This window comes from Schistocerca serialis, chromosome 3, assembly GCF_023864345.2.
Source record: "Schistocerca serialis cubense isolate TAMUIC-IGC-003099 chromosome 3, iqSchSeri2.2, whole genome shotgun sequence".
NCBI classification, from domain to species: Eukaryota; Metazoa; Arthropoda; class Insecta; order Orthoptera; family Acrididae; genus Schistocerca; species Schistocerca serialis.
The window spans coordinates 150,749,863-150,821,951 of record NC_064640.1 but is presented as its reverse complement, the minus strand read 5'-3'; positions in this window follow the sequence as shown (position 1 = coordinate 150,821,951).

The following is a 72,089-nucleotide window of genomic DNA, read 5'->3' as shown; positions in this document are numbered from 1 at the left end:
CATTTCGGTGTTTGTGAAGAGTAATTTTTTTGTGCATTTCATGTTAGTTAAACCAGTATTTTATTTCAGCTGCATAAAAATACATTTAGGAATTCTGATGAAGTTCTTACTATATCTGAAGGCGTAACTTATAATTTAGCATTGAAGTACGATTTCAGTTGTCGGAAAACGTTCGCATATTCTCTGTTATGAAGAATTGGCCCTGGTGAACGGTGCCCGTAATTAGAGCGAAAATATGTGCGCGGCACGAAGAAATTTAAGACATATTTGATAAAAGTTATTTATTTCTCCAAAAGAAACAGGTTGTGAAGCACCCGATACAAGAAGTTCTATTTGCAACTACTCACTAAATACCATAGGCAAAACAACAGTTCATCGCGACTCATATGCTAACAGTTTCTAAACCGTGTCTGAGATTGATCTAATTGTAAGGACAAGCTAATAATATCAATTATAATTTCCAAAATTCATATTCAAAGTTCAGCTGCAACAAACGACAGTTACTGGACTCATACATAGAAATGCTTTATACATGGATTTTATTATTATTTAATGATCAATTCCGTGGTTGAATACGTTGTACTGGTTTCGGTAAATTATTTTAGGAGCTTTCTAGGATGGCTGCTGAAATAAACCTAGTCCGTCTCCTTTCATTCTCCTCCAGCTGAGCTACTGTACCATCTCTAATCATCTCGATTTCAATTGGATGTTGAAAAATAATTTTACCATTGTTCTTACATTGAATTAATTTTCCCGGGTGATTTTTAATTTCTTCTACTGCCTGGCTTGCTTCTCACGGGCTTAGTACTTATAAAATGGGAAAGCTTGTCTGGTTTGCCTGATAGGGATTTGTAGCACTACGCCATTTCATTCGCTTGTTTCTTTCAGTGTGCGTCTTTAAACATTCTTTTACAACACATTACTTTCAAAAGTTAGTAATGCATCCGAAACATGTTTATCAGATTCCTACTAGAAGGTTGGTGGAGCTTTGTCACTGCTTCTTATCTCAGACTTAAGTACATATCAATTTCTTTTGTATTGACACCTTAGTACAGATAAAAGCTCATTCAAAAACTTTTGATGTTTAGAGGAAATGAAATATTTTACCTTTTTTTATTAACTACTTTGTTTTACCTACGTGTAGTGAGTGTCTTTGAAACTGATCTTAGGTTGTAAAAGAATAGCAGAGACACAATGAGCCGAATTTCGAGGAAGTAACAAAGGACTTATTCAGTATTCCATGCATTTTTATTATCATTGTATGACCATTATAGTAACGCTATAATATAACGAACTAGAGAAGAGAAAGACGCTACTGATATAAGTGATGGGAGAGCTTTATTCCTTAAGCTCACTTAAACAGCTCTTCTCTTATCAGTACATTACTGATATAAAATCAGTAACGTAAATTTCCTCTAAGTCATTTCGCAACGATATCCAACTTTAAAGAACGAGCTAGAACAAGGTGGTTCCGTTGGATCTCGGATTTTCTATAGGCTAAAGCGACGTCATGCGGCTTTGGTCATTGCTTTAGAATCCTCTATATTTGCCCTGTATGTTTCGAAGTTCTCGCACTGTTACGTGCTCAGTTTCTGAAGGTTTCGCCGAAACCCCTGTTTACCGAGTAATTTCTGACGTTCCGCGTGTTCTCCACAGTCACCGACAAAAGGAGTAGCAGAAGCTGTTGGAGGCCTGGCGATACTTTGAAAGACTCGTCCGCGTGTAGTGCCATTCCGAACAAGAAATGGAACAGAAGCCTCCTCTGCCTGTGAGCGCTGACAAGTTCTTCAGATTACGTGCTGCCCGTCAGCAGGCTTTCATATCCCCATCTCTTCATTCGCCATGCTGGTATTCTAACACTCTATGGCACTATCAAAGGGGGTTGTACGAGAGTTTCGGGAGGTCATCACATAAAACTGCAAATAAACGAACGCTAAATAGTTTTTAGAGCGTCTCGACTGCTCTCATAGTGCGTACCCACTATCGGTGCACGCCAGTACCAGTACTTTTCTAATCTCTGCAAAATACTTATGGCGTCACACAATAAAGTTCCCTCGAAAGAACAGTTGAATGTTCCAAAGTTGTCATCGATCAGTCGAGGCTGCGACTATTTGCCACGACAAGTGTATGCTATCACTGTAGATATCTGTGCTGTCTGTAATAGCCTACAGAGTAAATGTCGGTATGTCGTTCACTATACACGGAGAATAGCTTAGAATGCAAAGAAATTCTCTTGCAACTGGAATTAGGAAATGATGGAGAAGAACTTGTGCTGCCAGTGCAAGCAACTGTCCAAAATACATACAGATAGGATATCAAGACTCCAAGACAACATAGCCCTTCTCAGAACATTTCCTCGTCTAATATTGATGGCGTATAGTGACTGTATGCAACTGGTAGTGTTCAGCCATTGCCTGCCAAGAAGAAACGTTCACCACTCTAATTAATGGCCGGCCGTAGTGGGCGAGCGGCTCTAGGCGCTACAGTCTGGAACCGCGCGACCGCTACGGTCGCAGGTTCGAATCCTGCCTCGGGCATGGATGTGTGTGAAGTCCTTAGGTTAGTTAGGTTTAAGTAGTTCTAAGTTCTAGGGGACTGATGACCTCAGAAGTTAAGTCCCATAGTGCTCAGAGCCATTTGAACCATCTAATTAATGGGATCAAAATATTCATTTCGACATACTGTCTCTTCCTGCTGCATCACTTGACTGGCCTGTATCCAGAACAACGCTTGACAGTATACAAACAACACGGCTTGTATCACGCACGTTGTCGTACTGGATGATCATGATGTTTTACCAATATTTAGTACGTGGAAAACTGCAGTGGTTATACACACTCCTGGAAATTGAAATATGAACACCGTGAATTCATTGTCCCAGGAAGGGGAAACTTTATTGACACATTCCTGGGGTCAGATACATCACATGATCACACTGACAGAACCACAGGCACATAGACACAGGCAACAGAGCATGCACAATGTCGGCACTAGTACAGTGTATATCCACCTTTCGCAGCAATGCAGGCTGCTATTCTCCCATGGAGACGATCGTAGAGATGCTGGATGTAGTCCTGTGGAACGGCTTGCCATGCCATTTCCACCTGGCGCCTCAGTTGGACCAGCGTTCGTGCTGGACGTGCAGACCGCGTGAGACGACGCTTCATCCAGTCCCAAACATGCTCAATGGGGGACAGATCCGGAGATCTTGCTGGCCAGGGTAGTTGACTTACACCTTCTAGAGCACGTTGGGTGGCACGGGATACATGCGGACGTGCATTGTCCTGTTGGAACAGCAAGTTCCCTTGCCGGTCTAGGAATGGTAGAACGATGGGTTCGATGACGGTTTGGATGTACCGTGCACTATTCAGTGTCCCCTCGACGATCACCAGTGGTGTACGGCCAGTGTAGGAGATCGCTCCCCACACCATGATGCCGGGTGTTGGCCCTGTGTGCCTCGGTCGTATGCAGCCCTGATTGTGGCGCTCACCTGCACGGCGCCAAACACGCATACGACCATCATTGGCACCAAGGCAGAAGCGAATCTCATCGCTGAAGACGACACGTCTCCATTCGTCCCTCCATTCACGCCTGTCGCGACACCACTGGAGGCGGGCTGCACGATGTTGGGGCGTGAGCGGAAGACGGCCTAACGGTGTGCGGGACCGTAGCCCAGCTTCATGGAGACGGTTGCGAATGGTCCTTGCCGATACCCCAGGAGCAACAGTGTCCCTAATTTGCTGGGAAGTGGCGGTGCGGTCCCCTATGGCACTGCATAGGATCCTACGGTCTTGGCGTGCATCCGTGCGTCGCTGCGGTCCGGTCCCAGGTCGACGGGCACGTGCACCTTCCGCCGACCACTGGCGACAACATCGATGTACTGTGGAGACCTCACGCCCCACGTGTTGAGCAATTCGGCGGTACGTCCACCCGGCCTCCCGCATGCCCACTATACGCCCTCGCTCAAAGTCCGTCAACTGCACATACGGTTCACGTCCACGCTGTCGCGGCATGCTACCAGTGTTGAAGACTGCTATGGAGCTCCGTATGCCACGGCAAACTGGCAGACACTGACGGCGGCGGTGCACAAATGCTGCGCAGCTAGCGCCATTCGACGGCCAACACCGCGGTTCCTGGTGTGTCCGCTGTGCCGTGCGTGTGATCATTGCTTGTACAGCCCTCTCGCAGTGATCGGAGCAAGTATGGTGGGTCTGACACACCGGTGTCAATGTGTTCTTTTTTCCATTTCCAGGAGTGTAGATTTCGAAAAAATTTGAACGAGCTGAAAAATTTGCTTATTAATCCACGCCGTACGTAATGTCCCCGTTGTGGAACCTCCGGTTCCTGACTCGCATCGCAGCATTAGGAAAGGCAGTGAATCTGCCGTAGGCGTTGTGGTAGAGAAGTTTCCGGAGGTATGACGTTGTTCTTTCGACGTGCCACATAGGAAGTCGCTGACACAAAACACTGCCGACACAGTTGCCGTTCCTGTAATGGTGGGAAGACTTGAGAATTTCCTAAACAGAATATTTTCACAGGATCAGGAAATAACGGGAAGATGGCAGACGAGGCGAAAAGAAGGAATGCAAAATTTGTCTACCGAGATGCGTTGTTCAATACGCGGGGTGTTGAAGTGTTGTCCAATGTGCAGGGTGTTTAAAATAGATTCATCCGATTTCACGAGGCTGCCTTCTATATGAATGAGGTCATAATCGTGAAGTGAACTTCAACTTACTCATATGATTAAAAAGTTTTTATTTTCTAAATAAATATCCGATTTTATAAGAGTATATATTTTACGTACATGTACATACAACCTTGGGGTATGAAACTTCCTGGCAGATTAAAACTGTGTGCCGGACCGAGATTCGAACTCAGGACCTTTACCTTTCGCGGGCAAGTGCTCTACCAACTGAGCTACCCAAGTACGACTCAGGTCCCGACCTCACAGCTTTAATTCCGCCAGTACCTCGTCTCCTACCTTCCAAACGTCACAGAAGCTCTCCTGCGAACGACGAGGTACTGGCGGAATTAAAGCTGTGAGGGCGGGGCCTGAGTCATGCTTGGGTAGTTCAGTTGGTAGAGCACTTGCCCGCGAAAGGCAAAGGTCCCGAGTTCGAGTCTCGGTCCGGCACACAGTTTTAATCTGCCAGGAAGTTTCATATCAGCACACACTCCGCTGTAGAGTGAAAATTTTATTCTAGAAACCTTGGGGTACTTTCTGCTACTACGCATAGGATCAAAATTTTTATTTACCTTTCACAAATGTTCTATTTGCTCTCAACGCGACAAACCTCCTTACGATAGTGAAATTCGTCGCATACTGTTACGGGCATGTTTGGAAATCCTGCATTCACTGCTGTTGCTGCGTGGCGCCGCTGTGCCCCAAAAATTGTTGACCGGGGAGACACGTAAACGGAGTCTTTCAACCCCCCCCCCCCCCCTTTCCTCCCAAAAAAAGGATTCATTCAGTAATATCAAGAGGCCTTGAAGGAAAATGGTACAATGAAATCAATACGTCCCATACGACCAATCCATTGTTGAGGCAATGAGGAGGCCAGTTGTAACTGAATTTCACCTTTCGGAACGGAGAACGGAAAACACCAGTTATTGTTGTGTTACGCCACCTCGATTCGACCAACATTGGTTAATGAACGGGTGGAAGAGCACTAAACTAAACTTATTGTTTAGATGAGTTGTTGTGACCGTGCCCTCTTGAAATATTTTGTGGTTTCTGGCTGGATGAGGAGAGAGTGGCCGGTTTCCTCTCACTACAACACAAAATGCATACGTGGTTAAAATACACTTTATTACAGGAACCAATTGAGTACTTAACTTCAATTATGTCCAATCTGAAGTTCTGTTGTTAACAGCAATCAAATAACGTGTAATAATTCTTGAATCTCATCCTTGTCCATATCACAGTTGCATACAACGTCTAACATCCCCTCACAGCTAGCTAAGGTGCGAGACAACAACTGCCACTGTGGAAGACTAGAACACAGTGCGACGTATTGGGGTGCTATGCGAACTGAGTCCCGGTGCGATTTAGTGAGGTACTGATATTGAGGAATTGAGCCAGCTTGGCTGGCGGCGTCGGCCTATATGCACGCTGCCCAGGGGGCGTTATTGGCGCGTAGCGTGGGCGGTCTTGGTCTTCTCTTGTCATAGGCGCACTTACTTCAGCGCCTGCTATGCAGTGCTTCCTAGTGCTGACCAGTGTGCTGGCGAAGGCGTACGCCAGCACACGAGTAAATTAAAATCCGTTCCAAGTTTCTGTCTTCATTCGTGTAGAAGGTATAGTCTTGAGAAATCGTATAAGTCTTTTTGATACATCCCCTACTTCATGGGCAGTGAAATTGTGCGTGTGGCATGTTTCGGTGAGTTCGGCCGCCTGGTGCCAGTCTTTTTATTTGACGCCATCTCGGTGACTTACGTGCCGATGAGTATGAAATGTTGTAGAGGACAACGTAACACCCAGTCCCTGAGCTATGAAAATATCCGACTCCACCGTAAATCGAGCCTGCGTCCCTCGCATGCATGGGGGTCAGCCACGCTGACCACTTGTTTTTTCCCCGCTTTACACGATCGATCGCCTTAACCGCTTTCCTTTTGTTTTAATTTATGTATTTCTTTTTTTCAAAGCGGAATGTATAAGGGAAACACACAATAGGTTGACACATTATGTGCCATCATCACTAAAGTAAGAGAGTTAAGATAAAAAAGGAAATCCACCAGGTAAAAAATAATGATGTGCAATTATCATAAATGAAAAACAAAACATAAATTGAAGTAAGAACACCCTCTTGGGGTAACAAACAAAATGGCATCCGCACTCCTCCAACTTGTGGGTAGATGCACTCAGAATCCCAAGTCAGTCAGGCATGTTCCGGGCACGTCTTTTCAAATAATATTTCATTTTGCCGGTACACTAGTCCAAATCCCGGTGTTAACCCCACACTAACATCATCTTCTTATACCCGGGCCACCCCACCTGCACGGGAAGTCCAAGACGGCACTACCCACAAAGTTAGCATAGTATAGACGGTATCTCGCACTGTGGGTGACGAAGGTAAACCGATCTTGTAGGAATGTTCAAAATTCAAGAACGCTCTTATCTTCTTCATGAAATAAGGAATAATTCGATATTCCTTTTATCCAATCCACTGCATTAGTTTCCGTACGTGTGAAATAGGTCTCATCTGCGAAACCGTTCAGCTACCATTGGCACTTGCTGAACATCAGAAAAACATGTCGCCTTCGGAGAAAATGTAGTAGACAGATATGTAATTACATGCTTTCGAAGGTAAGGTCGCCAAATAGCACTTTTTGAGGAGGTTGTGGATGCAAAATCCATTGTTGGGACATCTTCCTATCTTAAAAGTTGCATTGGCAGGAGAAAAAAGGAAATGTGGTGATATACGAGTACCTCAACCCATCAGTCCAAAAAGTTTTAAGACTGGATTAATTTGAAACCGAGAAAAGTTAAGATGGTGGTTTTAATGTTTCAGGTGCTTTACATGAAGTCATCCACCCCGCACAAGGCACAGGCCTCTGATACAAACACGTGAAGCATTCTTTAGAATGTTTCTCAACTCACGCACCACATTCACGCCACCTTCCATCTTGGCAGACTATCAGAGACCCATTTCTCACTTTGTCGTTTTACGGTGTCCTTGTATCGGTAACATCAAGTCTCGTAACCGGTGTCGATTTTTTTCAAACAAAGAAATGTGCAGGTTTTGCATTTCAAGCAACTCACGTCAGATGTCCATGCGTCGTTGTTTTCGGTCGGGCGTCAAGGAGTGTGGGACGAAATTTGCACACATCTTTCTCATCTTCAAAGCATTCTGGAGACTGTGTTGAGCACTTGATTTAGAGATGTTCAGCTCATTGCTGCCGGCCGCGGTGGCCGAACGGTTCTATTCGCTTCAGTCCGGAACCGCGCGACTGCTACGGTCGCAGGTTCGAATCCTGCCTCGGGCATGGATGTGTGTGATGTCCTGAGGTTAGTTAGGTTTAAGTAGTTCTAAGTTCTAGGGGACTCATGACCACAGCAGTTAAGCCCCATAGTGCTCAGAGCCATCTGAACCATTTTTTTGTGACGCAACAACGTTGACACGTTACGGCCGCAAGTTCAGTGGTCCGCTCTCAACTAGCTGGTCGAATGCACGTCTGTTGTTTAGAGTTGTTATTTCAAGTTGACACTGTTGTTACTGCGCTGACGACGTGTATACGCCAGGATTAAAACTAGTCTCAGAACCTTTTGGACACACCGTGTACAGATCCCGATCAGCACGTGTATGCAACGATCCTACACTGAATTCTGGAAAAAATCTTCTATAGAAATATTTTAAACTTTGTCTGTCGATAAAAAGGCATTACTGTGCTAAATGACGGGGGTTCACTCTCCTTCCCTGTTAAAAACTTTTAGTGTAAAAATTACGTAGATGGTAGAGGACGCTAAACTGAGTATTTTCGGACGGTCTTATTGCTTGCATTTCAACAGTGCATTAAATTTTTACGCACTCTCTTAGACATCACTCTTGCTTGCTAAAGCTAAACTAAACTCCCCACGAATAGCCCATGAAGACCCAACGGTAACGATCGGCCACCGTATCATCCTCAGCCCATAGACGTCGCTGAATGATATGGAGGAGCATTTGGTCAACACACCGCTCTCCCGGCCGTATAGCAGTTTACGAGACCGGAGCCGGTACTGCTCAATCAGGTAGCTCCTCTGTTTGCCTCACAAGGGCTGAGTGCACTCCGCATGCCAACAGCGCTCGGCAGACCGAATGGTCACCCATCCATGTGCTAGCCCAGATCGACATCGCTTAACTTCTTTGATCTGACGGGAACCGGTGTTACCAGTGCGGCAAGGCCGTTGGCACTCTTGCTTGCTAAACAGTGTTAAAGGTAGCTAGAACCCTTTCGATCAGAAGCTCTTCGGTATCTACAGTGGATTTATACACCAGCGACTTCAGGTAACCCCTACAGAAAAAAAAAATCGTCGATGTGATATCCGTAGGTCTCATACACCGTGGGACAGGACCTCCATGTCCAGTCTAGCGAAGGCATTACCTGCTGTTTTGGAGCTTATAAAAATTAATATCGAATAGTGATGCTATGTTGTTGTGTTGAAATTACGTCGTTTTATGTGCAAGGAGAGATACAGTCTCCTAACTGTAGCGTCACATCACAAATGAACAGCAATAATACGCTCCACTATAACGGGGTTACGATAAATACTGCCCTGTTGGCTGTCCTTGTGCAATTCCAATCCACAAGTTGAGAAAGAATCGTTTATGCTGCTCTGAGGCGAGTGTGGCGTTGGAATGTTCGCCTTCCAGACATAGCTACTGCATCAGTCGAAATCATTAGCACGACTGAAGGAAGCCACAGCCGTTATGAATAAAAGCTGTAGGAATTTTGGAGCTGCCGTACAGCGTTGTATAATCCAGTGAAAGAACTGAACTCCGACTTCAAGAATCATTTGACCCCATCAACTGCACACATAATTTATGACAGGGGTGTGACTGCTGCTCCACCAACACTGTCCACACTCTATTGTTCAAAGTCAGCATTTCGCGAGCTAGTTGAAGACTATTTGCTGATGAATTATCTCCCAGTCGATACAACACCACCACCAAATTCTTTTGCGCGAACAATTCTCTGTTGTAAACCTTAGCCAAGTGTTTGTTGCTTGAACGATCCTGTTTGTCATGAAGTTCTATCCACGGCGATTTTTTTTTTATAGATGAGTTCACACCTGTTTTGAAACGTTTCTCTAGTCATTCCTTGTTATTTAGGGGACTACATCTTACTGCAGCGTAGATTAAATGCCTGTGGCATCCCACACGTGCTGGTCACTCGCGACTCCGTATGGTCTGAAATATTCATCTTTGCCCATTGGTTCCTTACCTCAAATTAGTCAATTTATTTTCCTCTACCATCTGAAAAATTTTGATTCTACCGGCTTGGGACGTTCTGTTGATCCTTAGCAAATGTATACTATTTTACACACCCCAATAAATCGTTACAGACATCCAACTTCAGCAGTTATATCTTTCTAATATTATGCATATGTTGGGGAATGCAACGCAAAATTCCCGCCACATTTCCTGTCGATAAGTAAATAGGTTGGATTCACTTCCTTTTTTAAGAATTGATATTAATATTTTGGGTTATTGCATAGTCATATTACTTTCACGTACAATCCCTATAGAGGCACATGTTGAAAAATCGATATTTGAAGTGGACTGATTTTTTACTTTTAGAAACTTCTGTTCCAATGAAGAGTCGGACATACTATTTGGTTGAAGGTGATTTAACAGTCCACATTGTCAAATCCACTCCTCTATAGCTAACTTCGCTATGTTCTTTGTGATTACACGAGTCCTTAGTATTTGATTAATTCTTTAGGACTAAGTACCATTTTCCATGCTTCAAAAGTCTGAAATATGCGAACAACAACAAGAAGTTTTAGTCACACTGCGGTTGTTTCGAACGATTGAGTTCAGAGCTCGTACGTATGTGGTGCTGTGTTTCAGTTTCGTGCATTAGCAACTAATCTCATGTCATTTACTACAGTCGCTTCTTGAAGAATTTTCAAGTAGAAAATAAAGACAATGTAATGCTTATCTCGCTGAATGCATCGCATCTTCAGTAAAGTAATGAAAATAGATGCAGGTATCCTAAAAAAAAGGAAAAAATACTCGCATCTTCAACCAGACGGTTGGTTTGTACACCGCCATCACACCCACGGCCACCGTCAAATTGGAGATGGTGTACCCTTTCGTTCTTCCGACCACTGAACTGACAAACCCTATCATTTATAAATAGATATTTTAACGTGGGCAACGAACCACGTTTCAGCTTGACATTTCTCACACTTACGTGATACCTAACCGAGAAATTTAGCAGTGACGCTACAATCGCACGTTATTGTGTCTGACGTGATATCCGCACTTTTGCACATTCACGAGGTCTATCGGTTATGAGGGATACCAGAAAGAGTCGGAATATTTTTATATCATAGAAGCCGAATATCGATGCCTTCCTAAGCAGCGGCTTTTACTTTAACATTCCGAGCTTTCGACAAATGATCGGTAACGGACAATGCTGAGTAACTGCTTAGTGTTAGAGGAAACCAGAACAAAGAAAACGTAACAGTGCACTGCCTTCGTCTGACTGATTTTGCTGAAACTCCGCTTCAGATGTGTGGTACCGTCTTGAGCTGAGAGATCGTAAACTTTTAACTGCCACGTACTTGAAGTCAAGGAGCCTCTGGAGCTGTAGTTGCCGACGGCTTGGAGAGTATCAAATGCTTCTGTGACCTTTAAAACTGTGTTTCCGTATGTCGCTGAACTCTTCATTTTGGTTTCGTATTCCTTACAGATCAATAAGATTTTTGGGTTCTTTCGTTTCCTTCGATTTGGTAATGTTTTCCTCGACACGCAAATACGTGTTACATAATGCAAAACGTGCGTCGCTGTAAGTTGTTTTCTAGCGTACATTTTGAATCTGTGACATTGTACGACCGTTCTACGTGTGGCAGACTGGACGGATGACAAGAACAAAGGGAGATCGTGTCGACGTTCCCTTATGGAACAAGTATGGCTACCGCAATTCCAGCATGACTAAATGTGCTTCCTACAATGTCAAACATAGTAATATAGCCGTCTCATGGGTGCGGTATTGGTCAGCTCGTAGTATACGTATGAAAATTTGTAATAATTAGAACAAAGTACGATCTCGTTGTCTTTCCGACAATTTGAAACAATTTACAGTTATCTGATTTCAAGTTGGGCGAACTTGTCAAAAAAAAAAAAAACACCACAAGATCATCTAGATGTAAAAACTACAACTTTTGATTATTATAAAAACCATTCTGACACGTTTACACGAATCATTAAGTGATGGTTTAAGTACTGAGACGTAGTCCTTGCACTTATCGCGTAATGTAGAAGTCTTAGGAAAAAATTATAGGTATTTGGATTCGGGGGATAATCGTATGTATCTACGCCCTTTTACCTAGAGGATAAACATACTCCACATTTTATTTCCCAATAGGTGCTGTGGGAAACATCGAGTTCTCGACAGACACTCTTCTACAGATGGAGTCTATTTCATCACATTTCCAGAACTTTGGATGTTTCTCTTAATGAAAACTTTAAAAAATTAACATAATCTGAGAAAGATATAATTCACCGTTTATATGGCATGTAACACTGATATCAAAATAAACGCCAGCCGCATATTTTACATTGAAACACCTGCAGTTGCGAAAAATGCAACTAAATGAACCGCAGAAAAAGTCTACTTTGCGTTTTAGTTGTTATCAAAATTAACTTTTTCTTTATTAGACTGAATTCTATATTACATTTGCCCTCCAAGCAGTTGCAGTAGGCTACTTGAACAGATTTCTACTATAATATATGATAATAAATATCCACTGTCTGAAAATCAACAGATGTCCGAAATCAGAAAAATCTGTACTAAGCTAAATGTTGACAGATCACCATATGCTATTGGACTGTAGGAGGGGACTTTCGACTGTACATCAAATCCAGGCATTTAATTCTCAAAGAACACGTCCTATACAATGGCACGTGTTACACCTCAGATTTCCTCCGATGTGAAAAGTACTAAGGTCATATTTTTGTCAACAATGGGTGCTCCGCCAGAACATATCATTTTAGTTACCGTTCATATCACCTACGAACAACATTAGCGCTTGACGTCTCGGCGCAGCTGCCGTGTACCGACAGCGATAAGTTGTTAAGCTCTTTTTCATCTCTTCCTACAGAGACACTTCTCCCAGTAATGGGGCTCCTGCATTAACAGGAGACATACCCGTCGCTTATGACTCAAAAAATTCTTTTTATTATATATCTCTCATCTAACAAACATCAATGATCTTCCCAATGATTAGTGTAGTACATCATTAATAAATGTATATTTTCACCTGTGGCTCATAAAGCCGATAGTAATTATCATAATTATCATTAATATTTACATTATTCCACATTTCCAGCGTCCGTAAGTGACGAGTACTTACTTGTCCTGGAAGAAAATAGACGACTGAATGAAATACTGTTTGGTATTCGTAGAAATAAATATACAGAATCAGCCTTATCCGATTTTATAAAGGTTATACTTCGTGTAACAGATAAGGATTATTGTATCGCGGGAATATTTTTTACTTTATCGAAGTCCTTAGACACTACTGATCATAAAATTCTCCTCAAGAAGCCAGAGTTGTTATGAATAAATATTTAACAATGGCTACGAGAAATCTGTACGTTGACAACTAGGACGATTAACTGCGGTGTCCCGCTGCCCCCACTACTTTTGAGAGGACGTCCTTCGTCAAGTTGAAGAGAACCGGACGAGGGGCACTAGAAACATTGCCCATGTCTTGGGCTGCTGTAGGGCACACAGCTCAGAAGTCACTGTCTCCGCTGTCTGCGTACCGTGAAACAGGAGATTTGAAAGTGTTAAGATGTTAAAACATATTTTACATCCAGACGCTACATTTTCTGGTTTGTGTTCTTTATCTATAAAGTCCCCTCTACAGTTCCAACAAGCCTATAGTAGGAGTTGTGGAACACTTCGTAGTTAAACAAACTAATCGGATAGCACGACAGACGTAACAGACAGGCAGCAGTATCGGCATAGTCGTTATGTCGACTGGGAGTAGTTTGAGCAGTGCGTACAGTCTGTTCAGTGACAATTGGCGAAATACCCAGATGAGCCAAAACATTATGACCACCTACATAAATTCCGGCCTTGTGGCCGAGCGGTTCTAGGCGCTTTAGTTCGGAACCGCGATGCTGCTACGGTCGCAGGTTAGAATCCTGTGTGTATGATGTCCTTAGGTTAGTTAGGTTTAAGTAGTTCTAAGTCTAGGGGACTGATGACTTCAGATGTTAAGTCCCATAGTGCTTAGAGCCATTTTTGAACCTACATAAAAGCGTGTTGGTCCACTTCTGCAGTGCAGTTCAGCGTGCCATGGATGCGACCAGTACTTGACAGGTTTCCAGAGGTTTGTGGCACCAAATACCGATGCACAGGTCACACACGTGCCACAATTTACGGCCAGTTGGTTTGTGGGCGCGGAGCTGGCACCTGGTAGCGCCCCAGCTGGGTTTCATCGAATTCAGATAAACCTAATTTGATGGTCACGACATGAACGCGAGTTCACTATAATGCTCCTCAAAGCACTGCAGCACAAATCTGGCTTTGTGACACGGACAATTATCCTGCTAGAAGATGCCATCGTTGTTGAGAAAGACATCAAGCAAAAGGGGTTACAGGTGGTCCCTAGTAATGTTCACGTAGTCTACAGCTCTCATGGTCCCATGGAAGCCCAGGTTAATGTCTCCCATAACATAATATTGCTCCCAACGGCCTGCGTCCGCGGCGCTCTACATGTTTCGAGCAGCCATTCGCCCTGATGACGGCGTACCTGGACGTGACCACCGACCTGGTTTAACAATTAACAGAATTTATCCAACTAGGCGACACGATTCCATTGACCCGCGGACCAATCTCGATGATTCCGTGCCCACTGTAATCGTAATTGACGATGTTGTTGGGACAACATGGAACACGTAGGAGGCCTCTGCTGTAGAACACCATGCTCAACACTGTGCGCTGGATGGCGTGCTCCAAAACACTTTTGCCTGTGCCAGCACTGTACTCTTTCGTCAGATCTGCCACAGATCGCCGCGTATCCTGCTTTAGAGAGAGGGCAAGCCTCCGGTCCATGCGTTCTATGATGACGTATGGACGTCCAACTTCTTGTTGCCTTCTTGTGGTTTCAGCATCCTTTCCATAGATGCTCACGACAGTAGCACGCGAACAGCCTACCAGCTCTGCCGTGCCGGATGCTCGCTCCCAGACACTGGGCGACAACAATGTGGCTTTTGTCAAAGTCGCTCAAGTCAGCGGATTTCCGCATTTGCGCCACTTATCGTCGCTAGAATGATTCCCTATTCGTCTCTGCTCCGTCCATATACCGGCGCTTCTCTTACCGCGTCACATGTCCTCAGTGCCGCCAGCCAGTATACAACCTCGCGGTGGACACAATTCATAATATTTTGGCTCATCAATGTATAAATGGGTAGAGCTTCGCATTATTAGCCAACAAACACCGATGAACCAAAACATTATGACCACCTGTTTAATAGCTTGATGTTCCACTTTTCAAACAAAGTACAACAGAGATTCTGCTTGCCAGGGATTCTACGAGACGTTGACGGGAGTCCAGAAGTGTGTGGCACCACGTGTCTATGCACAGGTCAAGAGATTTCCTCAAATTACGGGATGTTGGCTTACGGGCACGCAAGTGGCGCCTTCTGTGTGTTCCAATGAGTACAGATCAGGTACATTTGCTAGCCAAGACATTAATGTGAGTTCACTATAATGCCCCTCATACAACTGTAGCACGATTCTGACCTTTCCACGCCGGCCGGAGTGGCCTTGCGGTTCTAGGTGCTACAGTCTGGAACCGAGAGACCCCAACGGTCGCAGGTTCGAATCGTGCCTCGGGCATGGATGTGTGTGATGTCCTTAGGTTAGTTAGATTAGTTCTAAGTTCTAAGCGACTAATGACCTCAGAAGCTAAGTCGCATAGTGCTCAGAGCCATTTTTGACCTTGCCACACGGACAGTTATCCTGTTGGAAAATGTCTACGCCGTAGCGGGAGACTTCAAGAATGGTCGATGCACGTGGTTCGCATTAATGTTCACACAGTTCACTACTGTCATGATGCCTTCGATCACCACCACAGATCCCATTGAAGTCCAACTCAGTATACCCCATAGCATTTATCTTGCCGTCACCGGCCTGCATCTGTGGTGCGGGGCATGTTTCGTGCAGCCATTCGCCTGGATGACGGCGTGTAAGGACCCAACCATCGAGTATGTGTAACAAGAAATGTGATTCATTCGACAGACGACACGTTTCTGTTGATCCACGGTAAAAACTCAGTGATGCTGTGCCCGCTGCAATCATAACTGACGAAGTCGTTGGGTCAACACAAGAACACGTAGGGTCGTGTGGTGTGGAGATCCATGTTCAAAAATGGCCTTTGAACGGTGTGCGTCGAAACTCTTGTGCCTGTACCAGCACTGTACTATGTCGTCAGATCCGCCACATATCGCTACCTATCCTGGATTACACATTAGGAGATCCTCTGACCTCTTCGTTTTATGGTGAATGTGGTCGTCCAATACCATAAAGGCCTACTCGTTATTTCACCATCCTTCAACCAGTTTCCATTGGTGCTCACGAGAGCAGTACGAGAACAGGCGACCAGCTTCACTGTTTCAGAAATTGTCGTTTCCAGTCGCAGCGCCACAACAATGCGCCCTTTATCAGAACTATATATATCAGTGGATTTCCGCATTGGCGGTCCGTATCTCCTCTATAACGACTACTCATTCGTCTCCCTTCCGCCTACATTCTTTGCTTACTGTGTCACGTTCCCAGAACAGCTCCAGGAGACATTCAACCTATTTGTGCAGAAAAGAGCACCATACACAACTTATAAATCCTGGTCAAACTAGATCTGTAAGTAATTACACAAGTGTGTACATGAACTGAGTCACATTGAAAAGCTCTTTCCGATTTCATTAAACTGACATAATCTGTTGATGAATAGACGAGTACTCAACTAAATGCCGTGTAACACATCCGCTAGCAATTTGTGCTAATTTTTGTGCTAGAACTCTTTGTGTGTAGTGTTGCTACGGCGGGGACAGGAATCCAGCGCTTGAATTGTCTAAATGGGTGCGAGAAACGGTGTAGAATACGGTGCGAGGCGATAGTTTATCCGGCGCACGTATTCCATCTGCGGCAGGTTCAGCTCGCTGCGCGGCAAGCTAGCTCGATCTGGTTATAGATACATAAAACGCTTACCGATACCTTAAGGCGATTCCCCCATAAGCCAGGAAAAAGGAAATGTCTTCGCTATATCAATCTAAAGGAAGAATCGTAAGACCGGTAGTGGCGCTTTAGATACTGTAGAGCGTAAAGAACTGACATACGAATAAGAGAAGAGACTGAAACAGGAAGGCGAGAAAGAGTTTTAATTAGGATAATAGAGTTTGTTGATCTCCGTCGAATCGTTCCAAGGTTTAGGCAAAATTAGGAATCGCAGCGTTACGTTTCTGTGGAAAGTTACAGAACATTGGCGACGCAACCTGAATAGAAGTGTTCGGTGAGAAGAAGGGAGGTACATTTCGCATTAAGGTTTTTGCAGGTGTAGTGGTAACATCTCCAAGAGTAAGTTTTCTCAGTTTGTTGCCGCTCACGAGCTTGATGGACGCGCTGCAGGCCAGAGCACAAAAGCAACCGCGAGGTGCACTTTTTCATGGCAAGCTCTTTTGAATACGAAGCCATAGCCGTGGTGCTGGCTGGGTGGGGAGAGGGGGGTAGAGGTAAACGCTGCCACGGTGGGTTTTGTGGCGACGGGAAGCCCGGGGCGCACAAAAAGCGCACATATGCGCCGGCGATGTTAACAGGTCGCTGATGAAGCCGAAACGCGGAAATGCGTGCGACGTGGCCGGCGGTCGTAAGCAATTTCCGCAGCGGCTGGCTACGTTTCCGCAGAATAAAAGCCCCGACAAAATCCCGAATTAATATCCGCCAGCCTCGCCGCCGCCGCGAAGAGCGTCAACTTGACGAGAAGAAAATTACTGCTAACGTTGTCCGTGTCTGACGATGATCACTTCGAAATCAGGCGCATAGACACGGCAGTTATGAATTATAGCTTTTTAACGTACCATTAGAAGCGAGTATATATAGAATATGGGTGACACGTAAACCGGAAAAGTTTTAAAGTTCGTTCGGAGACGCTGCTAGACTCTTTTACGATAAGGAGTGCTTGCTCTACGGTACCTTCTTATAAAGTAATTTAATTCTGATATGGGACTACTGAGTACGTCCTTAAAAAGTGAAAAACTGGTTCTGGTTCCCTGAAAATAACAATAATAACAACAACAATAGTAATAATACACTTTTTCAGGAAAGCTCCTTTGTTAGAAGAGAAGTAGAAATAAGCAGTGCCATAGTGGGTTAGAAGAAATTAAGCAGAAGTTACGAAAAATGAATGCCATAGAAGACACCACCAGAGAACTCAAAGCCTATCGAATCGTGGTTGCAAATCAGATATTAGCAGGAAAAGCATCAAATATTTGCAGGAAAAGCAAAAGCTGTAAAATTTTTCACAAGGGAACTCAAGAAACAGAACAGCGAATTCATGAAGAGATTTAAGGTAGAGAAGAAGATAAAACTGTCAGACCAAGCTAAGAAATTCAAAAGCCTCCTTTAACTAGGCATAACGAATAAAGAACAATAATAACAATAATAATAATAATTTGTGTAGTTTCAACATTTTGTTGGAGAAGGATCAGCAACTTAGATTTGATAATTATTTACTTAACATTTCTGCCACTGTTGCGTTTATTTTATACTGATGACTAGTTTTGAGCGCAGCAGTTCATTTTAAAACCAGACGTACAATTAAGTTCTTATTGAAGCAAATCTTCATCAATATACGTGAGTAAGTCTTAGAACAGACATTGTGGTAATCATATTATAGCATGGTATCTCCACCAGTATAAAATGTAACCTACTGTAACAGAAATTTTAAATAAAGAATTAATAATAAAAATAATAATGAAATAAAGCCCATATTGAACCAGAAGTGTCTAATCATCGTTATCTCAAAGCAAACTTTGAAGAGCTTATAGCTCCTCACACTGCCCTGTTATCAACTGTAGAATACAGTTTTGCGGAGCAACTGCACAATAACGGATCATTTATGTAGAAGCAGCAACCCGTCAATTTATAATTTTTCCTTAAAACTTTTAAGTGTCCCATTGTTCAGCTCTCGAAGCACTACAGACTCACCCTTAGGTAGCGGGTATTAAAGGAACTTAATACTTTGTGTAGTTAATCAGATTGTGTCGTTTGTGTGAATGGCTGAATGGCTAACGAAATATGCACAGGAGTAGAAATTTGTGATACTGTTCCATTACTTACATGAAAAATAACCCATGAATCTGAGAACATGCCATTCTAAAGGGTTCCATTATGTACGAGCGTAGTCAATACAGCACGGAGACGCACAGGATTTAATACATGGCGCATCCCTTTAGAGTTGGACGATTACTACCTCCTTAATTACATGTTTTGTAAGTTACAAAACTAATTTTAATATATTTTTTATATGTACAGTTCGATGAAACACGTGTATACCCTGATATTTTCGCCAATTCCACAATCTCACAGATGAGCTACACATGATATACAGTACCAACATCCTGTAATACCAACCGATTGGTTGCGAGCATGCAATGTCTGTAAAGTTGGCTAAAACACTAAAAAGTTTTAAAAATATTTATATAAACGCAGTCGCAGTGTTGCGTGTTCAGAATCTTCTTTTGCTTGTGCCTTTGTCCCGTATCGACACAGGGTTGCCATGGCCATGAACGGATTTGGCACGGTTAGTAAAAGGGGTGAAAGAATTCCCTACCTGTAGCCACTCCGTTACCACCAGGAACGGAACATGTGTACCCTTAAATGGTCTGCGTGTATTGTTTGTTATTCATGTGGAAGTGAACGGAAGTTTTCTCAGTGTTTGCGTATCGGATAACTGAGGTGGGACTAAGGTACCAGCTCTAGGGAGATGTGGGAAACGGCGAAAAACCAAGATGGGCGATCATACGGGCGGCTGTAAGCGTCTATAATGGGTAAGCCAAATTCCTGCCGAATAGCCAGTTGAATTCTAGGAAAAAACATTTATCACATTGACAACTTGTTGTCTGAATTGTTATTATTATCAGCTCTATGATAAATTGAGAAAGCCAATAATATCAAATTTAATAAAAAATAATATTCACCTACTCATTGACTTACACCATCGATGTACTATATTGCAATGGATAGGAAATTATGTCACATTACGTCGTTAATGATGTAAATCCAGTATTTATTTATGAAGCAGTACCACTAATTACCTCTAAACTCGACAGCACGCGTCACAAACGCTTGCACACGCTCTAACACATTGGCGTAATCTTCGTCGATTGCAATATTTATAGCAATAATGTATTTCTGAACGCTATTGAGTGTGTAGTAAGCTGAAATCTTCACGTAAGTGCTGAGCTAATATTATATTAAAAGATATTTATCGATCTCCCGTCCGAATCTGCCCAACGCATTAACGACAAGATCCGGTGTGCTGGCCAGTCTAGACGTGGTTTTCAGGTGGTTTCCCACGTTTCCCTAGGTGAATACCTGGTCAGTACCCAACCCCGCCTCTGTTACACTTTTCGCAAACATTTAGAAAACTTGCGCTCACTTGCAGATGAATAACACTACACTCAAACTGTTGGGGTACACATACTCTGTCCCGCGGGTAACAGGGTGGAAATAGGAAGGACATTAGGCCACTCCGTACAATAACCATGTCAAATCCGTTAATATCCATGCCGACCTTGTGCAGAACAAAGGCACAAGAAAAAGGAGAAGATATTTATCGAAGAAGGTATTTATCGATTGAGTTATGACAGTGAGTGTTCCAGTCATGTGGAAACGTTACGTGCTGAAGACCGATCAGCTGTATCTTTCGCCATATGTGAGAGTACATATTAAAAGAAGCACTCGGAAAAAGCCACTTCGCAGTAACGAATAAGGTTTCCTTAATTAGCATAACACTTGGACACGTCGCATCTTATTGCTGTTTTCTGCGTGTTGCGTAGAATATGTTAATTTTCTGTGTCTCTGTTATCTGTTTGTTGCTCTAAGAAACAGTAAACCCATTCGACGCATCATTAAGTTATGTGTTTCGTCATCGTGTGGTTTTATTTGAAATAAACGTGTTTAATCACACCTATTACAAACCATGACAGTAGGTATTAGTGTCTACGTATCACATTAAATTCATACACATATTTCCCCCAAGAAACCAATCATAAGGGGCCGGAAAATAAATCCTCTTCCATAGCCCAAAGTGCATATTGCCAGCAAATCAAATAAATTCAAGACAAAGGAAGAAAGCCAAACCGTATATTAGTAGGTTGTTGGTACTCCTTTTGAATGAATTACAGATGACATCCAACGTGAAATGGACAAGTAGAAGCCATGTAGTACAGTCAGAAGGATACGTAATCACTCCTCATCCAGAAAGTCAGGCGGTGTATTTGTATGAAAAAACAGACTGAGCTGGTTGTAATCCAAAACTTCCACAAATGTTAACTTAAAACATAAATCCCTGACAATCCCAGACGTTTGAATGGGAACATAATCGTCCTGGCACACGGTCGTTCGCTGAGGAACACAATCTGCAGCATTAGGTGAAAATGTTCGGCCAGGATACTGACGTGATCCCACCCTGCAGTCTGCACATGGGAGCCACCAGTAAGCCAGGACCACGGGGCGACATCACGTCCACATCTTCACTGAATCCACGCCATGCTTCACAGTAGGACGGAGACAGTCAGTATTATAAGCTACTGTTGGCGATGACCATACATGAACACGTGCATTAGCAGGGAGTAATTTGAATAGTGACTCATGTGACCAGATGACATTCTCCTGTTCTCGATTTGCCCAGCTTGCACGCTGTCGACACCAGCTTCTTTGTTACAAGACTTTACATTTCTTTTCTTTTCTTTCTTTTTTTTGTGCCTTACTCCCGCGTCGGCACAACGTCGGCATGGTTATTAACGGATGTGGCACCGTTAATTTAAGGGGTAGCTGGATGTCCTTCCTGTAGCCATCCTGTCAGTCTCCCCCCCCCCCCTTCCCCCCGTACCTCCCCTCAATACGGAATATTACATGTGAAAGGGAACGAAAGTTTTATGTTTCCGAATATTGTAACTGGGGAGGGACTTGGGAACCAGCCGGGTATTCACATAGGGGGATGTGAAAAACCGCCTAAAAACTACATCCAGGCTATCCAGCACACGGATCCTCGTCCTTAATCCACCAGGAGGATTCGATCTGGGGCCGGTGAATCTCCCCGTCCTGCACGACTAACCGGGTTGGTTCTTCATGGTTTTAATAGGTGTAATAAATGGTTTTAAAATAGCCACTCTATCGTGCATATTCGCCGTATACATATCATTTCGGATAGCTTTTGATGATGCGGCTTCCCGAAGCTGCGGGTTCTTCTCAGGTGTTACTTGGGTTGCTATTTACTTGTTCCTTCCAGCCATAATTCACTTTAAAGGCCTTTTGTTTCTTGAGAAATTTGAGAGAGCAGCTATAACGGAGTTTTAACGCCGCCATATATTTGCCATCCGACCGCTATCACTGCTCGTAATAGACGGATGAGTGTGCATTCTTATCCGATGGCGTCGCTCTTTGACTCTAATGGGTGAGAGTATACGACAGATTTCTTTTGAGTATTGTCCATACAATTGTGTCCCGCCCCTGAATAACTGAGGCTGTCACCTAAGTATTTTCACTGTATTTGTCACCGAATATACCCGTCTTTAGCAATTTTACTAGAGGTTCATACCATTACAGTTAGCACACTGTGCTACCTGTCGCCAGAGTTCGTGTTCATGCTCGTTACCGATATCTATAAAAATATTAAGCACATTTCACTGTTCCTTGAATGATGGTATGTAGACTGCATCCCAGTTGATGTTTATCGTTCATCAACTGCTCATACTCTAATCGCGTGCACTACTATAGTACCACAAGGATCTTATCAGTGCCATGCTACTGATCACTGCGTCGTAACTTCCTTCCTCCAAGTGTCGTTAGTTCCTGAAAACCAAATAAATGCAGTTGTAGAGGTCATAGATTAGCTTTATCTTCATACTTTCATGTCTTTGTCTTGACTTTTACTCACTTCAGTTCGTATTCGTCAAGAATATATAGGAGAAAATCAAAGTTCCAGTACTTAACTAATATACAGTGAAGCGCCAAAGAAATTGGTATAGGCACGGGTATTCAAATACAGAGATAAACTATGTGATCAAAAGTATCCGGACACCCCAGAAACATACGTTTTTCATATTAAGTCCAATGTGCTGCCATCTACTGCCAGGTACTCCAATCAGCGATCTCAGTAGTCATTAGACATCATGCGAGAGCAGAATGGGGCGCTCTGTGGAACTCACGGACTTCGAACGTGGTCAGGTGATTAGGTGACACTTACGTCATACGTTTGTACGCGAGATTTTCACACTCCTAAACATCCCTAGGTCCACTGTTTCCGATGTTATAGTGAAGTGGATACGTGAAGGGACATGTACAGCACAAAAGCGTACAGGTCGACTTCGTCTGCGGACTGACAGAGACCGCCAACAGTTGAAGAGGTTCGTAAAGTGTAATAGGTAGACATCTATCCAGACCATCACACAGGAATTCCAAACTGCATCAGGATCCACTGCAAGTACTATGACAGTTACGCGGGAGGAGAGAAAACTTGGATTTCATGGTCGAGCGGCTGCTCATAAGCCACACATCAGGCCGGTAAATGCCAAACGGCGCCTCGCTTGATGTAAGGAGCGTAAACATTGGACGATTGAACTCTGGAAAAACATTGTGTGGCGTGACGAATCACGGTACACAATGTGGCGATCCGATCACAGGGTGTGGGTACGGCGAAAGCCCAGTGAACGTTACTTGTCAGCGTGTGTAGCACCAACAGTAAAATTCGGAGGTGGTGGTATTATGGTGTGGTAGTGTTTTTCATGGAGGGAGCTTGCACCCTTAGTTGTTTCACTTGGCACTATCACAGCACAGGCCTAAATTGATGTTATAAGCACCTTCTTGCTTCCCACTGTTGAAGAGCACTTCGGGGATGGCAATTGGATCATTCAACTCGATCGAGCACCTGTTCATAGTGCACGGCCTGTGGCGAAGTGGTTACACGACAGTAACATCCCTGTAATGGACTGGCCTGCACAAAGACCTGACATCAATCCTATAGAACACCTTTGCGATGTTTTGGAATGCCGACTTCGTGCGAGGCCTCACCGGCAGACATCGATATCTCTCCTCAATGCAGCACTCCGTGAAGGATGGGCTGCCATTCCCGAAGACTGAAATTATGCCTGCGTGACTGGAAGGTGTCATCAAGGCTAAGCGTGAGCCAACACCATATTGAATTCCAACATTACCGATGGAGGGCGCCACGAACTTGTGAGTCATTTTCAGTTAGGTGTTCGGATACTTTTGATCACATAGTGTATGTAAACAGGCAGAATACGGCGCAGCAGCCGGCAATGCCTATCTAAGACAAGAGTCTGGCGCAGTCTGTTAGATTGGTTACTGTTGCTGTAATGGCCGGTTATCAATATTTAAGTGAGTTTGAACCAGGTGTTATAGCCGGCGCACGAGCGATGGGACACAGCATCTCCGAGGTAGCGATGAAGTGGGGATTTTCGCGCACGACAATTTCACTGGTGTTCCGTGAATACCAGGAATCCGGTAAAACATCAAGTCACCCACATTGCTGCAGCCGGGAACAGATCCTGCAAGAACAGGACCACCGACGACTGAAGAGAATCGTTCAACGTGACAGAGGTGCAACCCTTCCGCTAACTGCTGCAGATTTCAATCCTGGGCCATCAACAAGTAGCCGCCGCTGTGACCGAGCGATTGAAGGCGCCTCAGTCCGGAACCACCATGCTGCTACGGTCGCAGGTTCGAATCCTGCCTCGGGCATGGATGTGTGTGATGCCCTTAGGTTAAGTTAGGTTTAAGTAATTGTACGTCTATTGGACTGACGACCTCAGATGTTAAGTCCCATAATGCTTAGAGCTATCTGAACCATTTTTTTGAACCATCAACAAGTGTCAGCTTGCGAACCATTCAACGAAACATCATGGATATGGGCTTTCGGAGCCGAAGGCCCAGTCGTGTATCCTTAATGACTGCACCACACAAAGCTTTATGCCTCGCCTGGGCCCGTCGACACCGGCTTTGGACTATTGATGACTGGAAACATGTTGCCTGGTCGGACGAGTCCCAAATTGTATCGAGAGGATGGATTTGTACGGGTATGGAGACAATCTCATGAATCCATGGACTCTGCATGATAGCACGGGACTGTTCAAGCTGTTGGAGATTGTGTAATGGTGTAGGGCGTGTGAAGTTGGAGTCATATGGGACCCCTGATACGTCTAGATACGACTCTGATAGATTACACGTACGGAAGCATCCTGTATGATCACCTGCATCCATTCATGTCCATGGTGCATTTCAACTTACTTTGGCAATTCCAACAGTACAATGCGACACACACACGTCGAGAATTGCTTCAGAGTGGCTCCAGGAACACTCTTCTCAGTTTAAACACTTCCACTGGCCGCCAATGTACCCAGACATGAACATTATTGATTATATCTGGGAAGCCTTGCAACGTGCCGTTCAGAAGAGATCTCCACCCCTTCGTACTCTTACGGATTTATGGATTGGACAGCCCTGCAGGATTCATGGTGTCAGTTCCCTCGAGCACTACTTCGGACGTTAGTCGAGTCCATGCAATGTCGTATTGCGGCACTTCTGCGTGCTGGAGGAGGCCCTACATGATATTGGGCAGGAGTACCAGTTTCCTTGGGTCTTCAGTGTATTTTCCTACAAAGTATTTCAGCTGTAGAATGATTTATCTTTCTTAAATCTATAAATGCATTGTTCACTGATCTTCACAACTATGTCAATTATAAAGTTTCAGAATCTAGTGGATTTTGTTCGTAATCTATCACAAATCAATTATCCACCAGTAGATGAACGATTTTCCCCGTGATAACAACATCGATCTGTTCAAAATATTGGCCTTCTTATAGAAATTACGTTCATGTTAGTGCGTGTGTAAATACTGATGTTGTATATGACTCACATTTGATGTCAGTCCATCACAAAAAGAAATCAGCTACCGACCACTCCTTGATTTATGTCTTCGTTCAAAACCGGCCACAGTCACGTTTTTTCCAGACTATGTGATTAACGAACTGGCGGAATTATGACTAGCAGACAATCTACCCACCGGGACTAGGATTTGAGTATGAATAATGCATTATTTTCGTTCCTCCTGAGCACCGTCTGGGAATTTGGCTGCAGATAGTTCCGATTCACAGTTGTTACGGATCTAGCACTTACCGTTTTTGTTTTCAAACGGCTTTTACTCTGTGTTACCTTTGGCTTCTTTATGTTATCATGCTGGCTTCTCAATGAATAATCAGGCCTAGCATCACATTCAAACTTTAGTCAACGGTACTGCTCGACAACCAATCTAAATTTTATCGGAAATACTGATGCCCGAAAGATGTAGAAGTATTGTTTTACCGCTCCACGCTAGCGAATGTCCAGCTTTATTATTCGTAATCGTAGCATATTTCCTAATGAGATTCAATTTTCACCAAGATGAATGATTAAGTGGTTCAGACATGGTAATTCTATTCTTTTCCAAACAAATTGTTCCAGATTCTACAGCGACAGAATGCTACAAAGGAAACATGGGAAACAAGTAGTTTTCCTAAGCGTATCTACATCCATAATCTGCAAAACACTATGGTACATCTGACAGAGGGTACTTCCCATTGTACCACATTTTAGGGGATACTTCCTGTTCCATTCACGATGTCGAATAACTATTTAAATGCCTCTGTGCTATTTGTATGCAGTGTAGTTTTGCCTCTGTTGCCCCTACAGTAGTGACATGTAGAGGACTGTAGTATATCCCTAGGTTAATTACTTAATACCGGTTATTGGAACTTTTTAAGTTTTTCCATGGAAAAAAAGATGTATTTCCTTATGCATATGTCAGTTCACATTGCCGGTCCAGTTGGCCTAGCGGTAAAACGCGTACCAGCAGGTCAAGAGGTCCCGGGATCGAATTCCTGCCGGAACACGGAAATTTTCAGCCCTCCTTTAACCTACCCTTCACTTTTGGACGGTGTGAAGATTCTGCAGAAGCTATACGTGATTCTGACTCCACGTTAAACTTTAGGTCCCCTTTCCCCGGTCGGACAACTGCGGTGCGTTAGGGCACGCAAATCAACGAAGTAATCTCCAATTGAAGAACTTACATTCAGTCACTAAGGTGCACGAAATTCATAATTGTAGTTCAGGTTTTTCACGACGCTTTCTCATGTCTCAAAAGAACCGGTGCTGTTCTTTCTTGTACTTTTGTTTAGCACACTTTCGATACACTGATGAACTAAAACATTATGACCACCTGCTTAATAGCATGATGGTCCACCGTAGAAAAGCAGTAAAGAGGATAATCTGGGTGACATGGTTTCAACAAGTCCCTAGTAGATTTCTGAAGGTATGTGGTACCAAATGTCTACTCACAGGTCACGCAACGCCCGTAAATTACGGACATGTGGTTTGTGGGCGAGGTACTGGCAGCCGATACCGTCCCAAAAGGGTTCAAACCTGGCGAACTTGATAGCAAAGACATCAACGAGCGTTCACTGTAATAATCCTGAAACCACTGTAGCACGATTCTCACCTCGTGATACTGGCAGTTATCCTGATGGAAGGTGCCATCACCGTTGGGGAGGACTTCAACCAGGAAACGATACAGCTGGTCCCCTGTAATGTTCACGTGCTCCACAGCTGTCATGATACCTTCAATTACTACCACAGGGCCCATGGAAGACCCCGCAAACGACCTGCGCCTGTGGCGAAATGCATGTTACTAACAGCCGTTCGCCTGGATGACAGAATATCCGGACACGTCCATCGACCTGGTGTAACAGGAGATGTGATTTGATTCATCTGACCAGACGACACGTTTCCATTGATCCACGAACGAATCTCGATGATCCCGCGCCCACTACATTCGTTAATTACTATGTTGCTGGGTCAACATGGGAACACGTAGGAGTCGTCTGATACGGAGCCCCATGTAAACAGTGTGTGCTGAACAGCGTGCTCGAAACAATTGCGCCTGCCCCAGCATTGTACTCTTTCTCCAGATCTGCCATAGATTGCTGCCTCTCCCGCTTTTCAGACCAGACAAGCTTCTGACGTTCACGTTCTGTGATGAAACGTGGGCGTCCAAAACCTTGTCGTCTTCTCGTGGTTTCACTGTCCTTCAATCACTTTTCGTAGATGTTTATGCGAACAATCGACCAGCCTCTCGCTTTCCAAGATAATGTTTCCAGGGTCGGGCCATAACAATCCGCTCTTTGTTATTGTCGCTGATATCAGTGGATTTGCCCATTTGCTTCCCAAATCGCCGCTAGAATGCTTCCCCATTCATCTTCCTCCGCTTATATACTCTCCCTGCCGCGCGGAGTGGCCGCGCGGTTTGAGGCGCCATGCCACGGATTGCACGGCCCCTCCCACAGGAGGTTCGAGTCCTCCCTCGGGCATGGGTGTGTGTTGTTCTTAGCATAAGTTAGTTTAAGTAGTGTGTAAGTCTAGGAACCGATGACCTCATCAGTTTAGTCCCTTAGGAATTCACACACATTTGAACGTTTGAACTCTCTCTACCGCGTCACACGCTCGCAACGCCAGCACGCGGCATTTTAACTCGCAGTTGGCAGCGTCATAATGTTTTGGCTCTTCGGTTTACGTATCCGTTGCACTGAAAACAAACTACACACATGTCTCATACTTGTACGTTCACACATTTCCCCGTCACCTAGTTGTCACCGGCCGGAGTGGCCGAGCGGTTCTAGGCGCTTCAGTCTGGAACCGCGCGACCGCTACGGGCGCATTGTGTGATCTCCTTAGGTTAGTTATGTTTAAGTAGTTCAAAGTTCTAGGGGACTGATGACCATATCTGTTAAGTCCCATAGTGCTCAGAGCTATTTGAACCACTTTTTTTTTTTTTTTTTTTTTTTTTCTAGGGACTGATGATCTCAGATGTTAAGTCCCATTGTGCTCAGAGCCATTTGAACAATTTTTGAACCTAGTTGTCAGTCCAGTGGAATAGGACAGGGAAAATATCGTGTTTATCTGAAACAAACAAAAAATGCGAAGAGAAGAGCCGCATGGCATTGTCCCTAGGCCCTCACGGACGTCTTCCCAGTATCAGCCTCTGCCGCCAGCAACGTATCAGGCTCCCGTGCGCTATGACCATGTCGACCAGCTCTTCACTTCTAAGGAGACGAGGCCAGCAGCGCCCACACATCTCCGCTTATCGCTTGTTCCCTAGTGGAAGCAGCGGACCTCTGTGGGTGGGCGTACTGATAATTGAAGTAATGTGCAGCATGTTGCTACTTCTTTAAGCGCTAGCCACTTCACAGGGCACGACTCTAATGCACAGGCTGAGTCAGGATGAAAGATACATGGTTTGAGGGGTGATTGTAGAAGTGCTTATGAACAAAAATATTTATATGGACAAATCCCCGGTTCTGAAAGGTTTGCGAGACAGGACACATTTAAAATCACATTTGTGCATCTTTCTTCGATAACTCGTAAACCGCACCTTTCAGCGAAACCGTGTCGCAGTGCAAGATGAAACAACATTACATTTCCTACAAAAAAGGTACTACTTATTTTTTTCTAGGATTAATAAATAGTTTGTGCGAAGAGAGCGCGAGAATATGAAAATCTCGTGATGCAAATACGCTGTAGGTCTGGTAGTTTTTGTAGGTCAATTTGAGGTAGTTTCCCGACTTGATGTACCGTAAAATAAAGAACTTGTACATTAAATGTATTGTGCCTCGGAAATCATTCGGAATACGCATGCGTCCACGTGAGGTTTTTGTTCAGAATCACTATCACGCCTGACTCACCCTGTAGTTTACAACTGTGCACAGTCATTGGGGATATTTCCAGAAATGAAACGTTAGGCTTAGTAACATTCCTTCGCCCTGACATATGTTCCTCCGTAGTAGGACCTGTACAGTAACAATTTTTAAGTCCGCTGTAATATAAACTGCAGTTCTTCATTCTCTGGCGGCATACACTATCTGATCAAAAGCATCCGGACATCCACTAGTGGACATTAGATGAAAGAGTGCCGGGGACATGATAGGTGACTCGAGACAAAAATATGCTTTCCAGGCTTCCCTGCATTCTGCTGGAGGAAGGCGACATAATGGTTATAACATTCGATACATGGAGCACCATGCGGTATCTGATCAAATGTATATAGACACCCACCAATAACTTAGTGATCGGAGATACTGTGTGTTCTTAGTGTGAGCTTTCAGACGGATTTTCGCAGCTAAATCGGTATATATTTGCAATTCGTAACTAGAGTCAACCGAAGCAAATACTACTCATTGCATCTTCAATGTGACGCCAAGTGGCGACAGAAAGCGACAGAAGACCGACTAAAACTACTTGATAGTTGACACTTCACGCGCTGGAGCTGGTTTCCTCCAATCAGACCACTCAACGTCACTTCCGAACCGTTTGCCGTTGCCAAACTGCCACAAAAATTGGCCACTTCACTTCAAGTTCCTTGTCCGGCATTGTTTCTCGATGAATTTTGATCCCGAATCATGCGTCTGGCACCTTTATTTCGTACTTCATCACACGTGATAACCCCACCAAAAATAACACACACAAAAGACGATGGTTGGAAAATTATGGGAATCGAATATGGATAGATTAGTGCCTTTCTATGTTGGTGTACTGGTTAATCTTATAATATTCGTATTTTTAATGTCTGTGTTAATATTTATTGGTTAAACGAATATCGGACTAGACTAATTTGGGACATATTTATGGAATGACAATGTAAAATTCTCCTTTAAAACTATATTGTTGTTAATGGGGCACAAACCGATGCTTTCCGTTGACACTTGGCCTCACATTTAAGACGCGATGTGCAGTATTTGTTTCGGTTGACTCTAACTCCAATCTGCAAAAACCAAATTGCAAATATATACTGGAATACCTGAGAAATTCATCTGACTGCTCTTACGAGGGACCACTCCATCTCTGAGTGCTAAGGTACTGGTAGGTGTCCGGATACTTTTGATCAGATAGTGTATAGAGTTCCAGTTACCGAACGTTACAACCGTTACATCAGCCCCCTTCAATACAATACAGGGAAGCAGTGGAAAGCGTATTGTCATTCTGAGTCTCATATCGTATCCCCTACACACTCTAATTTAATGCCCACTAGTAGGTGTCCGGATGCTTTTGATCACATACTGTATGATGTCAGAGGATGACGAAGTTTAGTATATATTACAGCTGACTAAAAATTATTTCTGTACAGGTACTGCTGTGAAAAAAGTACCTGTCAGAGTGAAGGAATGTTAATAGTGCTTCATTTCTGGAAATATCACCAGTGACTGATAGCAGAGTTATAAATTATGTTATGAGGGCTATTCAGACAGATGTGTTGGACAGTGCCGTTAGTACGACTGTCGATCGCATCACGTCACTCTTTTCATTTCAGATCGCACAGTGAGGGCGTACAGAGACCTGGGAAACGGTGTGTCCCGCCAAGTATGAGTGCCTGTGAGAGATTTCGCCCGATTTCATGCAGTCCACACAACGGAACTGTCATGCATTTTCTTCTTCATGACACTCCTCGCCCGCACACTGCAAGGGCAATGGGGTGGCTCCTACGGCGTTTTCGATGGGAAGTGTTTCGTCACCCATCATACAGCCCGGACTTGGCTCCCTCAGTGTCCCCCCACGCAAGCTGCAGATCAACGTAGTGAATTGTAGCAAGCACAGGCGGCTGCCTTCTGTGACGATGTTATTGGAAACCTGGTACCACGCTACGACAGATGTCTCAGTCAGAGCGGCGACTGTGTAGAAAAGTAGTTGGAAGGTGAGACTAACTCTTGCAGATACCACATTTTTTATTTTCGCTGAGACTTCCATTTCGCGACCGATCGGACCTCACTTTCCGAACAGCCCTCGTATAATTGTGCCCTGTGGAGTGCTTGGCGCTTAAATAAATTGCAGCATTCTGCACACTGATCGATTCATCTACATCTACATCTGCATACATAGTCCGCAATACACCATACGGTGGGTGGCGGAGGGTACCTCGTACCACAACTAGCACTCACTGTTCCACTCCCAAACAGAACGAGGGAAAAATGACTGCCTATATGCCTATGTACGAGCCCTAATCTCTCTCATCACATCTTTGTGGTCTTTCCGCGAAATGTAAGTTCGCGGCAGTAAAACTGTACTGCAGTCAGCCTCAAATGCTGGTTCTCTAAATTTCCTCAGTAGCGATTCACGAAAAGAACGACTCCTTTCCTCTAGAGACTCCCACCCCAGTTCCTGAAGCATTTTCGTAACACTCGCGTGATGATCAAACCTACTAGTAACAAATCTAGCAGCCCGCCTCTGAACTGCTGCTATGTCCTCCCTCAATCCGACCTGATAGGGACCCCAAACGCTCGAGCAGTACTCAATAATAGGTCGTATTAGTGTTTTATAAGCGGTCTCCTTTACAGATGAACCACATCTTCTCAAAATTCTAGCAATGAACCGAAGACGAGTATCCGCCTTTCCCACATCTGCCATTACATGCTTGTCCCACTTCATATCGCTCTGCAATGTTACGCCCAAATATTTAATCGACGTGGCTGTGTCAAGCGCTACACTACTAATGGAGTATTCAAACATTACAGGATTATTTTTCCCATTCATCTGTATTAATTTACATTTATCTATATTTAGAGTTAGCTGCCATTCTTTACACCAATCATAAATCATGTCCAAGTCATCTTGTATCCTCCTACAGTCACTCAACGACGACACCTTCCCGTACATCGCAGCATCATCAGCAAACAGCCGCACATTGCTATCCACCCTATCCAAAAGATCATTTATGTAGATAGAAAACAACAGCGGACCTACCACACTTCCCTGGGGCACTCCAGATGATACCCTCACCTCCGATGAACACTCACCATCGAGGACAACGTACTGGGTTCTATTACTTAAGTAGTCTTCGAGCCACTCACATACTTGGGAACCAATCCCATATGCTCGTACCTTAGTTAGGAGTCTGCAGTGGGGCACCGAGTCAAACGCTTTCCGGAAGTCAAGGAATGTGGCATCCGTCTGATACCGTTCATCCATGGTTCGCAAGATATCATGTATCTGCACGCCCGCTCACAGACGTCCACGGCTTCCACTGGTGAGCGAGTGGTAAGCGTACACGTGTGGCCGGCGTGGGGCCTGCTTCTGCTGCCTCCTCAGAACAATGAGGCGATCGTTGTGACCATAGTGCAATGGACCGTGGTGCGGCTCTGGCGGCAATGGCTGCCGTCAGGACAAAAGTCGCCCGAACCCGCAGATAACAAGGACGTCCTAGCCCAGTGGCCTGATATCTGGGTGATCGGGACTTGTTTGAATGTTTAAGCATGATACGCCTGCGTAGTTTGTTTACAGTGCAGTTGGTATGTATTAAAAGTGTGCTAAATGAATCCCAATGCCTACACAATGTAACCGTCACGTAGCGAAACTGTATCGTTCAAACATTTCTCTGTGATATTTGTTAAACATGGGATATCTGTGTAATACGTATGTGGCGAATTTGTTACATGGCAAATATATTATTATTGAAATGTAGTTAAAAATGTGTATTTCGAATACTGGGAGGTAATCGGCTAGGTTTCTGCCAAAAGTTTAACAAATTTCAACAGCAGACTTATGTAAACAAAACTTAAGTGCACAATTGGATTGCTGTGGAAGGGGCAAGGCGGCAAGAGTGCATTTGTTTAAATATTTCCCTGTGAAAATTGTTGAACATGGGATACCTCTGTAAGATAGGTAATTTTGTTATTCAAAAGTAGTTAAATGTGGGCATTTGGAATAATGGGAGAAAATGGGCGGAATTGTTACAAATTACATCATGATTGGCTGTTTCATTTTTAACAATTTGCTGTGACTGGTTAGTGGCAGGGATAGGAGAGGGGAGGAGGAGAGGGTTTTTAATTTGCCATTTACACAACTGGGCTCTTTCCACCATACTGGATGTGTTGATTGAATCTTACATTTCAAATACTGCTGTATGATTGGCTGGATAAACTGGGAAGGAAGGGGTGGAAGGGGGCATGGCTTCTCACGCGATAGATGAGGGCATGGCTTAAAGGTCAAGATCAAAAGTCAAAGCTCGTTGACACCTCATCCTGCGTATAAGCAACCAAAAGGTCAAAGGTCGATTTGTATCCATAGTCGCTACTGAATTCATACTAAAGAGGTCAGCGAGAGATATCTTCAGTGAATTTGCAAGTAATACTAATGATCGGATGAAAAATACAAACATGTTTTCGTATATAAATTCAGTTTATGGACCAAAGTCATGCCAACTGTCACTAAGTGACGCTGAAACATGGATGATACAAACAACGCCGAAATACTGAATTCTACCTTCGTAATTGGTTCGACCAAGGAAAACCGTTAAGATTCTTCCATTCATTAATCGCACTAAAACTAACGTGTCAAATACTGGGATACCTGAGCTCAGAACAGAAAATCGGATAGAACTGTTGAACAGAGGTAAGGCCTCTGGATCTGGATACCAGAGATATTGTACGTAGATAACACGAGCAAGCTTCCTTCCATTCCGGCAGCAATTTATCCTAGATTTTGGGATCAACGTAGCAAACTATTGGAAAAAGCCGCATATTATTCTCGTTGAAACCGCCTTTCGACCACCCACATTCGTTTTTCGTGGTTTACCTAAGACGAATAAGGTAAGTGCCGTGAAGGTTCCTTTAAAACGTACACTGCCGACTCGTTCCCCATCCATTCACAACACGAGTTTGTGCTCTGTCTCTGTTCATCTCGTTGACGAGAAGACGTGAAGCACTCATCTTCTTTCTTCCTTTTTATTTGCAGAAGGCAGTAGATAACTGCGTCCAGGTTGATGTATTTTTACTTGACTTCAGGAAGGCGTCGAATACTGTCCCACACTATTGCCCAAGAAACAAAATACGAGATTATTTAGCATCGCACCATCTTTAAAAATGGAATATAGACTTCCTGACAGACAGGACTCAGCACGCCGTTTTTAACGGATATAAATCTTCCGAAATGAAAGTAGCTTCCGCCGGACCTCCAGACAGTGTTAGTGGACGATTACTGATATATGATAACTGATGGAGGCTCCGTGAAGTTCTTGCTGGACGACGCTGTTGTATATAGAGACGTTACGAGGCCACAAATCTGGAGTTAAATGCAGAGCGACCGGCAAAGGGTCGACGCTTGTTGCAGAGGCTGACAGTTGACCTGCAAGATAAAACCAGTTTTTCTTATTGCACACAAACAGGTGGAAAGCCCATTATTGTTCGATAACAGAACCGGTGATCACTCACTGGGAACGGCAATAAGCGGAAAATATCCAGGTGTATACGTCCGAAATGTCTTAAAGTAGAATTACCACCTAAAAGATGGCAAAGTGAGATGCTTTGTAGGAATCCTAAGGAAATGTATCTCACTCACGAAAGATAGTCTCGTTCGACCGATGTCTGAGTAGTGCTCGTCGGTCTCGGACTCTTAGCAGGTACGATTAGTGGTGGGAATGGATAATATCTAAAGAGGAGCGGCGCGTTTGGTCACTGGTGCGCTTAACACGTGCGAGAGCGCCACGGAGATTCTCATCATACCTCTGCGTGCATGACGGAAAGATTTGCTGCTAAATACCGATAAAGCACTTTGCAAGAAGAGTCATGAGACAGATAACTTCCTCCTACATACATCTCCCGAAAGAACTATTATGGCAAAAATCAGAGAAACCTAAACCCAGATGTAGACGTAATGACAGCCATACTTATTGTGTACAATTTTAGAATGAGGAACTAATAGCGGTGCACGAACCTCCACTACACACCATTATCGCACATTTGGAATGTAGATACTGGAGACCTAATACGAACGGATCCATACATGGATACAGGCACAAAGCGTTAAAGTAAAACTGAGCCATTTACTCATATGTTGTGAATTTATATAATCCAATCTTATACATATGTTACATGTTGTTACAGACACTCGTCAGAGCAGTAGCCATCTATAGTCACTTTTTAGGATTCTTACCCCAATCGGTAAACAGGGAAATCCTCTAGGATCACTTTGACGTCCGTTTGTCTCTCTGATTGTTAAGACACATTTTTCTTAGGAACGGGTAACGGAATGAATCTGAAATCTGTTTCAAATACTAAAGTCTACGGTTCTTTGGCGAAGTGAGAAATTTAAGCTTCTAAATCAGTGCAATCGAAAGTTACGGCCACTTACGTCACATATTTTAATACTGGCTTATTCCCTCGTCAAAACCTATTTCTTGTTGACCTACTACCATCAAATTTAGTAAGGAGTAAGGTTTCACAGTGCAAATAAAGTAAAACACCTGAAAATTGTTAATTTGTACCTATATCAAATAAAAAATAATTTTTTACCATTTGCTGTGTGTCTGTTTGTTCATTCGTCAGTTCGTCCGTCTGTTAAGACCCCTTTTTCTCACGAAGTAGTAGCTATATCAAGTTTAAATTTATGTCAGATACGAAGACCTATAGTCCGTTGACGATTTAGGAAATTTAAGCTTCTAAGTAATGCAATTAAAGATACGGCCATCTATCTCATATACTCCAATATTCACAAACTCACTCATCGAAACCTGTAGATGAACTATTTACGTGCAAATTTAAGTTTGCGTGGAACGCTCAGAGCACAAGTCTCACTTGCACTTGTCCGGTTTTTTCTTAATTTGACGCTCCTTTTGTTAATCTTTCCAAGTTCGTTGTCACTAGAGTGCAGTCAGTGTTCAATGTGAAATGTTACAAACGAACTAGTAGAACATTTAGAATCACATAAGCAGAACTTAAGTATATGAATTTCAGCAATTTTAGAACCAGCTGATGCGGGTATCCGGTACCTTGTAAAATTTCGAGTTCTTTTGTGCATTTGTTAACGGAAATTCCTCGATTACAAAAAAAAATATTTGGACAAAATCCCACATGTTTCTATACTCTGATAAAGGTTATTGCTATTAACTTCACTGCACGTGGAAGGCAAATACTATAAAATAAACCAAAAAATCAAGAAACGTACGGCATGATGTAGTGCAGTGGGTTGGACTGGCCATTTCTGGAGAAGAATGACCACTACCCACTTCATTTGATTATTTTTATTAAGTTAGTACAAAACACACACACGCACACACACAGATCAACACAATTACTCTGCTTCCTCAGTTTTTCCTCATTTCCGTGTGTAGTGTCTTTATGACGTAGGACTTAATGTTTCTTTATACAAAGTTTCACAGGTTTCCTTTTTTTAATATGTTTTTTATTATAAATACCAGAGCGAAGTCAGACCGCAGTCCTGGGCTCATGTAAACTGGAATGGAAAACGGCCCCAAAATCACAAACTAAGTGGCACTGCTGCAGGATAAGGCTGTTATGTCGAAGTGCGGCGTACGGACCACCATATTGTGGCCTCATCGTTTAGCTGCCGATTTAAATATTGCTCTCCTCCTCTCTCCGGAAGTAGCGCTTAATGTCTAAAACAATCTTATTTGTTCGTTGCCTGACCATTTACAGGAAAAATCACTGGATTGCGCTGAAATATCACACAAATCACTAGTGGACAGCTATTCTCACTTTATTAGTTTCGATATCAAATATTCCGAAATATAAATGGCTTTTTTTCATAATCATTTGTCAGGAAGTGGTATGCAGCTAAAGTCACCATTCTTCTTCTTACAGACGGAAAGAAGAATGAGAATAGACGCTGACGTGAAACTGTGATGACTGTAAGACAGCACAATGCCTGCTTTCCAAGTTACAGTGGCCTCCATCTATTTTCCAAGCTCTTCCATGTGACGATTACCTCACGTGAAACGGAGAACAATCCGTTCTTATCTCCTTCATTCAGAGTGCATAGCCTCATGTGCTCTACTGTGCAAAGCTTCTTCCTCTCCTCCAATGCTTCAACAGCAGAATTTATTCAAAACTTCCACGCGTTTAAGGCCGTAATCGTTTGCTATCCCAGCATTTTTTCTTCGCCTGGAGAGGTATTTTCATGGTGGTCGTGGTCTCGACGTACGACAAATACATACCATAGCTTTCTACGGACAACTGATGTCAAACCGCCCCATGTCCCCCATCTCAGCCCCCACTACCAACTCAAGATGTCCATCACGGACAGGAACCACAAGTTAATATTATAAAGAGAATCTAGGGCAAACGTTGACATTGGATTCAACAGTTCCGGAAGTTGTTATGTTCAGTGAGAAATTCAAATGGTTCAAATGGCTCTGAGAACTATGGGACTTAACTACTGTGGTCATCAATCCCCTAGAACTTAGAACTAAGGACATCACACACATCCATGCCCGAGGCAGGATTCGAACCTGCGACCGTAGCAGTCGCGCGGTTCCGGACTGCGCGCCTAGAACCGCTAGACCACCGCGGCCGGCGTCAGTGAGAAATAAAAGTAGGTAATCAAATAAAACAACAGAAAATCAGAGCATCAGCAATAAGTTGGAAATAAAAGATTTAACTTACTATCAGTTTTTTCATATCATATATATCATCTGAGAACCTGGTAAGGGTCTGTTTCGCGTCAAATCAGAAACGAAATTTGATTGATATGGAAACAGTTGCTTACTGTAATCATTCTTTGGATGCGAGAATGTGACTGGCGGTAACTCGATTACAGTTGACGCTCTTCTCTCAGGAACTAATGTTTGTTCACACTGAACTTAACCTCCCAGCTCCCCTTCTTTTTCTTTCTCTTGTTCTTCATCTCCTTTCTCATCCACCCCACCTCTACTCCCTCCTTCAAAGCCCTACCCGGCTACGTGATACGGGTTTGCGACACATTTCAAGCCTCACAAAGCTTGAGACCTAGTTTTCCCATATTATATAACTCGTTGGTAGAGTATAATCCCAAGAAATCAAGCGTGAGAAATCGCGGAACCCATCTTGCGGATAGCTTTCTCATATCCAAATGTTTATGCAAAATATTATGTACCCGTTCATTCGAGATGCCCACAGCACTAGCAATCTCACGCACCTTAACTCTTCTGTCATCCATCACCATATCATGGATTTTATCAATGATTTCTGGAGTCGTAACCTCCATATGGCGTCCAGGACGTTCAGCATCACTTGTGCCCATATGGCCACTCCGAAAATTTTGAAACCACTTACAAACTCTCCTAATCGAATGTGCAGAGTCACCGTAATATTTATCAAGCTTCTCTTTAGTCTCCTGAGGCGTTTTGCCTTTCATAAAGTAATGTTTATTCACCACACGAAATTCTTTTTCGTCGATGTTTTGACAATCACTCGGCTTCCTTGATTCACACGAATGCCAGACACAAAGAAATAGACGAATATGGCTGAAACTTGGTGTGCGTTCTTTCCAAAGATGCTACTAACTAAACATGACCTCGATACGCGCCGGTGGTGCCATCTCTCGGACTCTGAATGGGTTTTTCAAACGCACCTCGTAAGTGTTATCCGAGGTCGTATATACTGCCTCGAGTTAGCTAATGACAAAGAAAAATTGGTAGAACATTTGTTAGTTGTGTGCAGTAACCCACAGGGCCTCGTATTCAGTTTTTTTCCCATGACTGTCATCCAATGAACCATGAGAACGCGTTTACAATGAGCAAAGCTCAGTAGTAAACTCTACTTTATCCCGCATCTCGTGGTCGTGCGGTAGCGTTCTAGCTTCCCACGCCCGGGTTCCCGGGTTCGATTCCCGGTGGGGTCAGGGATTTTCTCTGTCTCTTGATGGCTGGGTGTTGTGTGCTGTCCTTAGGTTAGTTAGGTTTAAGTAGTTCAAAGTTCTATGGGACTGATGACCATAGCTGTTAAGTCCCATAGTGCTCAGAGCCATTTTTTTAACTCTACTTTATCAAATCTCACATCTGTTGCTAATATTTGGTCAAATACTGCTACTCAAGAACGTATAAAAGCGTTTACATAATCTTCCTCATTGAAGGTTTATCACAAATCATTATATCAGACAATAGACACAAATTTATATTACATAAATCTGATACTGTGTACTGTGTGAGCAAAATGGAATTGGTCACCTGAAGACAGCCCCGTTACATGCATCCCACCTACAAACGAGTGGTAAGGCTGAGTGTTTTGTTACGACATTTAAATCTAAAATTACCACTGGCATCACAGAATCTCCATCTCCAGAGGTGTCTCTCACGATACTTATGGAACGTACAGAGGTGCGCCGACTAACGGCTGGGGCAAATCCTTCACGACCGGTAACCACAGACAATCCTATTGTTGCTCGTCCCACAGCCGTATACTGCCATCGCTTTCAGCATTCTATATCTACATCTTCATCTACATGGATAGTCTGAAAATCACACTTAAGTGTCTGGCAGACGGTTCATCGAACTACCTTCACAATAATTCTCTATTATGGCACTCTCAAACGGCGTGCGGAAAAAACGAACATATATATCTTCCCATCCGAGCTCTGATTTCCCTTACTTTATTATGATTATCGTTCCTTTCTATGTAAGTCGGCGTGAACAAAATATTTTCGCATTCCGAGGAGAAAGCTGGTGACTGAAATTTCGTGAGAAGATCCCGACGCAACGAGAAGCACCTTTGTTTTAATGATGTCCACCCCAAATCCGTATCATGTCCGTGACACTCTCTCGCCCATTTCTCGATGATAAACAACGTAATGCTCTTCTTTCAGCTTTTTCCACGTACTCCATTAATCCTATATGGTAAGGAGGACGGACAAGCGTAGTGTAAGCAGTCTTTTTGGTAGATCTGTTGCATCTTCTACGTGTTCGACCAATAAATAGTGGTCTTTGGTTCGCCTTCGCCACATTTTCATTGTGTTCTTTCCAATTTAAGTCGTTTGTAATTGCAATTCCTAGGTATTTAGCTGAACTTACGGCCTTTAATTTGATTGATTTATCGTGTAACAGACGTTTAACAGATTCGTTTTGACACTCATATGGATAACCTCACACTTTTTAATAAGCGCCGTTTCTTCACCACCATTCGAACATATTCTGTACATAAAGTCACGGCGAGTAAACAACACGAAGAAGTTAGATTGCAAAGGTCATGAGAAAATGTTGTACTACTTTCACAACTATTTAGTTGATAACTCGTGAGAAGCTGACTGGGAGTCGCCTGGATTCCCTTCCCTTGGTAGGCTGCGCTCTGCAGCGCACCAAGAATATTCTTTAGTCTGCCAAGGATAAGAGATTTTATTCTGCAACGTTACAAATGTCTCCGTTCTTTGGAACAGAATGAGCGTCAGTAACCTGTACGATTAATGTTTCAGTGAGGTCGCAATTCAGGTAATCGCAGTAACATTAGATGGCAACGGACGGAGAGGAAGCGGAAGGAAATGTGCGCAGGAGCACTTTGTTCGATTTTGCTGATAACCAGGAAGGATGTCAACCAAAAAAGAAAAAGAAAAAAAAGCAAGACCTGGGACATTTTTCCCTAAGTGCCCTGGGATTTCATACAAAAGGTCAGTCTGAAGTGGCGGACGTCCCAAATATAAATGCAGCACGCAAAGTGGCGGCGCGTTAATGCTCTGCGGGGAAGTGCTTCCATTTTACTTCCCATCATCTCGGCTTAGTTGCTCGTACTTTCCTTAAATCTTCACTACGGAGTTTTAAAGAACGCAAATTAAGCTAAGGACAAGCTTTTTGAAAAGCAAGATACCGAATTTGATTATCTGGTGAAAAAGAAAACCATCTGTTAACTAAAGTTATTCAAATATTGTTAGCGAACAGAGGTAGAGGAGAATTTTCTAAGTTGAAGTACATATTAAACCTTATTGAAACAAAATATGTGCAGCCTACTGCTTTCTTTTTGAGAAACACTATTAAGAAAATTTAGAGAACTGGCATTTGAAGCTGACTGCCGAACAATTCTACTGCCACCAACATACACTGCGCGTGAGAACCACGAAGGTAAGATGCGAGAAATTAGAGCTCATACGGAGGCTATTTGCGAGTTGAAGAGGAAAGGAAATGATTAGTTGTGGTGCAGGGTACCCTCCGCCATGAACCGTACGGTGCTTGTGGAGTATGTATGTAGATGTAGATGAAGAAACAATAATTTGTATTTTGTAACTAGGAGAACTGCTATTTATGGGACCAAGCAAGGTGGCGCTGTGGTGAGTGCAGTGGACTCACATTCGGGGAGACGACGCCTCAGATCCCTGCCCGGCCATCCAACTCAGGTTTTCCGTAATTTCCGTAAATCTCGCCATGCAAATCCCGGTATGGTTCCTTTGAAAAGGGCACAACTGGTTTCCTCTACCCATCCTTCCGTTACTCGAGCTTGTACTGCCCCTCTAACGACCATGCAGTCGACGCGACGTTTATCTCTAACCGTCCTTCCTTCTTTGCACTATTTACGGAATACATGTTATTTGCTGTACAAACCATTACAAATATGTTACTGAATATCTGATGAATTGCCGCAAACACATTGAAATCAAGTAAAAGACGTGAACTACCAGCATATCGAGTTACCATCTCATGATAGCCCTAAGAAATCAATTCTGAGTTGCGTCATTTAATAGCAGTATACCACGAGGGGTATGCCAATCATGGAAGCCACTGGTGACTACGTGAATGTTTCAGTGTCGCCCTCCATAACTGTGCGTATAACACACTTCCCCCAATAGCACAAGTCCTACCACGGGAAAAGCCACGTATAACACTACCAGCTACTATTAAATTATTAATATATCGATAACGTTACTCCTGTGAAAGGTTTTTTTTTATATTATCATGGCTGTATTTAATAGAAAGATACCTGACTAATTTTGTTTCCCTAAAGATCTCTATGGAAAGGAAGCAGTAGCAAGACAAACGGTAATCGAACCACGGCTCTATTGGTAATCGAATAAACTGCAATTACGTACAAGGCAAAGGTCGCCAGCCTAATTAGGCAGAGTTGTACCCAGTACTAACATGGTTCATAGAGAAAGTTAACTATTGGGATTGACTTTACTTGATACTGAACTTCTGTTTTGCGGATAAGATACAAGCCGGTATCATAATTTAGCAAGTAATGTAAAAGTGATTTGACTAGAACAACACAGGAGGTGTATTAATACGTTTAGGCAATAACTGGCTCTCAATAACACTTACTATCTATACTTTACAGTAGGAAGATAATAACAATTATAGGTAAATGATTACTAATGGTGGAGCAATACTGACATGTAAAAGAGGTTCTCTCCTCAGTTTAATTACAGGAAATTACTACTGCTGAAATAGATATGACGTATTGCATTGTTCTGCATTGAACTGGGGACCTAGAAACGACGGAGAGGCTTCGTCCCCCTCGTAGCCCTCCTCAGTGGTTCACGTCCCCACAATAGGCTACAGCAGTCTACTCACCCCACCGCCGCCCCATACTGAACCCAGGGTTGCGTGCGGTTCTGCCCCCAGTGGACAACCCCCCCCTCCCCCCCCCCTCGCTCCCTCCCCGGCGGGAGCGTCTCACACCAGACGCGTGTAGCCCGAAATGTTTGCGTGGTAGAGTAATTATGGTGTACGCGTACGTGGAGGAAGTGTTGGCGCGGCAATCGCCGACATAGTGTAACTGAGGCGGAGTAAGGGGAACCAGCCCGCATTCGTCGACGCAGATGGAAAACCGCCTTAAAAACCATCAACAGACTGGCCAGCACACCGGACCAAGACATTAATCCGTCGGGCGGACTCGTGCTGGGAACCGGAACGCCTTCCCGCTCGGAAAGCAGTGCTTAGACCGCACAGCTAACCGGGCGGGTGATATGACGTAATTGTGTCTTTTGTACAGATTATTATTTGCATTCTCAAAGAACATTCACTTCCTTATATTATTTAGCTCAAGTGGAACATGTGATACCTGGATCTAGTATTGTTTGAATATTTGTAGCCAGTTGCTTATTCTTGATTGCTGTTATTGCAATAAGTCATTTAAATCAGGCTCAACTATTTGTATGGCGACCCAAAACTAGTCTATCGGTATACTCAGATCGAGGCTGAGCACTTTACTCACAACACAATATGGGAAACCACATAACGCATGAAATTTTAAACATTATTATTTCAGTGAGAATTATTATTTCAGTGAACTGAATACTCTAAATCTTCTCTTAGTACTTGTAGTATGATTAAACTTTAACCATCCGCTTATGAAAACTACGTGGCGTATTTCAAAACTTATGTTCACTCAATAATTATGTAATTTAAAATCCCACAAACTTTATTAACGTTTGTGAGGGAAGATAATTGCTTTTCAGTAAATTAGGATACTCGGATTTATCGTAGCATTTGGGATATGATCCTGTCTAGGTAAATGACTAAGGCTAAAATACGGCGGCTCAACACAAAATTTACTGAACACAAAATTATTAATGACAACGAAACCACATAATTGGTCCATGCCATGATACAGTACTCAGTTGATAATTTGAGTTGAAGGTGGTGGCAGTGTCGATGTCCTGTGCTACTCAAGAAAAGGTGGCAAAAGTATCCATGGCTCTTCCTGTATAACAAGCTCTGAAAATTCTCTTCTTAGCATCGGATTTTCATAGTACAGAGCTTACCAAAGTACGCCATGAATAATAAGTCGCATTACTACCGCATCCGATGCTATGTTATATAATCTTGCAGTGCATCTAGCGTCTTTCCGTTCACAAGATGTGCACTCTTTGTCTGCCAGCCACCGACTGACTGCTGCCACAAAGGAGCTTCGCAGTTCGACCGCCAGATCCCCCTTTTCCATTACCGCCTAGCCAGTTCCGTTGCGGAGGGACTTCCCTCCAAGCTTTACATGGTTACAAACCTAGTTTTCCTACGCATGAACCAGTATTACAATTAAAATTTTAAAAAATGGTTCAAATGGCTCTGAGCACTATGGGACTTAGCATCTGATGTCATCAGTCCCCTAGAACTAAGAACTACTTAAACCTAACTAACCTAAGGACATCACAACATCCATGCCCTGCGACCGTAGGGGGCGCGCGGTTCCAGACTCAAGGGCCTAGAACCGCTCGGCCACTACGGCCGGCGATGACTGAGGTGTCCTGGTTGTAGAGGAGGGATCCAGCGTTTCTCAAGGAGGTGGCATTGACGAGGTTCGAGCCCAGTCACGTGCACTACGGCCGGCGATGACTGAGGTGTCCTGGTTGTAGAGGAGGGATCCAGCGTTTCTCAAGGAGGTGGCATTGACGAGGTTCGAGCCCAGTCACGTGCACTGAATGTACTTCGTCAGCTAGCGACGTCGAAAGCAAATGATGGCGATGATGATTTTGGTTTGTGGGGCGGTCAACGGAGTGGTTGTCAGCGCCAGTGCAAATTCCCCATGTTTGCACAGTCCATTATCGCTATTTCCCTGAATGCTGATGAAAACACAAGCACCCAGTCCCTGGGCGGAGAAAAACCCCGATCCGGCCGGGAATGGAACTCGGGACCTTGTGACCGACAAGCAGCAACGCTAACCACTATTTTTTTTAACCTCATTTTGTTCGCTTTCGTTCGTTGCATCCGCTCGGAGTGGACGTCGTAAGACACCCGTTTAAGTTCGTCGTTGATCGATTAACTCAGTTTTTTTCTATTACAGAGGGCAGCCGCGGACGTCGAAAGCATAGGCAGCGACACGGATGACTCTGATCTGCCTCTGAAGTGGATTTGGATTTGGAGACGTAGATAATAAGCCTTGTTGGCTCTCTGATAGTGGCGCTGATGGCTGTAGCGATTCTGTGAGTGCAATGGAAACGGCGGCGATACTGCCCGCTCCAGTGGCCACGGGGCAGGCCGCTGTGAGAGGCCTCCACCACGGCTACTGTTCATTCAGGATACCTGCCGAGGGTCTTGCACGTACCACCACGTCCGGACAGAACCGCAGGCACTGTGAAGATATTCGTGTGACGTCTGTGGGACGAGCAACGATAGGATTGTCTGTGGCTACCGGCCGTGTTACCCCCAGCCACTGTCGGCCCACCTGTGTCTATTTTGAGGAATATCGTGAGAGAAGAAGATCCAGTGAAACTCTTGATCATTTGAGAGTTAAACGTCGTGACGAAACTCTCAGCCTCATCATTGTTTTGTGGATGGAATGGGGCGGACTTTAGGTTGAAAGATTAGTGTGAAAGTTAAACTCGTGTTTGTAAGTGTCAGGCTGGTACTGAGAATTGTGTAAAACTTAATTTGATATCAAAATGCGTAAATCTCGGTGCAGGGCAACAGATCTACTTGAAAATTAAATCCAGGCTAACCGATACATCAAAAATTCGTCTGCGAGAGAGAAAGCCGTTTTCAACAAGATTCCCATATATCTGACCGCAAAATAAAATAACTCAGATAAAAATGTTGGCCCTGAATGTTGCTAATCCTTATCATTAGTCCTGTAAGCAATCACTGTACTAGAACTGTTATTGTAATTACGCAGCAAATGAATATAAAATATCAACGCATCAGACTTTCTAATAAAACTGATTGAAAATTCACAAGATTGCACTTTACTGAAATCACGTATTAATCTCAGAACTAATACTGATATTTTCACAAAACCTCTCCAACAATCACTCTGCTTACAATGGACGTGAATTTTGATGGTAATTAAATTTACTGACAGACCTGTGCTCACGGAACGCTAGTCTGCTCTGCAACGTGTCACTATTAGTATAATGATGAGACAGCCAAAAATCAAACTTGCGATGTGCAACGCAAGGCAGTGTCTTACCAGATTTTATAAAAATGCTTCTCAGTGCACAACTCGCGATGTGCAGAACGAGTGTACAAACACAGACGTGAAGGCAGAAATGAAACTGGGGGACTAATGTTAACTACTAATAAATTAGAACAAAGACTCCAAGTTTAGTCATGCTTCATTAAGCCATAACAACAATACACCTTCTCATAAGGTTCTCTCACCTAGACAAGCTACAAAATATTTCTTAATAACTTTCCTGTCTACAATTACTTTTCTTGACATTTGTTCCAACTATAAGACAGACACATATGTTCCATTATAAGTTCTGTACCGAAAATTCAACCATATGCCATGTTCTAACAATAAGAAGCTACACAGCTACAAATATAAAAACACTGAATTACCTTAAAAATTGGCTTTTGTCACTCTTCCATTCATATCATCTCATTCCTGAGTATTTTCCTCAAAATATATTATTCCAATACTGTTTTTAAATGATACTGCTACACTACACGGCAGGCCCGCTTCTAACCTTTTTAGACCAAGGACATTGCCAGACTGTCCAACATACACTACACACTGCTACTCTGCCTGCATCTAACATCTTTGGTCTCAAAACACAGACACACAAAGAATATGATTATATCGATACTACAGAGGTCGGCTACATTTATCAAATTCACAGCTTCATTCACATTTATGAGCAAAACTACCTGAAAATCGTCATGGCAAAGAGGACAGTCCCCAATCAAGGTAGACAATTCCATGTTTCTCGCACGATGTATTAAATTGATGTAATCTAAAATTTTGACCATTGTCACTTTCAGCGAGGAAGAATATATATAACACGTTTATAGTTTTTGAGTAGTAGTACTTGACCCAGTATGAACGGCGGTAGTGAGTACTGATAAAGAGTAGTTTAGGAAACGGAGTTTAAGAATGGTAGAACTTACATAATATGAACTGATCCCACAGTACTATGGGAGGAGGTCATGCGGCAAAAACCTGAATTTATTATAGGACATCAAAACACCATGAGCTGCACGAGAAATGTTCATTTGCCAAAACTAGTATTCGGGTCTATACCCAATATCAGCAGCATCTGATACAGAGTCACAAACAACTGTTTGTAAGTCATATTTTACAAAATGACAACTGTATACACAGTAAAAGTAAGATTAGCCTACTTATATTATGTGCCTCTTTAACAATGACATATGTGTCAGTTAATACAAACGGATCTGAACTCTGTCTTATAACATAGTTTAGAGATCGTCGGGTAAGTTACTGCCGTCAAATATTAGGCAGTGACAATTTTTGATAACGTTAGACGTAACTGTAATGTAATGTAGACATGGGATTGACAGGCCCGAGGCTCTTCATTACCTGTCTTTTGTTATTATTTTTCGGCAATTGGCATATGAAGGTGGAGTATGATAAAGGTATAAAATGGCAAAATAATCCAACATATCATGCCAAATTAGACAATTTTGCATGCAGATCATGACTCTAAACCAAAATTATTCGATTAAGACGTTGTTGAAATTTTGTATATATGGTGTTCGGAAACTCCCGTTACAAACTTATAGGACTTATAGAGGGGAGTGAGTACATAATATTTTAATCAGGAACGTATGCCCGGCATCTTACTGTTTCCGTTCTCCACTGTTTCAGTTCAGATGAGTAACGCGTCCACGTCTCAAGCTAACTGGTCCTGCATACTTGATCTTCGTACAAAACGTATTGGGCCTGTTCTCGGAAGTTGTTGCACTGAATGTGCGTGAGGAACTGTGGCTTCAGCATGATGGTGCACCACCTTACTTATCATGTGCGGTTCGGAGGCATCTGGTGAAATATGAATAGGCCGAGGTGGTTCAACAGCGTTGTTGCCTCTGCGTTCGTCGGATTTAACTACTATGTACTACTTCTTGTGCGTGCGAGACTCCAATAGAGACAGAGGAAGATCTGCTGGCATGAGTTCTGGCCCATGCATTAGACACTGAAGAGACACCTGGTGGAATGGAGAGTGAGTAGCACAACATGCTTCGTAGGTGCAATATCGGTAACAAGGTTGCCGGTGGCCACATCGAGCCACTGTTATAACGCATCAGTACTGTTGAGTACGTACAGTGTGCTGGATTCGTTTTTTGTTTTAGAATAATGTAAACACGTAATGTTTAAGTGTTAATACATACGTATAGAGTAATACACACATATAGAGTAATAAATGGATGTTTTATTATGCTTCCTTTCGAATTGTTACCTAATAATTGTGCTGCATCACTCCTAACGCAATTCCTCAAGCAGAAGATCTTCAAAATATTATGTACTCACTCCCCTCTACAAGTCCTGAAGTTTGTAACGGGAATTTTCGAACACCCTGTACACATTTTATTCCGTAACTCTGTTCATTATATGAGTTTTCCGGTTGTTTTGTCATATGGCTGTGTATTTCAGTTCCTTCTAGAATATTTAATAATCTGTCTTTTTCTGCCTTATTGAGAATGGTGTTGTTTTTGTTAAGGTCATTAGCTGAATGCCTGCATCTTCTTAAATGTGCACTGAATGCTGAGGGACTGACTCCACTAACATTAATATGCTCTCTAAATCTCGTTTTGGAGTTTCTCACTCCTTGCGCAACATAAAATGTATCACATACACTACATGTTATTTTATAAACGCATGACGTTATATGTTTGACTCTTATCTGTACTGTGTATAAAATGTGATCTTAAATTCTTCTCTGTCCTGAAGCCAATGTCCAGCCTAGTTTTTCGAAACAATCGACTCACTTTGTCGGAAATGACTCCAGTCATACTAACTCACTCATTCCTTATGTGATCCGATTATTATTGTTACTCTGTCCTTTCTGTTTTTTGTATATAATTTCATAACCAGTTTTGAGTCATAGCTATTGTGAGATACTACCTCCACCAGTGTATGTAATTCAGCATTAATATTGCCTCTTTTAAAGGGCCTTTGATTAAACTGTCAATCACTGAAAGGAAATATGCCTCTTCGGGGGATCGTGGATGGCATGAACTGCTGTGAATTGTGCAATCAGAAGTAGTTGGTCTTCGGAATATGTTGAAAAGGTGGGTATCTCCTTTTCTTTGAACTATCGGGTCCAAAAAGTTAATACTCCCGTTTTCTTCCTGTTCTATGGCAAAAATGATGTTCTTACGTAACTGATTAAATCGTTGGTAACATGTATTAGCTTCATCAAAAGTACCAACGAACAAGACTAGTGTGTCATCTACATAACGGCAATAGTATATGATTTCTTAGTTAGGTCATAGGAATTTTCAGAAACATTATTTGCGATGTGATCTAAACACATATTTCCAAGTGTTCCTGACAGGCTGTTACCCATAACCAGGGCTCCTTTTTATTAAAATTTGTAACCACTGCAGGTAAAATAGTTCTGAGATCGAAGTAATTCAATAAGACCACCTAACGTGAAAGAACACAGCTTTCTATGTAAAGGATTCCGTTATAATTTAGCTCAGGAATCAAAACCTGGTAATACTGTACCTATGACTGAACATATAAAAGCAACACTAGACGCCTGAAAAATGCGCCGTTCGCTCTTCATTTTGAAATGCCACTATAGCGTTTTTGGGAAATAATTTAGCAATTCTCTCCGACACACGCCCTTTCAGCGTCAAAGTGACAAACTTATACTTAACTTCCATCTTATTATTCTCATCGCTCGTACCGGTAAATTTGTTTTTGATTTTAGTAAACATATGCATGACGTCTTACTTTCTGTGTTCATTAGTTGTAGCTACCTGTTTAATAATGCCTAGTTCTCTCTGTTTACTGTGTGGTAGGACAGATTGCAGACCACACCGTGTTAAGTGACACGCATATCATTACTGCAGAGGTACAAAATGTACGTAGACTTATAATATTGCTACTACTCACACAGGTACCATTTTGTAGCAATCGAAGTACTTGATGAGTTATAAATACGAAAACCGATTTTGGCAAATAAACATTTATAGTGCAGGTCATGGTTTGTAGAAGATGTCCTTTCATAAATATTTAAAACTGTAGAGCACCAAACGTTCAGGATTTTTTTTAAAAAAGGGGGGAAGGAGAACTGAATGCTGCGGCGAGTTGAATTCCTGCGAGGCCGGAACCGCAATGCTGCTGCGGTCGCAGGTTCGAATCCTGCCTCGGGCACGGATGTGTGTGATGTCTTTAGGTTAGTTAGGTTTACGTAGTTCTAAGTCTAGGGGACTGATGACCACAGATTTTAAGTCCCATAGTGGTTAGAGCCAATTGAACCATTTGATTTCCTGCGCACAGCTGACAGGTGACCACCAGTTTGTCTTTGTTATTAGATAACTGAAGCCAGTACATACGATCTCGGACAACACTTCTAACATGTGGTGCTCCCCCGACGTCCCTTGTAAAAAACAGATAGATACTGAGATCTAGTGGGGTCGGCCTGTTGATCTGATTAATTTTTTAAGATCACAGCCCCAGTACTGTTGGCAGTGAGTCATTTTGAAAACCCAGGGTCATTGCGAATTCTTTCGGGCAGCTCTTTTCTGTTGTATATCACCTACACGGACATGACATCATGCTTAGTGAAATTTACAACTGTTTGTGAAATGAATTGAAAACAAAATTCTGTGATTGACTTCAGATACTTGTCCATCTGGACGCACGTTAGATGTTGTGACGCGTTTACCGTGAAGACTAAATGTGCTGCGCGGAAGTTAAAAAACATCCGACCGATTTCAAATTTTCCTTTAGACTGAGGAATGCTGCATCCCGTTCAGGACAGCATTTGTATGGGATGGCATTGCGCCTTCGTAATTAGTAACTGCGTGATCTCGTCAACATTTGAGATACTTCAGGCCTAATAGCTAATACTGCCCAGCACAGATTATATCTCTGGTAGGTTTTAACCTGTCTGTAACGCCTGTATGGTTTCCAGATATCGCTAAATGGGCGATATGTATCTTCACTGAGGATATACCCATAGTATTCAAATTACTATCAACCTGCTTAGCTAAGTGGTAACGTGTTTTACTACCATGCAGCGGGCCAGGGTTCGATTCCCAGCTGGGCTGAAGATTTCGTCCGTTTGTGGACTGTCGCCGGCCGGAGTGGCCGAGCGGTTCTAGGCGCTACAGTCTGGAACCGCGCGACCGCTGCGGTCGCAGGTTCGAATCCTGCCTCGGGCATGGGTGTGTGTGATGTCCTTAGGTTAGTTAGGTTTAAGTAGTTCTAAGTTCTAGGGGACTGATGACCTCAGAAGTTACGTCCCATAGTGCTCAGATCCATTTGAACCATTTTTATGTGGACTGTCGTCTAATGTGGCATCACGTGAAATAAGACTTGCAACCCGGCGGCCGAACTTCCTAGGGCGGGGCCTCCCGGCTATCAGTGCCACACGATCATTTCATTTAGTCTACTTTTGGAAATCACTCAGTTTTTTTGAGATTATTCTTTACGCCTGACTCACTGAGTATGGCAAATGTTGGAGACATTAATGTCATCCACGTAGCTTGTAACTCTTCATATGTTCTGAATAATTTAGCCAAAAGTCGATGAAAGACATGGGATGCGCTTGTAATGTCCTATATTTTTAAACACCGACGGTTGAGTTCAGACAGATTAACAATGCATTTGTGAGCATCGCCTAGCGAAATCTCCAGTTGCGAATTACTTCCCGAAAAATGATTCTCTTCATCTAATTTTGAAAGCAGCTCGACATGTTGAGACATGAAATATATATCAATATAGATTTCTGTTTAATGTCGCCTTAGTTTTCCCAACACGTAAAGGAAGTTTTAACAACTACAGTATCGCTGCCCAGTCACTGGCTGTTACAGATTCAATGGCTCTCGGGTCATGTAAGTCATCATGATCTTTTATGAGATTGTCACTAACTGTGACATTATGCGGCGAGCTCGAAAAAAAATTGAAATTTCCGAAGTGCAGAGTTGGCTTTGAACTCGGATGTACATCCAAGCCCGGGAGTAAAAAATGTACTATATTCGACTGTGCCGTTGAGAGGTATAGTACGTGAAATTAGGTTTACCGGATCTTGTATTTTGAAGCTGTAAGATGGAGAGATTTCGACAGCAAAATGTTACTATTCTTTGGTGCTGCAACATATGTAATGGTTATTCTTGTCTCTCCCGGTAATGAAGAACGTATTGGGAAGAGTCTATTGTACTTGGGTACCTGCCTAATAGTGGACCGATTCCGAGTAGTCATTGATTTACAACGAGTTTTGAGGCTGAGCCTATCTTTCTGCTTTACCCTTGATCTATATGAGCTGTGTGACCGTGGATATTACACTACAAGCAAATGACCTGTTGGAATGAACATGTCAACCGACAATGCCACAGAAAACAATCAACACAATTTTCGTGTCGTTTGAAAGTCACCCAAAACAACGACTAAGATATTTACATTATTACGTGTTTTAGGCAGGAAGTACGAACGAATAAAATATGCACATACAAAAGATCGAAGCATGTCCACGGTTCATTTTTATACCACGGGAGACAGATAATTTAAATGTCCAAATTTAACAAACATGAGCTCCGAAGGTTTAAATATTTTCATAAATCATTCCAACTTATTTTTACTTTAGCCTCTCTCACCGGGCTGTATAGAAATTAATATTCACTTTTATACAGTGTCAGCTATCTTACAGTAGATGGTTATCTTCAGAACAGAGTTGAATACAATTCAAAAAGATATACGCTCCTAAACCAATACTGGCGGCTATACGTACACTTTACTTCAGCTCAAATAACAGTTACGCTAATGCAATATAGAAGTCGCTGGTATCAATACATTCTTCACCGTTGTTCCATATACTTAGCCTACGATTCATAGCAAATGCAGTATTTTCTTTTAGTTCATTACCTGCAGGGGAGGATTTTCAGTTTTAGGCACCATTACGTGGTTGTTGTAAAGCATTTCCTTCAGAAGCAACACTGCAAGGAAAACCCAGGTGATTTTAGTTGTATGGACATTAGGACATGTTCTAAGGGCAAGCTTTTGAACCTTTTGTTTCATCTGCTAGTACTAGAGACATTTTCACCTGCAACGTCAGGCACGGAAATATGCAAGGGTGTCCAATTCCAGTCTGTAGATAGCTTTTCTTCATTAAAAAAAAAAACATTTTTGGGCTAGCTGCCCATTTTCAGACTTGTTACACAAAATTAAATGACGTATGAGTCGAGACTTATGTTTAGGAAACTTCAGACTTTCAAGAAATTATTGACAATACAAAACACATTATTTATTACAGTTAGAGAGTCGATGATGATGATGATAATGTTTGATTTGTTGGGCGCTCAACTGTGCGGTCATCAGCGCACGTATAAAGTCCCAGTTTTTACACAGTCCAATATTTACACAATCCAATCTAGCCACTGTCACGAATGATGATGATGATGATGATGATGATGATGAAATGGTGAGGACAACACAAACAAATTAGTGTACTTTCTATTTGTTCAGGGCGGACGTCCCGTGACGCTTGTCATACATGTCGTTAATACATTAACTCAGTTTTTTATTACAGAGAGCAGCTAACCCTCTGACTGAACACGCTAGACCACGAGCTACGGACTACAGAGTCGATACAGAACTGCAAGTTCGCTGTCATAACTAAAAATATACTAGCCTACTAAGATCTTATGGTACAATTTTCAACAAACCGGATTTGTGGAACACTTGTAACGCTGGAAAGCCTTCTGTCTGCTGAAAATTGATTGACATACAGAAAATGTTCCCAAGTATAATCTACGGGTATGAACAATGATGATGCATATAATTTAAAATAACAATTTTTTTTAAAAAAAATTAAAAGAACTTTGAAATCACGTTTAAGAAACTTTTTTTTTTTTTTTTTTTTTTTTTTTTTTTTTTTTTTTTTTTTTTTTTAAGAAAACTGTGTCTACTCTATGGAGGTTCCCCTACGCCAGGTCACCCACAGTGCCATGCTGAAATTTCCTCTGCGGTGAACGCTGAGTGCCGCCGCAGCTGGGGCTTGGCCGAGCGTCCTATCCCATCCCTGAGTAAGGCTAAAAATGTCTTTAAACATTCCGTAAAAGTTCCTACGCATAAAATCACTTTGTTCTTTAAGCAGTTTTCATTTGGTGGACGTAAATTTCCCGTCCTCCAGCACATTTAGATAAAAACGTTTCGGAGCTCTGCCCAGTATCTCCATTTGTTCACTTTTTGTGCTACCTTCATGTTTACTATCTTCTACATGTGCTCCAAATCTGTCCCATTACTGTGACCAGAATGTTCTTTGCAAAGGACTTCAAAATTTCACTCACTCTCTCCTATATAGTGAGAGTCAGGAGGAGCAGTACGTGCTTTGAGGGGCATACTATTAGCGCCTCTGAAACATGAAACGTCGTGTGAACATATGTCCTGTTCTCAAGCGTTTCCGAGGAAACCACTGAAAACAGTGGGGAACTGGACAAATGAAGGTCATAATAAATGAAACACTATGATCTAATGTTTTGTTGAATTTTGTTCATTTCCTCACAAAGGATATTCAAAAAGTATATTGTCAACTGCAATGCATTTTGCTGCTCTTGTAGATAGCTGCTGTGTTGCTGATCTGAGCTCATTCGTACGGTCCTTCACTTGAGCACACGCATGCAAAATACGAGCGTGAACTCCCTCATTTGTGTTCATTCTGCGCTTGTAGACCTCGCTGTGAAGCCAACCCCACGAACAGTAATCTAATGGAGTCAAAACGTGTGACCTCGGTGGCCAAGAAATGATTCCACGGAGGCCTATCCACCGTCCTAGATACGTTTCCGCAAGGTACTGTGATACTAGTCGTACGAAATGTACCGGAACTCCGTCGTGCTGAAAGTATATACGACGTCGTGTTGCCAAAGGAATATACTCCAAGACTTCTGGTAACACAGTGTGAAAGAAGTCAAGGTACCGTACTCCACTAAGATGGTTATCTAAAACAACTGGACCGGTGAATTGGCCATCAGTAATAGCGTATTGAAAAGATCAGCTAAGACAACACTTCGTAGCCTAATATCATGTTGGTTGTATTCCCATGTTAGCGCTGGTACAGAAGGAGATAAGACTGACGCCCGTAGTTTTCAAATAGCTAAACGTCGGATACGGTTAAGAGAAGAGCAGATGTTCATCCGAAATTCTTGTTCAAAATCGCCAGTATTATCACCGCTCAAAACATGTATCTTTCCTTCTGACTCACCCTGTACAATATTTACCGCTGTCCGCACATTCAACCTTGTACAGCCCGGGTCTACTACATTCGTTTTGCTGTTTCGTCGATTATCTATGTCATAACATATTAGCCATTTTCCCTTCATTCTGTGATGCTACGGAAACGTTTTTGGATACAGTACAGCAATTCTCTTCGTATGTCATAGTGAAAAACTTTTTCTGAACGTTAATCTTCTTACTCTCATCACTCATACCGGTAAATTTGTTTTTGATTTTATTAAACATACGTGTGTCATTTTGCTTCCTGTATCTATTAACTGTAGCTACCGTTTTAATAATGCCTAATTCTCTTTGTGGTTCATCTTCCTTCTTTTGACAGAAATATGCATTATACCATGGCGTGATAACCATATAACTAAAATCAGTCAGTATATAAATACCGGCCGTGAAAGCCTGCATTATATGACTAAAAGGAAAGTTAGTGAATTGAATATGTAAAGCAAACAGTGGAAAGCAATTGCAGCAAGTTCGTGTACATTAACTTAGCTTCATACTCCGGAAACATCGTAGCCTGTGCGTCTAGTAGTGTACAAGAAACTGTGGCGGCGTCATTGTTTGAAATTTCTACGGTGAAATTTTCCACTGCCGATAAAGTTACTTATAAGGTTCCCTCTTGTCTGGCACGGGCACTCTGCTCTTTGAAGGTGTAGGCCCACAGATTTTTTAATCTTGTATCTACAAACATTCTCAGAAAACGAAAACTCGACGGCCTGTGAACCAGCTTGGGGTGAAGCCGCCCTCCCCCCTTCCCTCCCTTGTAATTTGTTGACGGCGTCTTTGAATGTTTCCATGGAAATCTTTACCACGCTTTCAAGCTGAGGGCACGGCCCTACAAGCATATACGGTCTGTGATGCAGGGCCAACAGAAAGGAATTTAGCTGTATATCAATGAAGATCTCTTGCCTTCGAGTTTAGCGCTCATTCAATGCTAACAAGAAATTGTATTCCATGCCAACATTAAAGTAGATTTTACATTGATTAAAACGCAGTTAGTATGCACAACAACAAAATCAGGCGCTATAGAGATCAGTACGCATACAAACTAGCTTCGGGTTTTCTGTCTTTTCACGGTAGGAAAAAATCGACGCATGGCTTCCGCCTATAATTCACATACGTTTAGCAATTCATTGGTCTTAACAACAGTCATAAGTAGACGATAACGACTAAACAACATAATAAGCAAACTAACAAAGGTATGGCGGTGCAATTCTTACCGATTTGGGTTTCTTCTTTGCCTTTCCTTACATTACAGTTGGATTATCGCAACTAATGTCTTCAGCTTCCTAAGTTGTTCTTTTTAAAGAGTACTACATTTAAGAAGAAACAATACAGATACAAAAGGTTTCGTGAGACTTCTCCTTTTAACTGTACCGCTGGTACCAAATACGTGGAAGTGTTCTTCAGTTTTGAAAAGATCATTATGTTTTGTCATTGGCAAACTATCACACTAACTGCAGTAGCCTGTCGCAAGGAAGTAAGGGTAAAGACAAAAGCTGTTTATTCAATGAATGCATAAATTTCAAGAGATATTCAAGATAAAGAAATTTAATATACTGGTACGTTGTTATTCACAGATCAGTAGCAGTAATACTATCGCACTGATAGCATATTGTAAACGACTTCTATCACAGAATGTGGAACACCGCGTAATATTGTTAATGCGTTATGATCTAGTTACATTACTGCATGACATCGAAATAAGTATGTAATAATTCTGAAGTCTGTTCGATACTTTTATTAGGTGTTCTTTATACACAGACGTGTACAGGGATGAAGTGGCTGGCGAAATTTCATTCTTTCCAGTTCAATACGATAGTTTTTATTACTTGAACACAATGTTTCCTTTTTCAAAGTACATAAAATTCCATAATAAACCTTTTTGGATGAGGAAGATCTTCGCTGGTACTGCTATCTTGTATGCCGAACTCCACAAAATTATGGAAATAATTTTCTAGTTTTTTACATGTTTCTTTCGTTTCTTCTCTCTATATTTCACACTTCTAATTGTTGTGACTGTTTTCGGTTCGTCCTAATCGTCATGGTGACAAATACTTGAGCTGCTGTGAGCCGTGAAGACGTTGTTATTTTTTCAGCTAATCGCATGACGTACGAGAACCGAAGGAAGTATCTATTCCTCGGCGAATAGGTCTTTAGACTAAAGATTCACTGAGTGATACAGGATGTAGACAGTTGTAAGTCGTCTTAGCCGTCATGATTCTAGAGTGTCGCATAGCGTGAATTACCTTATAAATAAATTATTATTAACAAAAGTGTACCAATTTTAATGTCGTAGCAAACTTGTTTTAAGAAGTCTACAACAGACCATGAAGAGAACGTAAACCTACATTTCCAATAGTTATGGCGTTTGATATTCATGATATACGTTAAATGGTTTCGTATTATATTTTCCTTCCTATTAATGTTGACGTACAACATTGCTGTGAAATAGAAAAAAATACCTCTAAACATCAGAAGTAGATTTAAAATACATAAGTAGGAATTTTGAAGAGAACGGCAAATGCAATCAATCTAAACAGCTATGCTGTGAGCGGAGTATAAACTACGTACTCAACATGAAACCACTGGGTCCATAGCAACTTCATTTGACCTATCGAAATAAGACTCTATTATTCAAAGGTCATGCACGGTTAGTAAACAATGTACATATGCCAGGACAGCCTCGACGAACATAATACGAATAATTAACTAAATTTCAGTTAAGTCGTATTGAGTGTCAGCAGGAGGCTAGATGGCCCTTCTGAAGAACCGTCGAAGACGTACACGTACCATTGTTAGTGTCAAGAAGGTGCATTTTCTCCTCGTCACGGTAGTGGCATACCTAAGCACGTTTAGACCGCCTCATTAGACGAGCACCCACTGCTAATCACACAGGGGGGAGAAAACAAAGTGGGACCAATGATGCACCGATACTTTCAGACCCGACCATCAGGTACCACTTTCTTTAGCTCTCCTGCGATCAAAGTTACTCTCGTCAGGTTTTCTACGGTTTTGCGTGACGATGTAACTTGCATCAAGAGGTGTAAAATACACAACTCTTAAGATCTATAGTGCGCAAGTATTTAGCGGAAAAAGCAATCCTGATTTAGCGTCTGTGATAATTGTCTGTGAGTTTGTTGTGCATCAAGACAGCTGCAGCTACAAGAATATAACAGGCAGCTACACACAGGACCGGTTTTGGCCATCTGTGTATTTTTCATCCACACAGCAGGATAGGACGAAAATATACCACTCAAATCGGCTTACCACCATATTATCGCACTCGGCAAAGGTATTAGGAAGACATAATAAACTGTGCTTAGAATGGTGGTAAGAGAATTTCTTTTTCCTTTATAAATAGTGACACAGAATTCCCTGAAAAACTGCAAGTCGCGTTAATAATGCAAACACATGCAGACAAAAATATTATGAGAATTACTCAGTGACAAATATGATATTACAATGACAAAGTAGTTTAAAGTGAAGTGTGAGAAAGAATGGTTAAGAACAACCAGATCTCAGGTAGCCACTACGTCTTAATTTAAGATTATTTCCAGTAGCACCGTGAGCTCACAATGTTGTATGATAGCTACAGCAAGATTGAAGTTCAGCCTCCATAAACCCAAGTAATACATCTATGATCTACCAAAGTTACACACCCACTTGTTCCTATGGGGAAGCGGGAGAGTCAAGAAACTACGTCTTTCTGTAATGTGTTTGTAGTACGGAGTACATAAAAACACGTGAAAATAATCTTATCGGAATAAGCCGTCATTTTCCAACCATTCTTCAAACATTCTTAGCAACTAACGACATAGGAAGGTGTAGAGTTTTCTACGAGTTCGTAAGTAGCACAGGCATCTCGTCATGGGGAATAATGCCATCAAACAAATAAAACTCAGCAGCCAAATTAGTAGGTTTAGATCAAAACAGTACTATATTCTATATTTGTCAGTTTTTATACAACGTGATTAGAAAAATTTTCCTTGATAAAATTTATTGCATGATACATGTAAATAAAACGTTTTCTAAGCATCATAACGTGCAATAAACGAATATATCTCGAATAACATCATCTTCACAGATATCATGTAGTACAACTAATGCTTTATTTATTACCATCAAGGCACGTTTCGGGATAAACAAATTACCGACACTCAGGTGTAAGATTGTGTAGAGTTAACAGTGTTATACACACATCAAAAAAAGTTTTACATCACCTCGGTTCAGAGAGTTTGAGAACCTGTACAGAAAATTGGAGTAGAGGACAACATAAACATGATTCCCGCCATTTTTATTGCTCATGAGAACTACACATTGCATGTTGTGCCATCATACAGCGAGACCTTCAGAGGTGGTGGTCCAGACTGCTGTACATACCGATACCTCTAATACCCAGTAGCACGTCCTCTTGCATTGATGCATGGCTGTATTCGTCGTGGCATGCTATCCACTAGTTCATCAAGGCACTGTTGGTCCAGATTGTCCCACTCCTCAACGGCGATTCGGCGTAGATCCCTCAGAGTGGTTGGTGGGTCACATCGTCCATAAATAGCCCTTTTCAATCTATCCCAGGCATTTTCGATAGGCTTCATGTCTGGAGAACATGCTGGCCACTCTAATCGAGCGATGTCGTTATCCTGCAGGAAGTCATTCACAGATGTGCTCGCTGGGTCGCGAATTGTCGTCCATGAAGACGAATGCCTCGTCAATATGCTGCCGACGTGGATGCACTATTGGTCGGACGATGGCATTCACGTATCATACAGCCATTATGGCGCCTTCCATGACCACCAGTGGCGTACGTCGGCCCCACATAACGCCACTCCAGAACAGCAGAGTTCCTGCACCTTGCTGCACTCGCTGGACAGTGTGTCTAAGGCGTTCTCCCTGACCGGGTTTCCTCCAAACACGTCTCCGACGATTGTCTGGTTGGAGGCATATGCGACACTCATCGGTGAAGAGAACGTGATGCCAATCCTGAGCGGTCCATTCGGCAAGTTGTTGGGACAATCTGTACCGCTCTGCATGGTTTCGTGATTGCAAAGATGGACCTCGCCATAGATGTCGGGAGTGAAGTTGGGCATCATGCAGGTTATTGCGCACAGTTTGAGTCGTAACACGATGTCCTGTGGCAGCACGAAAAACATTATTCAACATGGTGGCGTTCCTGTCAGGGTTCCTCCGAGCCTTAATCCGTAGATAGCGGTCATCCACTGCAATAGCCTTACAGCTGTTAAATAAATAGAAAACTGAAACTTTCTGGTGGATTAAAACTGTGTGATGGACTGGGTTTGGAACGTGGGACGTTTACCTTACACGTGGAAGTCCTCTACCGAGTCTTTTTGTCTTCGTTCTTTCAATGTCTTTCTTTTTAGTTTTTTCTTGAGTGGTTCTTTGCGGGTATCGCATGACATCTTTCATATGATATCGATGAGAAACTTGAGTCAGCTTTTTCATTACAGAGGGTGTACCGTCCCCTACCGTGCCAGCTATCCAGGCATGACAGACAACTCCCTCTCGCAGTAGCTCTCTCTTACTTTCCCAACTTCATAGAAGTTCTCGTCATACTTTGAAGAACAAACACTCCTGGAAGAAAGGATATAGCGAAAAAACCAGCTACTTCACGTCCTAGGGGATTGTTTCCAGAACGAAACTCACCCTGCAGTGGAGTGTGCGCAGATTTTAAACGCCCTGGTGCATTAAAAACTCCGTTTCGGACCAGGACTCGAACCTGAGACCTTTGTCTTTCACAGACAAGTGCTCAACCGACTGAGCTATCCAAGCATGACTCACTACCAACTACAGTACTTGCCCGCAGAAAGCAAAGGTCCCACTTTCGAGATTCAGTCCGTTCCGGTACGGAATTTCGATATGCCAGTAGTTTCAAGTCAGGACAGACTTCGATGCATAGTGAAAATTCGTTCTGTAAGCACGGTAAATTGCATGGATTTTCAGTGTACGGAAGTTAAGAGGTACCTGTACCGTGGCATCCGCATGTATAGCCTGTTAATTCTGCTCATTTTCACTTCTGACTGTTGATAATCGGTTTATCCCAAAACATGCCAAGGTGTATGAGAAGATGATTTCATTAATGGTATATATGTAAACATTTTTAATTTTGCTGTATCTCTGGATGTTGGCTTATTCTTCATTAAATATTTTTCTCCTTTATATTTTATACGTAAACATTTATACTATTTGAGAATTTACACTTTGATACAGTCAAGCAACTTCAAATCAGAGTATCAGTTATGAAACTATGGACAACAAAACCAATATTGAGGTGGTTGTATTGGTAAATTGCTAAAGGCAACAACGAAAAAGAAACACTTCTTTACATAGTGGATTCAGGAGCTATATACCCTTCGTTGACTACCCCTGGGCTTTTCTTGTGTTTCTTGAGAAAACAGCTAGCTTCATATAGCCAGCTTTACTGGTGTTCTTACAACATGAAAGAGGAATGCACTAGCGACATGTCTGGGTCCGTGAACATACACTACCTGACAAAAGAAGTAAAGAACGCAGAAGACTCGGTCGCATGTAAATGTATCTTCACACACGTGCATGCCATCGGCGGGTACATAATTGATTAGAGTTGCAATTTTCTGTGACAGACAGGGCGGCCACCACACGACATTTGTGTTGTTCGTGTTGATACCAGACCTGGTAGGATATAAAAAGGGTGTGAGCTGCGTCAAATATTTAATGTTCAATGCGAAGGACAAGGAGATGACACGTACCCGTGTGGGACAGCGCTATCAGCACCTGACAAAGTTTGATAGTGGCCTAAATTGTAGGTCTCCATTTGGCCAACTGGTCGAACAGCGAAGTTTCATTACTTTTCCTCCTCCCCTTCTAGGTGCTTCGCTTTTCATTTTTTTCATGCAGTGTATTTTTCGCATCTCTCAACTTGTTCTCCAAGATGTTGGTATTTTTATAAAAAATGGTTCAAATGGCTCTGAGCACTATGGGACTTAACATCTGAGGTCATCAGTCCCCTAGAACTTAGAACTACTTAAACCTAACTAACCTAAGGACATCACACACATCCATGCCCGAGGCAGGATTCGAACAAGAGACCGTAGCGGTCTCGCACTTCCAGACTAAAGCGCCAAGAACCGCTCGGCCACTCCGGCCGGCGTATTTTTATCCCTGCATCGCTCGGTATGGTCCTTGTCGTAGCAGCTGTACACCGCTCCTGATTTAAAACGTCACCCTAATCCAATGGGTAATGTGTCGTGAGCACCATCTACCTGTGCTATCGCATACACCCTTCTGTTTAGCTACTTGTGTAATACATTTCTCAGACGAAGTTAGGGACCATACTCGGAATTATTGTAAATGGGTTTAGGATACTTCCTGAAACTAAACCCAGCTGCCTGATAGAGCAAACCAATAGTCGTCCATTCAACCTACAGAATTCTGTCTGGGTATAGTATGACAGTCATACGATGATTTACATAGTATTAAAGTAAACAGCTAGATAATCACAAAATTGTGTGGTATAGAATCATTTGTATTCTTAAAGTAAGGGGCTAAACATAAGGCGCAGTGCTAATAGCTTACCTTTTATCTATTTCATCTTTCTCTTACACCCTTAAGGAAATCCACAAGGTTGCTAATTTGAAAAAAAGACACTTCTCAGTCTGTCAGGTCTCCATTCTCATCGCTGGTCTGAACTGGGCGATCTGATACAGTGCTTACAACACTGGAACAGACTCTGGGAGAATCGCAGTTTGATTACCGACCTGAATGCTGTGATAACATCTTGTGTAACTTCCTCTATTACTGTAGGCAAATATTCCCTTTTTTTTCTACTCCGGTTCAAGAACATCTCTTTTCCTGACATTTACGTAATTTGATACACAGCACTGTTTATTAATTCGCAGCGGAAACTGGAAAATCTCTTCAAGTAATTTATCCAGCAACTCAGTTTTTATATCGGTTGTTGATAGGCAGTATACAATTAACGAAATGCTGCTTTAAACCTGAGTGTCGCACCGCTGACAAATACCAAATCAGCAGTTATGTTATTGTGTTTAATGACGTGCTAAGTTTCATAATAATATCTGACAAAATAATCGAGGACCAATTTCAGAGAATGTTGCGCATTCGTTGCAGTATATAAATTTTCACATTATTTTGTAGATAACTAGTAGACAAATCTAAGAGTAGGTACATCTACATCTACATCCATACTCCGCAAGCCACCTGACGGTGTGTGGCGGAGGGTACCTTCAGTACCTCTATCTGTTCTCCCTTCTATTCCAGTCTCGTATTGTTCGTGGAAAGAAAGATTGTCGGTATGTCTCTGTGTGGGCTCTAATCTCCATGATTTTATCCTCATGGTCTCTTCGCGAGATATACGTAGGAGGGAGCAATATACTGCTTGACTCCTCGGTGAAGGTATGTTCTCGAAACTTCAACAAACGCCCGTACCCAGCTACTGAGCGTCTCTCTTTGCAGAGTCTTCCACTGGAGTTTATCTATCATCTCCGTAACGCTTTCGCGATTACTAAATGATTCTGTAACGAAGTGCGCTGTTCTCCGTTGGATCTTCTCTATCTCTTCTATCAACCCTATCTGGTACGGATCCCACACCGATGAACAGTATTCAAGCAGTGGGCAAACAAGTGTACTGCAACCTACTTCCTTCGTTTTCGGATTGCATTTCCCTAGCATTTCTCCAACGAATCTCAGTCTGGCGTCTGCTTTACCGACGATTAATTTTATATGGTCATTCCATTCTAAATCACTCCCAATGCCTATTCGCAGATAATTTATGGAATTAACTGCTTCCAGTTGCTGACCTGCTATATGGTAGCTAAATGATAAAGGACCTTTGTTTCTATGTATTCGCAGCACATTACACTTGTCTACATTGAGATTCAATTGCCATTCCCTGCACCATGCGTCAATTCGTTGCAGATCCTCCCGCATTTCAGTACAATCTTCCATTGTTACAACCTCTCGATACACTACAGCATCATCCGCAAAAAGCCTCAGTAAACCTCCGATGCCATCCACAAGATCATTTATGTGTATTGTGAACAGCAGGTAATTGCAGATCAGGAGATACGTTTCCCCAGTAACATCTAGCACAGCTGAAACCAGCTACTAAGTGTACAACAGTGTTTAGGGCACAAGTATTGTACGTAGCCTGTCTCAACAGACAGCCGATCCTCCATTTCCTTTCATATACTTTCGGGTACGACTATCCATCCGAAGGACGCAGTAATCAATTTTGAAATAACACAGTGACGCTTCTAGTTCTTAGAGATACACCCACGATGAGAAAAATAACTAATGGTAGAGCGACAACAGTAAAATATTTCAGGTTCAAATGGTGCAAATGGCTCTGAGCACTATGGGACTTAACATCTGAGGTCATCAGTCCCCTAGAACTTAGAACTAATTAAACCTAACTAACCTAAGGACAACACACACATCCATGCCCGAGGCAGGATTCGAACCTGCGACCGTAGCGGTCGGGCGGTTCCAGACTGAAGCGCCTAGAACCGCTCGGCCACTCCGGCCGGCCAAAATATTTCAGACTTAACACCTTGTTGACCACTGACACATATCTATATGCTCGGATAGAAAATACCAGGCTGAGAATCATTATAAGAAATATAATACACCTGCGAATTAGGATGGTCACACAAATTCCTCCTGTTCCATTCTTATCTATTGTTCCTACATTTCAGGTCTTTTGCAACGAAATGAAAGGAAGAAAAAGAAGATTTAAAGAAGCGGTGCACGATTATTCATCGCAACAGTGTACCAGATTTTGTCAACCAACTCCTGCAGGACATTCCAGAATTCCGAAATCCAGCTTTACAAAAGAGTCAAGATACCTGTTACTGCCTACCTAGTAAGTACCATGTAACGACAGGGACGGCAAGACCAAAGAAATTCAGTCTCATACATTTTCAGTTGATCTTTGTAAGCAACCGTTGCAAACGAAGTAAAAAGAAATGCTAATCTTACTCGTGCTCTATGTACCTTTTCCTACACACTGCATGCAGACTTGCGAGACACAATACACGTTTTTCAGAGCATTTGAGCATCACCAACAAGCCAATCATCGTACCTATATAGTACCATTATTAAGACACACTCAACTACATATATTTAATTAATTGCACAAGCTCATTTGGGAAAGTGGACTAGGATAACTGCAGTAGCCTGTTTTAAGGAGCCACCCTGACACTCGCCCATGCGGTGAAATAACTTAAGATCCTGACTACGTAGGCTTTCCCGGCGTAATAAGTCTTGAAAGTCTTTTCGGGTTTGCTGCCGGATCCTAAAATCAACTTGACTCGATATTTCAGCGATCCAACTGTTCGCCATCTTCAGGATGTTTACATTTCAAACTAGTTTCTGTCAATGACGACAAAACTCTCACATGTCACTGCAGAAGCTGACTGAACAGTTATTTTCTTTATTCCTCATATTTTCTTACCAAATCACAATCGTAGATGTGACAGCACACTGCTGGTGTTTTGATTTAGTCTAATTGTGAAGGATTGCTCTTTGAAGTTGATCCTCGAAGCTGGTTGCAGGATAATGGTAGAAGAAATCACTTGTGATCTTCTTGAAGGAACATTTTAGAATTTTCCTGGATATATAGAATTGCTCAACAACTGAGTACGCGTGTCATCACGAAAAATGCTTATGAGTAATTATTACACGTATATTCATGTATGTACGTTTATTTATCTATTTATTTATTTACTATTTACTTCACCTGGCAATCTTTTATTCTGTACAGTGCAAGAATAAATATACTTTTATATGAGTACACTTGTATTTTTGTTTATATAAAAAATTATCTTGATTTAGTTCCATGTGACTTACCTCTACACCCCATGAAACCGTTGAATGAAAATGGGTAAAATGAACAGGCTTCTCCATGTTATGGTTAGTTATAACAACAACAAGAAATTGTACATTGTTTACCAGTAAAGATTTAATACAACATCTTCAGAAGACGCATACATATTTCCAACATCTTCTTGTTGGGCGTAATACCATTGTAGTACATCCACAAGAATCATTTAACTTAAGATACGTGCCAAAGTAAAACAGACATGTTGATATATCACTATAAATTTAACGTGAATACATACTTTTCAATTGTAGGAATTACTGAAGAATTTCAGTCATATTGCTCTGTTTACTGAGATATAGTAATGAAACATAACAGAGCATCTATATTCAACAAAATGGTACACAGTAATATTTGGTTTATTAAGAAGTAGTATGTAATCTGTATCTTTCGTTGACTTTCGTATAAACAAGCAGAAATTATGAATAAATGCGTTATTAAAAACCACGAAATATTGTGCAACAATAAATTACGTGATTAACGAAATACGACTCCAAACTCTGTGTGTGCTCACGCGCGCGCGCGTCTGTGTGTGTGTGTGTGTGTGTGTGTGTGTGTGTGTGTGTGTGTGCGTGTGTGCGCGTGCGCGTGCGCGTGTGCGCTCGCGTGTTGTTTTTTTTTATTGTGGAGGAGACGCTGGGTTAGGGTTTGGTGCGTGGGAGCAAATAGTGCAAAAAACCAGTAGAAGGATGCAAACAGAAGCGTTTTGATGGAGTTTAGGGTATAGTGAGAGTATTATAATAGAACTGATGTCAACAGATCAAACTATTGCTATAAACGTATAGTATATGGTTACATTTTTTGTTCACAAATTAGCAACAGTAACACGAACCCCTATGTTTAGCTTGTTGGTCAGGTATCCATGCAAATTGTGAGAGTTCATCATTGGACACCACATGCTGTCAAAGTTAAAAGAATTACAGTAATAACTGAACTATTTAATACACGACACTTAGTACAAAGCCTCCAGCAATTAAGAGCTACGTTTGACGGTATCGGTATAAAGTATGTTGCTCAGTTGTTTTGTTTATAGTCCATGTATGTGGAAACTAAAACTATTTTATTATGATGGAATGATGACAAATATTTAACAGTACAGACAGTCGTTTGTGACATTTCTACTGATACTCAGTGTTTATTTTAGTGCTTACTTCCACTCAATTGCATCCAAGAACCATAAAGTTTGACTCAGTCAGTCCTTTCGATTTCATGTTCCATTTCGTTCACTTTCACTTGTCATTTTGTACAGTCTATTAAATAGTGTGGCGTTACTTATGTACAGCACAGGACTGAATTTTGATTGTGAATGTAGACCGACTGGATTTAGGAAAAACAATGTGAACAGCAGTGCAGTCCATATCAGCCTGGATACCATGGTAGTCGGCTTCGACAAATTCTGACAGGAAATCATCCTTCAAAAAAAGATACTGTGTCAAATCATCAAGAGATGCTGAAGAATAGTTAGATGTCATTAACTGGTTTTGTTCACTGCAGACGCAATCGCTGGACAATATTGGAACCCTGCAGTTTCACAGAAGAGAAAGGATGTATTTTATTTTCATGGCTATCAAATCAGCCTAGTACATTTTCAGCCAAGCGAGTTGGAGAATTATCCGTTTCAAACACTGAATTCCCTGCTAGCCATAATGGCTATGAACATGGATACCTATTTTAGTTTCATAGGTCTTAATAGTTACCTATTCTTTCATTTGATTGTAGGTTATAGTTTGTGTACTTTAACAATGGAATTTACAAAATGACTTGAGGCGTAGGTATTTTGGTCTTCAGTGTGGGAGTGTATTGAGAGTGGAACACGGAAACAGAGATTTGTATTTCCTTTTTTTTGTTTTGGTACTGTTTTTATTAACCACATTTGTCTTCACTTAATTTAGTATGGGTGCTGATGACCTCGCTCTGGAGCTCTGAGTGTATGGTCTGGTACAGCTCAAATGCTGTTGAATCCCATCGTGCTTTAAATTTCGAAGAACATTTTCCGTGGAGGTGTCTTGTGATATGGAAGTAAGTTATTGTTAGAACTGATTCGTCTGAGAACATCAAATATTTCCAGTGGTAAGTATTCCAGAACGCACCGCTGAAGTCTATTATTTTCATCCGGTTGGGTCAAAACAGATGTGGCCATACCAGCTTACCTTGTACGCACCGGGCTGCTGAAAATGCACAGCGTATTTATTTCACCAGTCGCTTCTTCAATAGTGGTCTCTTTGTTATGCTCCTTACCAACACACTTTTTCAATCAGTAATGTGGAAATTTTATTCTACTATTGTTTCCTTACTAATTTTTCCCATGATGTTCGTCTGCTGTTACGACACTAGATACATTAGCTATAAAGATACAAAAATTTATCAATATTTGTTTTATATAATAATATTTATTCGTAGTTTCATCAGTTTGTAGAGTGATATGTCTAAACAGGTATAGAGTATACATAACGTATATAAAATAACGCTGAAACAAACTTGTGTCACAATACTAAAACAGTGATAATACTTCCTAATCTTTCCATTGGCGTTATATATAGCCTGGTCAAGAAGTTGAAGCGCTCGGAAGGGGAGAAGAATGTTATTGCACGGATTACAACATTGATTCAAGGATTCAAACTTACGAAAACCTTTGCAATACGAGCCCACTTATCAGCATGCCATTACATTCCCTACGGCCTGTATGCAAGCGCTGATTCGATTGGGAATGATATCATAAAATAGTTGTATCCTTTTCTGCGGCAAATTGGCCTGCAGCTGTTATAACTGGCCTTCGATATCTTGGATACTGGCACTGGGTTAAAGTTGACGTCAGCGCAGGTCCCACACGTGTTCAATCGGGGACAGATCTGACCATCTAACTGGCAACAGGGGTACGACAACATCACGCAGACAGTTCGTAGAGACACATACCATATGTGGACGAGTGTTCTTCTGTTGACATACGGTGCCTTCACAGCACCCTCAGCCACTATCAGCCGTCGCCTGAGGTCATACCAGATGGCTCCCCACGCTATGACGCCAGGAATAACACCGCTGTACCTCTCCAAAGCATTGGAAAAATTAAGAATCTCCCTGGGTCGCAGCCATACGCGATAACGATGGTTATCCGGCGTAGTGCAGAACCGCAATTCATCGCTGAACATAATGTGACACCATTCATCAGCAGTCCATCTTTCTCCGTCATGCCACTATTTCAGACGCAGCCGTTTGTGTTTTGGTGTTAACGGCCGCCTACGCAATGGACGGTAATTCCCTATTCCAGCATCGAGCGAGGTGGCGCAGCGGTTAGCACACTGAACTTGAATTCGGGAGGACGACGTTTCAAACCCGCGTCCGGCCATCCTGACTTATGTTTCCCGTGATTCCCCTAAGTCGCTTCAGCCAAATGCCGGGATGGTTCCTTTGAAATGGCACGGCTGACTTCCTTCCTCATCTTTTCCTAGTCCGATGGGACCAATGACTTCGCTGTTTAGTCACCTCCCCCCAACCAACCAACCAACCTATTGCGGTTGCTGCTAGTCTCCGACTCATTGTTCGGAGTGACACAGTGTTGGAGGAAGGTTTTTACTTGTTCCCGGGCGGCAGGCGCTGATGTCAAGGAGTTACGATGTATTTGGCGATCCTCCCTTGTTGTCGGACGTGGTCGATCGGAACCTTGACGACGAGTATGCCCGCACTCAAGTTTCATGCATCCCAATTCGGGCCGTTGTCACATCCGAATGCCCCACAAAACTGGATATTGCACGATTCGGCCAGCCGGCTAAACGGAGACCCACAATTTTGGCCCCTTTCACCCTCTGTCAGGTGCTGATAACGCTGTCTCACACGAGTACGTGGCATCTCCGTGTTCTTCAGTGATCACGCAACATCTGACGCTGTTCACGCCCATTATATACCCTACAAGGCCTGGCGACACCGGCACTGTGGTGGCCGTTTTACTTGTCACAGAAAACTGGAACTCTCATCATTTACATACCCATCCATGGTATTGTTCAAGTGTACGAAGTTACAATAACATCCGACCATGTCTCCCGGTTTTTTTTTTTTTTTTTGGGTTGCATACGTAACATCATTTCACTATTGCCACGTCAAACTCTCAACTTCCCTCACATAATATGTTCTTCAGCTGTTTCTTTGATTTGTTTGTCTTAAAACAATCGAGTACCCAGCTCTTCGACGAAGTGCTGGGTACATGATTGTATTAACACAAACAAAACAGAGAAACAGCTGAGGAAATATTCTTAATATGAAAATAAAGAAAATACATCAGTCTTATTCTCGAACAAAGTGGCACGGGACACTTGTCTCAATCTGAATAACTTACATACTCCTCAGTGCTACACGAACTGTTAGATACTAGCATACTTTTAAAGTCAACCTTAAATAAACCTAATATTTTCACAGTTCTTTATTTCAGGACGCAGCGCTCTGAAGATTATTTTAGGTTTATATAGAATTATTTTCTAGTATAGGGCATACTACGTATATATCTACGAAAATCTTTCCTACATCTAGTTTCGTAAATTTGAACTTGGCTATTTCACACTAGAAGTTCCCTATGTGAAGTAAGTATGGAAGAGTCGAAATTTTAAATTCTTTAGTGATGTTTGCGAATTTTGCCTCCTATTATGCTGACTGCTCGCGTTGGAATTATGAATGACTGTTTCGCAAGACCTGCATTTTCCCAGAAATCACACCATACTTTAGCATTCTATGCTTATTTTCACGCGAAGTGGCCATAGATCAACTCAACTCAACAACATTCCTAATGGAGGATCACAACTCTACCACGGTGTTACAATACAAGAGGAAAACAGGAAACAAAGTAAGTACTTTACAGGTAAGTCATAACACCATCTCAGGATGTTAGGTTTTTATAGCTGAGCTTACCCAAGAAATGAGAGGAACGTTCAGAAATTTCCAAACATAGTAAACTCTGCTGAAAATACATATGCACTGATGAAAGACCTAAACACATCTATACCAAACACAGGATTACTAATAATTCATAACAGACAGCTTTACTCTCAATCTTGCAAAAGCTCGTCTTATGCTGCTCCACATAAACCAAAACGAATTGTAAGTTTTAACAGTAGAATTGAAAGGGCACACACAGTAAATGACACGCAGTGTGGAAATTCATAAGCATCCAAATGAATAACCAAATGAGGTGACAGCAGCATAGGATAAGTTAAACAGAAAGCACAGTTCTACTTTCTTTAAACTTAACATGCACCGGGCGTTGTTGAGGTACATTCCTGTGGCATGAACGTCTGGGGGAATTCAACTTACGTCGAAAAATTGCATACAGTAAGATTACTATGTAAATT